General features: G+C 37.8%; 2 protein-coding genes and 2 long non-coding RNA genes across 5 annotated transcripts; 1 reads left to right on the plus strand and 3 right to left on the minus strand.

Moving 5' to 3' along the window:
- Positions 1–22220: 22220 nt before the first annotated feature.
- Positions 22221–25892, minus strand: zgc:153990 (uncharacterized protein LOC768125 homolog). Its single transcript, XM_023261695.3, has 5 exons — positions 25780–25892; positions 24426–24623; positions 23732–24172; positions 23435–23488; positions 22221–23330 (listed from the first exon to the last, which is right to left on the minus strand). The coding sequence occupies exons 2-5, from the start codon at positions 24550–24552 to the stop codon at positions 22891–22893; spliced, it is 1062 nt and encodes a 353-aa protein (XP_023117463.1). The 5' UTR covers positions 24553–24623; positions 25780–25892; the 3' UTR covers positions 22221–22890.
- Positions 25893–29625: 3733 nt separating this feature from the next.
- On the plus strand, positions 29626–34416 carry LOC129350433 (uncharacterized). The gene is made up of 3 exons (XR_008603824.1): positions 29626–29694; positions 32312–34135; positions 34199–34416. It is a non-coding gene; the product is annotated as an uncharacterized LOC129350433 (long non-coding RNA).
- A 5339-nt stretch (positions 34417–39755) lies between these two features.
- On the minus strand, positions 39756–52883 carry LOC129350474 (uncharacterized). The gene is made up of 3 exons (XR_008603885.1): positions 52033–52883; positions 50760–50908; positions 39756–46901 (listed from the first exon to the last, which is right to left on the minus strand). It is a non-coding gene; the product is annotated as an uncharacterized LOC129350474 (long non-coding RNA).
- A 2075-nt stretch (positions 52884–54958) lies between these two features.
- Positions 54959–60461, minus strand: capns1a (calpain, small subunit 1 a). Of its 2 annotated transcripts, none has more exons than XM_055016938.1 (11): positions 60181–60461; positions 59294–59350; positions 59162–59198; positions 58981–59073; positions 58721–58778; positions 58474–58538; positions 57859–57931; positions 57219–57293; positions 56699–56815; positions 56529–56587; positions 54959–56424 (listed from the first exon to the last, which is right to left on the minus strand). In XM_055016938.1, exons 2-11 carry the CDS (start codon positions 59338–59340, stop codon positions 56398–56400), a joined length of 651 nt encoding a protein of 216 aa, XP_054872913.1. In that variant the 5' UTR covers positions 59341–59350; positions 60181–60461; the 3' UTR covers positions 54959–56397. The 2 variants fall into 2 exon arrangements, with proteins under 2 accessions (XP_054872913.1, XP_023129142.1); XM_023273374.3 differs by having other exon boundaries at positions 57219–57297; positions 57863–57931; positions 60181–60457.
- Between the last annotated feature and the right edge of the window lie 487 nt (positions 60462–60948).

Below are 60948 nucleotides of genomic sequence, written 5' to 3' on the forward strand. Positions count from 1 at the left end.
CCAGCAGTAAAATAGGCTTTAATGTGTTTCTTGGTGTGTTTTAGGGCTTTGTACTGGATAGTTGTCTTGGTAAATGTGTTCTTTAGCCACAGTTAGCACTTGGTGTTAATGTGTGCAGTGATTAGTGGATTTGGTGCAGCTGAGTTGTGTCTTTATCTAGGCTGTAGTGAGTCTTTAGAGGTTTTTGGTCAGACACATTCTGTATTCTTGTTTGAGAACCAACGTTGGTTCTCCAGAAGGTAAGCGTTCCTGTCCTGATTCTCTGTTCTCAGAGGTTCTCTGGTAGGCTGCAGGAGACTTTAGTGTTTGGGTTCTGCTAGTTTGGTTTTTGTATGGTTTCATTTGGACGACTATCTTGAGGTCCCTCCATGTGGTTTAGTGAGGTTTTCTGGAACAGTTCTACAAAGCAACCTGCATCAGAAGAGACTCTGAGAGTTTTTAGGAAGTTCTGGAGACCAGACTTTAGAGCAGCAGAAACATTTGTCAGCAGTTTGAGCAGGAGAAGGTGAGCTTCAGAGTAGAAATGAGACAGAAACCTTCTTGACCCGTGTGGTGAGGTCCTGTACCAAGAGTTTGAGCAGGTTGTGAAGAGTCTGTAGTTCTTTGGTCTGAAAGTACAAGAAGAGTCGACTCATTAAAGGAGAAAACAGGAGATATTGTTGGTTCTTCTGTCACTCTGCAGTTTCCTTAGACTGAATATCAAGTTTATATTTTAAATGATTTCCCATGTGAGCCCAAGAAGACTTCAATAAACTCCCTCCATCCCCTGGACACAACATATTTTATTACCATGTTAAATCTTTTATTTATTTATTTTTTTAATGTTTTTGAGTTTTAATCATAGTTTTTTCTCTTTGCTTGTTTAGTTTTGTCATCTGTGTAAAAGGTGCTAAACAAATAAAGTTGAATTGATAAACTGAATAATTGACTAACTCGTGATTGTGACAAAAGAAGTATTTTCATTGTGATTTAAGGGTTTATTTCATTTTTAAGGTTGGGGTTAAAATCTTGACAGAAAAAGAAGATTAAAGAAATAAACTACATAAAAAAAGCAATTAAATCAAAGGAAAAAAATTAATACAGTAGAACTTTTTAAAAGTTTTATTATTAAAAAGATTTAAGAAATTTAAGATGTAATTTCTAATTAAACATTTAATTTTTTAATTAAATGTTTTGTCTTTTTAAAGGTTTAATGATCCAATTAAATGTTTTGCCTTTTTTAAAATATTTAATATTCTTCTTGTTTAATTGTATTTTTTAAATGTTTAATTCTGGAAAATATTTTATCTGTAATTTTTAATATTTGTATTTTAATAATTTTGTTTCATTTCATAATGACATGTATTGTATGTTGTTGAATTATCTAATTCAATATTTTGTCTGTTTAATAGAGTTAAACATTAAATACAATTAAATTATTTATACATATACCACCTTTTAATGTTTAGTTTTCTTTTTAAATGCTTCATTGTATTTTCTGTTTAATTCCTATTTGAAGTTTTATTGTCTTAAGATGTAATTTTCTAATTAAACATTTAGTTTTGTAATTAAATGTTTTGTCTTTTTAAAGGTTTAATGATCCAATTAAATGTTTTGCATTTTTTAAAATGTTTAACATTCTTCTTGTTTAATTGTATTTTTTAAATGTTTAATTCTGGAAAATATTGTATCTGTAATTTTGAATATTTGTATTATAAAAATTTTGTTTCATTTCATAATGACATGTATTGTATATTGCTGAATTATCTCATTCCATATTTTGTCTGTTTAATAGAGGTAAACATTAAATTACATTAAATTCTATTAAACAGACAAAATATGGAATGAGATAATTCAGCAATATACAATACATGTCATTATGAAATGAAACAAAATTTTTATAATACAAATATTCAAAATTACAGATACAATATTTTCCAGAATTAAACATTTAAAAAATACAATTAAACAAGAAGAATGTTAAACATTTTAAAAAATGCAAAACATTTAATTGGATCATTAAACCTTTAAAAAGACATCATATGTGTCCTTGTATAGCTCAACGGGTTAAGTGGGTGACCCATGTACGGAGGCTGATTCCTGATGCAGCGGCTCGGGTTCGAGTCTCACTCCCGACCCTTTGCTGCAAGTCTTCCCCTGACTCTTTTCCCCCGTTTCCTATTTGTCTCTCACTATGCCTATCCAATAAAAAGCTAAAAAAAGGCCAAAAAAAAAAAAAAAGGCCAAAAAAAAAAAGACAAAACATTTAATTAAAAAATTAAATGTTTAATTAGAAAATTACATCTTAAAGACAATAAAACTTCAAACAGGAATTACACAGAAAATACAATGAAGCATTTAAAAAGAAAATTAAACATTAAAAGGTGGTAAAACATTTAAAAAGAAAAACCTTAAAGATTTAATCTAAACATTAAATATTGGGAAAGAAAAAGAAACTCAAACAAGCCGATAAAACATTTAAAAAACCAATTAAACATTAAAAAGACAAAACATTTGGAAATCAAATCAGACATTAGAAAAGAATAAAAGGTGAGAAAAGAGCAAAACTAAACGTTTAAGAAGAATCAAACTAAAGACAAAACATTTCAAAAGACACCAGTTAGACTTTAGAAGATCAAATTAAACAGAAGAGACAATAAAACGATCAAAAAGAGCAAAAACAGATAAAGTTCTTAAAGCTTTTTCTAGTCTGAAATGAAAACATCAAGTTGTTTCTTCAGACATTTCCTCTTTCTATGTTCTTGGTTTGATTGTGGACAGATTTACTAAGAACTCATTTCAGAAAACTGCTTTCCAGATAAAGTGTACTGGTAGTTGAAGGCATTGATCAAACTAGTTTTACCTTCTGATCTCCACAAACTTTACTGTTCAGTGAAGAGAATCAAAGTTTGCTGAGGATTTCTAAAAAACCCAGAGGTGAAGGTCTGAGAAGAACTCAGATGGATGATCTAAATGTGAAATCAAGACTCATGGTCACAAGTTTTAAGGCTTCTGTTAACCATAAAGTTCAAACTAACAGAGAACTACAGAGAAACTTTTAAAATTTCAGTCCTCAGACTGTCTGAAGGTTCAAACTAACAGAGAACTACTGAAGAACTTTTAGGTTTTCAGTCCTCAGACTCAGGAACTTAGAAGATTTCGGTCCTCAGACTGTCTGTCTCAATCGTACGACGTAGTGTGTAATTGTATGCAGCACAGTGAGGCGGCATACTTCTTGTTTCCGTTTTCACGCCGTCTACATCAACAGAATGCACTGAAACTTTGCCCCCACTAGCTTAGCCTCGCTGTAGCACGCAGCTCAAAGGGGCGTGTCCTATCTACTCATTCATATCTATGAGAACAACGGTAGCTACACATAAGGACGTCTCACGTTGATTAGCTGCGTAAATACCATTATATACAGTCTATGGTAAATACGTATGTGAATCGCATCATTGGCTGCAGCAGCCAGTCACCGTCACTCACTGACTCACATTGAAAAATAGCACAGAATGAATTGTTACGTGTTTATTTTATTTACAATTTAGGTTGGATTTTTTTTTTTTGTGCGCAGATTTTCTGTGCGCAGAGACCGTGTCAGCAGTGCGCAATTGCGCACGCGCGCAGCTTAGAGGGAACAGTAGTGGGGACCTATTCATATTAAAATGAGAGCAGGGGACGCGTGCCTGAAGTGGCCCCCTGTACATCCTGGCACGCTTCCCTGCAGAACAGCAGGGACAACGCAGGCAGGAAACGCACACAATGGAGAGTAAGATGGCTGGAGTGTTGCAGTCTTGTAGTTCTTCGAGCTTTTAGCCCACATGTCAAAGTTACAATCTGAAAACAATCTGAACTTTAATGTGCTGCCATACAAATGCAAAAAGCAAAAGTGAACGAGGCTGTAATAGTATAATGGAAGTCAGACTGTGGAATGAATACTGACTGTAGCCTAAGCTGTAAATGATAATCATAATACACTGTAAAAAAAAAAAAGAAAAATTTTTTTATGGTAACATTCCAGTAGTTGTGGTTGCCAGAATGCTGTTGTAAAATTCCAGTAAAACATTTTCTACCTTTACAATAAAGAAATTATTGACACACAGTTAGTGTATTTAACATCAGATATATGTATTTTTAGCTATGACATGTTCTAGCTGTCATAAATATTGAAGTATATGTCCACTATTACCACTAAAGTACATCAGTTTGACAGGTACAAACTGTGATTTTCACATGAAATTCATTTAAAAAAGAGGGTTCACTGAAATGACTTAGCTGTAATCCAGCCATTAGCTACACCCACTTTATCCTGTAGAGCAGGGGTGTCAAACATGTGGCCCGTGGGCCAAAAGTGGCCCGCCGGAGGGTCCAATCCGGCCGTGGAACGACTTTGTTAAGTGAAAAAAATCACAGAGAAGATATTAACTGCAAATTGTACATTTGTAAAACTGTAAATTTCAAATAATTTCTAGACCTTGAGAAGTCGTTTTGATCATAAAGTAAAATGCTGTGTTGTTCATTGCTCTTTTGTCATTGTGTGCATTGTTGTTGTAATATTTTGTCTTTGTCTATTTTTTTGTCTTGTTTTTTGTTTGACTTTTGTCATTTGTTTCATGCTTTTGTCATTTTATGTTTTGCTTTATTGGCTGTTTTTGTCTCATTTTTGTTGCTTTGTGTCTTTTTTTGCCTTGCTTGTGTTGTTTGTCCATTTGTTTGTTGCTTTGTGTCTCATTTTTGTAATATTTTTTCTTGTTTTGTTGTTTTTTGTCTGGCTTTTATCGTTTTAATCATAAAATAGAATACTATATTGTTCATTTCCAGATACCTGAGACTAAATGTTTTGTGCCTTTGTAGATACTCTGTGATCTGGTAGTTGTAATGTGTAAATGATAAACTGAGGCATAGTGGTTTGGAACTTAACAAATTTCAGGTTGTTCATGATGTTTTGTAAAAAGCTAATTCCGTAAATGTGAACATTTTCAGAATGTACCCTTTTTGCACTAAAACAAAGGAAAAGTTGCCATTATTTATAGGTTATCATGCTGTGATTTTGCTGGTACAGCCCACTTGAGATCAAACTGGGCTGAATGAGGCCCCAGAACTAGAATGAGTTTGACACCCCTGCTGTAGAGGGTCGAGCTGGGGCCTATCCCAGACAAACATGCTCACTCTCAGAACACCTGCAGCCAGTGAAAAATCATTTCAATCACCACTTAGCTTACCATGCATTGAACCGTGGGAGAATCCGAAGGACCCAGAGAAGACCACTCAGACACCTGCAGGTTTCAAAACAGAATCTTCTTGCTGTGAGCTGACAGTGCAGCTGCACCACCATGCTGCCCTGAACTATAATCCACTGGATGAGAATGTACTTTCATTGCAATAATGTCTTGTATCTGGTATCAACAATGGCACCACCCTCATTGCAGCTGGTGCACACCAGCTCACGTACCACTCTGCTCAATCGCTGTAAAATTACTCTGTACTGCGCAGTGAAAATCTGTAATATTGGAGAAAATATGCCAGATATGCTTCAAACAGGAACCAGTTATGAATAAATATTTAGACAGAAAGCCCTACTCTGCAAATTGACAGGACTGGTTCCCCGGTTGCATGAATATGTGTTTTTGAGACTGTTATCTGTAAAATGCAGATTGCAGAAAAGCTCAACCAAGGTGTTGACTGCTTACACTGCCATTCAAATGTTTGGGGTCACCCAGACAATTTCATGTTTTACATAAAAACTCACACTTTTATTCATGTGCTAACATAACTGCACAAGGGTTTTCTAATCATCAATTAGCCTTTCAACACCATTAGCTAACACAATGTAGCATTAGAACACAGGAGTGATGGTTGCTGGAAATGTTCCTCTGTACTCCTATGTAGATATTCCATTGAAAATCAGCCGTTTCCAGTTGGACTAGTCATTTACCACATTAGTAATGTCTACACTGTATTTCTGATTAATTTAATGTTGTCTGCATTGCTTTTCTTTCAAAAATAAGGACATTTCTAAGTGACCTCATACTTTTAAATGGTAGTGTATTTCACAAATGATGTGCCTTTTGGCATATAAAAAAAACCCTTATGGACAACTTAAAAAAGTAAAGAAAAGGGACCTCGAGCATATCTTTGAATGGGCTTTACTGACCTGGTCATGAATTTAACAACTTGCTTTATATATTATTATGGCTGTTCTCAGTCTAAGCACCATGAATGATGTTTTCCTCACCCACAAATCCTAAATAATTCTAATAATAAATATATATTTCTTCCACTGAATCTCACAAGAGAAAAACAAAATAAAACATGAACGTATGAGGAAAAAATGAGAGCATTTCTCTAAAAATGTCTAAACAATATTTCTTTTACCAGTATGAAAAAATATATCTCCTTTTCTTGAAACAACAGGTGTTAGAAGTCTTTTTTTACAGTTCCTAACAAATCACACCTAATTTGAAATTTCACTGCTTAATTATTATTATTTAATCTTTGCATTATAAATGATTAGTCTGATACATCATTTTGACACATGTGATTATGAACCTTAGAGTGCGTCTGTGAGTAACACCTGTTCCTTTACATCATATCAGACCTCCATCCAACAATCCTCATGTCACACATATGAGCCATACATCAACTTGTGCTCCACTATCCTGTGAGACAGAAGTGCTCGTGATAAATGTGCACTGCAACCATCTACAGTATCTGCTGATCTCTGTGTGGAGGAGGATGCTCATGTCTTTGTGTTCGGGGAGCAGATGGACAGTGAACCCTCTGTGCTGTTGTCATCTGTATTACTTGAAGGAGTGTGACATGAGCGTGCCACGGGGCATGGGAACCAAAGAGGAGTCGTGTCAACCCCCCCCCCCCCCCCCCCCCCCCCCCCCCCCCCCCCCCCGGCCTCCCATTAGCTGAAGTGGCCGGCATCTGCCTCATCTACAGCCCCGCAGCAGCTTGGAGATCCTTCTCCCCAAGGACACTGCAAATCTGACCCATGCAGGCCCTCGGGGGAGAAGTCGGCCTGCTGTGGCCACTTCTGCAGCCCAGGCCTGCTGTCTGACTGCAGGACAATAGGAGGTGTGGAATGGGTGTCTGGTGGGCTGTGACGTTCTGTGTGTGTGTGTGCGTGCGTGCGTGCGTGCGTGCGTGCGTGTGCGTGCGCACATGCAGCCTGAAATTTATGCATATCATTTGACTGATTGGTTGATCTCATTAAGATGCTCAAGCACTGTTGGGTACCAGAACATGCAGAGTCCTGCCACATCCCCACTGAGCAGATTTATGGGTCGATTCAAAGGAGTGTGACATGGCAGGAGGTGCATTATGAGGCAAATCACTGGCTCACAATAACGCTGCTAGATATACTGTATCTCATGACTTTTCCTTACTGCACAGGTCATGAATCAGTGTTTCAAAGTCGTTTAGGCCATTTACTTCTTGTCTCTTTGAGCTATTAGTCCATTCTTAGGGAATCTGCGTTTCCTTTAGTCCTCAGCCCGGCTGATTCAGGACAGCTGGCATACAGTTACTGTACTTTTCTTTACTGTGCATTGTACCAGGATGTGAAATCCATCCATCCATCCATTATCTATACACCGCTTATTCCTCACTAGGGTCGCGGGGGGTGCTGGAGCCTATCCCAGCTGACTCGGGCGAAGGCAGGGGACACCCTAGACAGGTCGCCAGTCTGTCGCAGGGCTACATATATAGACAAACAATCACTCACACATTCACACCTACGGGCAATTTAGAATAATCAATTAACCTCAGCATATTTTTGGACTGTGGGAGGAAGCCGGAGTACCCGGAGAGAACCCACACATGCACAGGGAGAACATGCAAACTCCATGCAGAAAGATCCCGGGAAAGCCGGGACGCGAACCAGGGATCTTCTCGCTGCAAGGCGAAAGTGCTAACCACTACGCCACTGTGCAGCCCTGGATGTGAAATCAACATTTTTAATTGTTTATGGTCTGTTACTTCTTTTTTCCCCAGGCCATCTCTTTACTTTTTTCACAGTGTTCCTCTAGACTCTGAGGTCTGCCCTGTTCCTTACTGTCACAACACATACACAACCTTTAGTTCGCTCCATTAGTGCACTGATTTACAGGTCTTCAGATTATTCAAGCCAAGTCAAATTTTCCACAGGTAATATTTAAAAATGGAATCAAACTAATTACAGAGAGATTGAATATGCACTGAACAAAACTATAAACACAACATGTAAATGGCCTTTTTTTGTCACTAGTGTTACTGAGTGCAAAAGAGGTAACTGTAGTCAATATTGAATAAAAGGTTTTTGAGCTTTTTCACGGGTGAGAAATTCTTGACCACTGAATTATCCACAGCTTGGTCAGGTGTAATTTTCAAGGACAATGGCAAGATAGCAGGGCCAGCACACAGACCAAAGACCACTTTAAAATGCAGCTTTATTTAAATGACACGATGCCACAGATGACAGGAGAAAGAGGAGAAGGGGCTGCTAGCTTGCTGGATGCTGGATGTCAGTTAGGGCCTTGGTCAGGCACTTGAATGTCCACAACTCCACCATTTGTTGTCTGAGAAATCCTTTCAGACAGCTCTGGATGTGCGTATAAAAACATGAGCCTGTCAGCTTAGCCAAGTTAGCTTAGCCAAGGAACAATGTTTCTCAAGCAGCATCGACAACCTCATTGACTCTGTGTGATGTGTGGTGAACCCACATTACTGACTTATGATTTCTGGTCTGTGATCTCACTTTACATCTGCCCATTATTATTTCCATTATAGTCGTACTTGGGCAATTTCATGACATCCATTTTTTTGTAGAGTGCCACTATCTCGCAATGATGCAGAAATCTTTAACAAATCCATGGATCCAGACTATAAGCCACATCACTGCCAAAATCTAATAAGGTGGTTGTTGTGTCACTTCTGACCCTCCCTGAAAATTTCATCCAAATCCCTTCATCCGTTTTTGAGTAAGAAAGACAGACAGACAAACGAACGCCGATCATCACATAATTCCGCCACGTTGCTTGGCAGAGTAATAAATACCTAAACAAGCTTTTGTGGATGAGACTGCATATCGAACGTGTTATTAGATTTTGCTGATATCCAGTCTGCTAATAATTTCCAACCGAATTTGGCTGATTGCACATTCTGATATATACACATATTTTTTCCACCTAGCGGCCTCTCCTGTAGTGGTGTTAATATGTTTTTATCATGATGGCCCACTGGCAGGTACAGATGCTATTCAAATTTACACATTGACTACACAAAATAAGAAAACTACTTTGACATACATGTAAAGCACTACATATTTACAGCATTTTTATGTTTTTCCAACAAAGCTGTAAACATTTATCCTAAATGCTACTATCTGCAAGTGTTCACATTGGGTTAGTGCAGTATTAGTGGCCAATACAGATGATGCTGATATCATTATGGATCCCTACACCACCCACATGAAACATTACATGCCTTTTACATGCACTTATTTAATTCTTAATCTAGTTACCCTGTAATTATTTAGATGCATTTCGTCTAAAGTAATCAGCCAGCCCTCTTAATTTCTAATAAGCTCACATCCCAATCATTGTCACTATTCCATAGTACACCAGCAATATTTTAGTGAGAAACTAGGATTTACTTTAAGCAGCGTCACCTCCTTCTCCTCATGTTTGTAATGCTGGTATGTTAGGTACTGGAAACATGCAGTCCAAATGAGGCTGGGTTCAGGAGTGTCAGTACAATGAATTTCAAGTATTTTAAATTTGCAGCTACTTATGGTGGAGCTAAATTTAAAGCAGTTATGGCAGGCCTTTCATAATGACATTGTATCATATGACAATGTGATGGCATTGCTACTTCGTAAGCGGGTCTTCTACACAGAGTTATCAGCTGGAGCCACAGCTCTCCTGTTTTATGGAACTTTATAATGACTTCCAGCTCACTGTTTCACTGTACGGTCACTGTTCTGGTTCACTCACATCACTTCTAGAGTTGTTTTTTTTACCACTCCAGGAAGCTGTTTTCACAGAAAAAAAAGACAGCAGATAGGTACAGTTAGAGAATAACTGGGAAATACAGTGCAGTATTTAGAAGCTAAAGGACCGCATTTTACCATCAGGAAATGAAAAAACTAACCACCAAAAGCCAGGCTCTGAATGAATCGCAGAAGACCAGTATGCAGGCAAAAAAAAAAAAAAAAAAAAAAAATGTTAAAGGGACTCCAGAGAACTGTAATATTCTGTAGGATCTGCTGGTTAACAATAATGACTTAATAGGCACCACCTTAATTACCACACAGTCTGCACTTTCCCTCGTCAGTCCATGCCACAACCCAAACAACAATTTATTGATTTTAAATTAAAGTAGGCCATCAGTTTGGTAAGCAGTCTTGTAACCTACATTCAGTAGTTTTGTTTTTTGAATAATTATTGTTACTAAAGCTGCGTTAGAGCAGCAAAAAACCTTCCACATGGACCAGGAACCTCTGGAGGTTCTCAGTGTCTTTCCACCACAGAGGGAGAATGTGGTTTGCTACACTGCTGCACATTTTTAATTCCTTTGTGTACGCATAGCATTTTATTTCAGCCACTAATTAAAAGCTGTACAGTTTGTTTATTATTCATTAGGCTCTGGCAGAGTTGCACAAGACAACATGGACAAACAACAATGTACAGACATTTTCACATGTCAGTGGAGTAATTTATCTAATACTCATGCTGCAAAAACTCAAAATCTTACCAAGTGTATTTGTCTTATTTTTAGTCAAAATGTCTCACCCCGCTTGATTTAAGATAAATTCACTTAACAAGTGACATTTCAGCAAGATGGAGGGACTTGTTTTAAGACAATGCATCTTAAATATCTTGTTAACTTTCACAAGATAGATTTAAGTGGGTTTTACTTTGTAAGAACTGTAGTGTTTCCTCTACCTATTGAGAAAAGTGGCACTTTGGCTGTAATCAAACACAAATGAGTGACTTTTTTTCATTGTACAGCAACAAAAAAAAACAGCAGCTGTCAAAATGGAATTTTGGAAATTTGAAAAGTTGTGTACAAGCTACCAAGGTGCATTAAGCAACTTTTTAGATATTGGTTTTTGAGGGAAAGTTATTGCCCTAACACATGGAACAAACAAATCTCTGTTTGTGAGACACCAATCAAGTCACAAATCCCCCTGAAAACAACTAATATGATGAGGTAAATAGAAACCGAACTGTTTGGCTTAGCAGCAGATGCATAATTACTCTTTTGTTGTGGCACAAAAGAAGCGACGACAATTATTTAATCCCATCCAAGCTGAGCGGAAGATCTGCCTTCCTTCAATCCCACCTTTCCAGACTCTGTCCTGCAGCAGCCTCAGTGGCAGATGGGAGATGAAAGAGGGAGCTGGGAGGAACGAGGGAATGAGAACAGGTGGGGGTGAAAACTGAAGAAAAGGAAAGGGCACCAGGGTCAACTGGGGCAATAGAAAGGGGGAGGTAACTTACATATAGGCTTGCTGAGGGACAGATCGATGGATAGATTTTTTTCCCCTTTTCATTGTGTCTCTTGAAATCCATGTCTTTTCACCAGATGTCGACCAGCTCTGTGGAAACGTGACAAATTTCGATAGGGTGAGGCTTGGAGAAAGAGTAAGATCAAAGCAATATATAATAACTGTAAGGGTTTTCGTTGCAACTATTTGTTTAGTCAAGTGTTTCTCTTATTTGCTACAATGTCTAGTGAAATATATAATGTGTTTGAAGCCAGTTGGTAATATTGAATGACATTTTATTTGGGTTAGAAACTATTTTTTGAGCTTTAACGTTTGTTCTGCTGATGCATCGGTACATTCAGCCTCTTAAATGCAGCACGTCATGTGGAATAGTACAGAGAAATGCAGCCTATGAAGGCATTTAATAACAGAATTTAAACCAGGTGCAGATTTAGTGTAAATATTCACTGTGCAAGCAACAGACAAAGATGTATTTCACTGTGAAGAGAGGAGAGGGGGATTAGAATCAAGGAGAATACAGTTTTATAGGCACTGAAAGTGAATAATGCCTTTTCAGAAGGGCTTAAGTCTCAGGTTTAAGGGCTCCGTAAAGAACCGAAGGTAAAAGACCCGCTCACAATGTGAATACAGCTGCCTATTCAGGACCCCCACCCCCCAACCAGACATAATAATGCTGCCCCCTGCCTTTCAGCTATGGAGCAAACCCCAGCAGACTGTTGAACTCCTGCTGGAGCCCTCCTCCTACCCTCCCTGCTGCGGCATGCTGGCCCAACCCTGGCAGCTGTTTAACTAACAGCGGCAGAAGGGTCCGGAGGCGAACAATGCAATTCAACTTAACTATCCCTCTTTCTGTTTGTGTGTGTGTGTGTGTGTGTGTCTGTGTGTCTGTGTGTGTGTGTGTGTGTGTGTGTGTCAGTATTTTTCACTGCATTTAATTACAAAGATGGACACTTTATTCTAATTACCCAGGCCTGAATAAATTCCTCATTGGAAAGACAGAACATTTTAGCTCACTACAAACAACCAGTCATTTACGAATTATTCCTATTAGCTGTATTAATTTCTCAGAGGCACATAAGAGAGTAATGGCTCTTTTTTTTTTGATCACTTATGTTGTTAAAAGCAAGCAAATGCCTAAAGTGCATTTACAGACGGGCATTAGATTTCATCATTCTTCCTTAAACATAAAGAAATGTGAAGAGAATAACTGACTCATCTAATAATTACCCAAGCACCACATTAGACCATAACACTATCCCTAGAGATAAACAGACAGTGTGGTGCTACTACTGTATGTGAACACTCTGGACTAAAATATCATTTCATGGGTCATTCCAGAAGTGGAGGACGCTTGGGTTTCAAATTTTTTGAAAAATAAAGCTTCTCTTTTCCAATTTTCTGCTACGTATTCATTAACAATAGGTGATAAACTATCAAAGGCTTGATTGACTCAGCTTAAACGTCAGTGGTACCATTTTTATTCCATGTTTTATTTGTTGTTTGCTAACCCTACTCTAATCACAGTAACAAGGTTGCTAATCATTGCCAACATTAGCTTTTTCTCAGGAGTAGAAGCTAGATATTTAACTGTTACTGCTGACCAAGAGGACAAACTGACTGATGGAAAACAGTAAAGAAGTAAAAAGAATTTGTCTTTTCCTGATAATCTGCATAACAGGGTTGCATGAGGTAGAGTGAGACATTCAATCAAGGCTGACAATGTTAAGAAAATATGAAAAATAGAAGAGAGGACATAGCTTTGCTCTACCCATTCTTTTGGAAAACTGTTTGATAATGTTAATTCCATCGTGTGATTCACTGTTTTCTTCTTCTTCTACCAGCTAAAAAGGTTATGCTAACAGGGTTGTTGTGGGACACATGTTCTATGTATAACAATTACTATTTAAATTAAAGCTGCAAGCAGCATTGGACGGGTCCTCGCATCCGAGCGGCCCGGCTTGCCCGCGCATATCCACCAGGAGGCGCTGTAACTGAGAGAGTAAAGTTTCAGGCAGATTGGAGCATGTACAGCTGAGTTAGACACCACTTCCTGTTTCATGGCGAAGGATCAATATTTCTGGGGGTCGCCATGGCCACGCCCTTCGACTTTTGCAGAGCATTTTGATAACTTTTCATCAGGAGGCAGTCTTGCATATGCTGGCCCAATTTGACGTCTCTCGGACTTACCCCCGCTGAGTTATTAATCTCATCAAACTTCACAGCTGATTCAAGATGGCCGACTTCCTGTTGGGTTTAGGGCGTGGTCATGATTGACTTTTTCGTGGGTCCTGATGTGCTGCATATGCATACACATTTTTGTAGCTGTGGATGAAACACGCTGCCAGTTGGCCTAATGACAACTTTTTGCAACTTTGTAGGGGGCGCTATGGAGCGATTTTGCCAGACACATGTGCAACTCCCACAAAAAATCAAATTTTTCGCCAGTCCTAATGTGCATGCCAAGTCTCACGTGTTTTGGGGTATGATAAGGCCGCCAAAAATGCAATTCAAAAGTTCGCCAAAGAATAATAATAAACTAGAGAGGCGACACATTCACATAGAAAATCCAACAATTCCTTCTGTTTTTACAGTTTGTGACTCTGGTAAATGGTGTCATTTTTCAAAGCTGGTGGGTTTTGGGCTTCACAGATTGAACCTAAATGCTTTTCTTAAACAAACTGCTGAGCTGCTGCACAGTGAAATGTTTGAGTGGAGCTCAGGATGAAAGCATCAGAGCTGTTTTACATGTTTTTATGTTCAGCTAATATCATTTCCTCTGGACAATGTTTGTGGTGTTAGAAGTGGACGTTTGTAGGGAGTTTTCAGTTGTGATACTTTAATGCATAAATATTTGCAGTGGTGGTTTCACTGCAAGCATCTACTGATGTCACCAGTGAAGTAAATAAAAACAGCATTTGTTGAACTTTACGCCTCTCAGTGTCTGCAGTTAGTTTAGCTGAATCAATGCAAAGATATTTCTATTTTTCTACATGACAGGAATGTCAGTGAAATCCAAATGCTAAGAATAAACAAGTGATCTGCCTGGTCACAGATCCCACTTTAATCCAAAATAAAGACTTTGCAAGGAAATGAACTTGAAATATGAGCCACCAGTAAAAGTTGTGATCAGACAGAAGGGCCTGTATTTTATCTTTGGAGAAGTTTAACATGTAAGTTTGTGCAGCTGATCAGTGGTGAGGCCTGTGGATGACTGGAGATGTGTGTGGACACTTAGACGAAGCAGCAAATGTGTTGAAAATGAGTTGTCTTCTCAGAGTCTTGAAGATGTTTTGTCAGAGCTAAGAAAGAAGTAAGAGATCCTGCAGGTGATTGTTGAGTGGTGTTGAGGAATTTGAATGTAGAGGAATAGCAAAGAGATTTTGAAGATATTTAAGCCATAAGTTGTATTTTGTTTACTGTTCTCTCCCATTTGTAGTGAAGAGAAGTGATTTGACATGAAGAATGTGATTTGTGTGGCTTTGAAATTGTGTTAAAATGTAAAAATGAGTGATGAGGAGAAGAGTGTGACTTTTTAGTATTGTGTTTTTTAGCGTGTTCTTTAAAAGTTGTAGGTAGATTATGTTCTTTTTTGATTTTGTGGATTGTTTTTTTTTCTTTCAGTGTTGATGTCACCGCCTTGACGAATAGAAGAAAAGCCTGTATTTGGGTATGTAGGACCGGTAGTCCAGAGGTAGTGATGGTGGTTTGGAACCTGGAGAGTGCAGGTTCAATCCCCCACTCTGCTCAAGCTTTTTTTTCACATTTGGGCAAAATTCACCAAAAATCTACTTGAAAGACAGTTTGCGCTCTTTGCGCTCTTTGCGCTCTTTGCGCTCTTTGCGCTCTTTGCGCTCTTTGTTGAGTGGTGTTGAGGAATTTGAATGTAGAGGAATAGCAAAGAGATTTTGAAGATATTTAAGCCATAAGTTGTATTTTATTTGTTTGCTGTTCTCTCCCATTTGTAGTGAAGAGAAGTGATTTGACATGAAGAATGTGATTTGTGTGGCTTTGAAATTGTGTTAAAATGTAAAAATGAGTGATGAGGAGAAGAGTGTGACTTTTTAGTATTGTGTTTTTTAGCGTGTTCTTTAAAAGTTGTAGGTAGATTATGTTCTTTTTTTGATTTTGTGGATTGTTTTTTTTTTCTTTCAGTGTTGATGTCACCGCCTTGACGAATAGAAGAAAAGCCTGTATTTGGGTATGTAGGACCGGTAGTCCAGAGGTAGTGATGGTGGTTTGGAACCTGGAGAGTGCAGGTTCAATCCCCCACTCTGCTCAAGCTTTTTTTTCACATTTGGGCAAAATTCGCCAAAAATCTTCTTGAAAGGCTCTTTACGCTCTTTACGCTCTTTACGCTCTTTACGCTCTTTACGCCCTCTTGTGTTGCAGGTACATGGGCCAGACGTGGCCATCGAACAGGCCGGGGGGGTCTGGCACCGTGTAGTTCCTAGAGCACCTCCTCTTTTTGCATTCTTCATTTTTCCTTTTGGTAGTGGTTTATACAAAATTAGCTTTTTAATCTCCACTCGCATTGCCTCAAGAGACAAATCAACCTCAGCACAAACACATTTAATGTCGTGAGTCTTTGGCTGAGAGCTTCTCAAACTTTACAGTGCAGTAAAATTAGCTCTTTACGCTCTTTACGCTCTTTACGCTCTTTACGCTCTTTACGCTCTTTACGCTCTTTCGGGCAACTTCTTAATTTTGCAGAAACCACCCTTCAACTCCAATCCACTGACACTCCACACCACACACCACAACCTTTCCACTCCACTATCATCCTCCACAAGGTTCCCAGTGGGGATTCGAACCATGACCCTCCACATGACAGACACACAACCTATGTGTGAGCTATCTTTCACACAAGGTCCTTCGTGGACTTTGTTGTAATGATGGTTGAAAGAGGTTGTCATACAGCCAAAGTATGTATATATTGTAAATAAAGCTGCTGTAACAATGTAAATTTCCCCTGGAGTGGGGAGAAATAAAGAACTTTATCTTATCTTAAAAAGTGTCAAAAGAGCCCTGGGCTGGATTCGAACCAAAAACCTCCTGGATGAGAGGCAGATAACTTACCGCTGCGCTATCCTTCCTACTGGGTGTAACGGTTAGTTTTCGTAAATGATAGTACACAAAACTATTAAGGAGGTGAAGATAATAAAGGTACTAAGGTGGATTTCAACCGTGGACCTTCAACATGCCAGGCAAAAAACTTACCTCTACACCACCTGTCCTACAAGATGCTGCTCTAAGTTTGCTTAAATGATGCTAACAATTAGTACTGGAGCATCCAAAGGACACATAAAAAGTGTGAGTGCAGATTTTAACCATGGACCTTCAACATGTGAGGCACATAACTTACCTCTGCACCACATTTCCTACAAGGTGTTGTTGTAAATTGGCTTAAATGATGGCATCAATCAGTACTAGAGCAATCAAAGGACAAATAAAAGGTGTGAGTGGAGATTTGAATCATGTGAGGTACAGAACTTACATTGCAGGTTTGTTTCTGAGACTGAATACACCCAATCTCATCTGATCTGCAAAGCTAAGCAGGGTTGGGCCTGGTTAGTATTTGGATGGGAGACTACCTGGGAATACCAGCTGCTGTAAGCTTTTTACTTCTCCTCACAACCTGAACAAGACACTGCTGGTCATTCACTAGAGACAGCTATCAACTAAAACCTCTTGGTTTCTTTATTATACACTCTATGAGGTGGATAAGCTGCAGCTCATGCTGATTTATTGCTGGTTCTGGTTGGAGCCAAAGAACAAAGGCGTCACCTGTTGGAGCAGCTGATGTCCTGCAGCCTCTTCACCACAGAAAGCCTCTGACAGCTTCAATTCTTTACACTCTGACTGCAAGACACCAATCACATAGGAACATATACATGTGTGGAACAAAGAGCTGAACTGACACTCAACATGTGTTTGACCATTTATTGATAAAGACATTCAAACATGTCTAGAGATAGAACACCAACGCACGGTGTAAGAAAGGTCAGAACAGACTTCACCTGCTCAGGAAACTGAGGTCCTTCGGGGTGCAGGGAGCAATTCTGAGGACCTTTTATGGTTGTGTGGTGGTATCAGCCATCCTGTATGGAGTGGTCTGCTGGAGCAGCAGCATCACGGCTGCAGACAGGAAGAGACTAAAGAAACTGGTTAAGAAAGCAAGCTCTGTCCTGGGCTGGTGGTAGACAGGAGGATGATGACAAAGCTGTTGTCTATCATGGAGGACATCTCCCACCCCCTGCAGGAAACAGGACCATCACCGGCAGCTCCTTCAGGGACAGACTGCTTCACCCACAATGTTTGAAGGAGGTCCTTCCTTCCTGCAGCAGTCAGACTGTGTTCAATCAAACCTGCTCCCAGTAGTTCAGATCACCCATGAAGTAACCGCAATAAAATGTAAATAAGTCAATATGTGCAATTTCACAAGGTTTTTTTTTTTTTACAAGCATTTCTATTTCTTCTCTAAGGAGAAAGCATCTATTTATATCTGTGCACTGAGTGCTGCTTTTCTTTTTACTTTTTTCCTATCTGCTACTGCCACACTGAAAATTTCCCCACTGCAGAATCTACCTATCCATCCATCTATCTATGGTCCATCTACCTCCCTACCTATCTATCCATCCATCCATCCATCCATCCATCCATCCATCTCTCTCACAGGTGTGGGGGTTGATTCACCTGTTCTCAATCACCTTTATCCACGAAGGCCCGGTTCTTCATTCTTCCGCTCTCTGCCAGACCAGAGACTTTGAAACCAGAATCTTTCTCCTACAATTAGTCTGGTTTCCCCTTTTTGTTTTCACCTTGGTTTAGTTATCCTTTCTGTGTTGGTTTTAGTTTCATTCGTTAAATAAACTCCTTGTAATCTTTGAGCTGTGTCTGCAGATGTCCTGTGACACCAATGATCCCATCTGATATTTAGCATGTTTTCAATTATTGGTCCCATTTCTTAAAAAAAAAAAAAAAAAAAAAAAAAAAGCCCCCTGAAATCTGATCAGATAAATGAATGTGAAACTACTTTGGGTCTGCTGCAGCTGCCTCCCTCTGATCTTGTTCCTGCCCACAGCACAATCTGATCAGTGAAACACTGAAGGACAACTTCAGCATGTAAAACATAATAAGCAAAGGCTGCAACTCGTGATTATTTTAATTTTAAACTTAACTTTATGTGCTGTTCAAAAACTTTATTTTTTCTGCAAATGTGTAGTGATTCCAAATCTTGGTTATTGATCTCCTTGATTACAAAAAAAATCTGTATCGACCCGGAAAAAAAACAAACATGTCAGGCACCCTATGATGTTAACTGTTTGCCTGAATGTTTTTGTTTAAAATCCTCAGTAATAACCTTTGACTGGTTGCTCTTAACCCTGTAAAACTCACTGCTGCAAAAATACAACATCAGCTTATTTTTTAATTACTATTTTCTATATATTATATCTGAAATAAACCCTAATCTGGGGTCTGACAGCAGCGTGAGGTCAAAGAAGCTGCCATCAGCTGCTGCACTTCTGTCCGTCCAGCAGATGGAGCCATGGAGCTGCAGTGAAGTGAAGAGCAGCACAAGACAACCACCACTTCCATCCACTGACGCATTCAATTTGACTGACGCTAATGTTTTATTGACTTCCAACCACTAAACCAATAAAAGCTGCAAGCAGCGTTGGACGGGTCCTCGCATCCGAGCGGCCCAACTGGCCCACGCATATCCACCAGGAGGCGCTGCAACTGAGAGAGTAAAGTTTCAGGCAGATTGGAGCATGTACAGGCTACTTACACAGCACTTCCTGTTTCATGGCAAGAAATCCAAAATGGCCGCCAAGTGGTGCAAAGATGTGATTAGGGCCGGACTCTGATCATACATGTAAAGTTAAAAGCAGATTGGAGCATGTACAGGCTAGTTAGATAGCACTTCCTGTTTCATGGCGAGACATTCAAAATGGCCGCATTCCACTGGTTGCCATGGCCACGCCCTCAGACTTTTGCGGAGCGTTTTGATAACATTTGATCACCCATGATTGGCGTACATCCTGACCAATTTGAGCTCTCTCACGTTGATACGCTGTTTGAGTTAATAGCTTTTGAAAATGTCCAAAAATGACAAAATATGAATCATATTTCAAAATGGCCGCATTCCGTGGCTCGCCATTTCCACGCCCTCAGACTTTTGCGGAGCGTTTTGATAACTTTTGATCACCCGTGACGGGAGTACATCCTGGCCAAGTTTCAGCTCTCTTGGGGTTACGCTGTTTGAGTTTATAGATTTTTAAAAATGTCCAAAAATGACACAAAATTGTCCAAAACATGACTCATAATTCAAAATGGCCGACTTCCTGTTGCATTATGGGTAATGATGCAAGAGGCTTTTTTGTGCGTCTTGATGAGTTACATATGTGTGCCGAATTTCAGAAGTCTAGGTCGAACGCTGTCTGGGGGCTGAATTTTCGTAATTTTCTAGGGGCGCTATTGAGCCATTTTGGCACGCACGCGTGCCATTCCCCTAAAATATCAAATTTTTCGCCGGTCCTGATGTGTGTGGCGATTTTCATGCGTTTTCGTATATGTTTAGGGCGTCAAAAAGGCCGTTTTTGAGGCCAACAAAGAATAATAATAATAATAATAATTCCTAGGGTTTCAATAGGTTCCTCGCACCACTTCGTGGTGCTCGGACCCTAAATATTATGTTTCTTTTTTTTTTTTTAAATGCTCCCACAACTACAAGAGACATCAATGAAAAAATAACACCAAAAAAAAGGAGATTTAAATTTCATTTTAACTGTTTTATTTGAGATTCAATTTGGTCATCTGGGGGGTGGGACAAGAGAAAAATGGCATTTTAGGGGGAACTCCAGACTTATTTGGTATTTCAAAAAAATATTTCAAACATTCTTTTCTCCTAGTATTTTTTTTTTTAGATTTGGTCTCAGGACAAGTACATTTACACAACAACTGCATGGTTTAGCATTTTGTACATGGATTATTTGAAATTTAATGAGTGGGATGCAAAATGTCCTCCAGTTCTGGAATGACCCTCATGCTTTTCTATTGTAAAGTTAAAACTGTGGTTTAAGAGTTGTTGTTCAACCAAACCAGCTGGCTAAAGACTTAAGCGGGCATGAAACACACAGTTAAAATAATGCTTCTCAAGTGAATCGTTGAGATTTTACAGGGAGCATGAAGGCGGGAAAAACAATACATGACTGCTGTTCTGATTTATTGCTTCTTCCAGTTACCCTCTGCTACACACATTCAGATGAGCGCTTACAATACACTGGATGGTTATTAATATTTTACACCACATAGTGTTGCACTGTAACAACAAAACTGTCACTGATGTGACAGACAGCAGCATGTCAGTATCTGCTTTAATATGCCAACAAACACACACGTCTTCGAACAAATATTGCATAGGGCAAATAATGACATGCAAAAACTGCTGCATGGAAGTTGTAATACTTTTGAAAATGACATTGTTGTCTCATATTGGACTACTTTTTCCTGAGTCCAGCTTAACTTAGCACTCGTGTGTCTTTGGCTTTACTGAGAAGTGCCTCTGACCCTCTCTGCACTTCACAGGGTTAATTAACTCTTACAAGTCATGTTTGATCACATAACATATCTGCTCAAGGAGTTTTGAAATGAAGCTATTAGCACAAGTTCAAACATGATAAATGTGTTTTTCTTGATTGAAAGGATTAGAGGAAACCTGAAAATATGGCTAGGAGTCTTCAGCATGAGTTGTCAGATCTCTCTTACAAACTGTTTTGAGCATAGGTAGCACTGTTGCCCAGTACACTCTGTGTTTACGGCTTCATAAGAGTTCCCCATCCCAGTCCGACCTCACACATCCTGTGCAGTGGAGCCCCCTACTGCAATTACTATGATCCTGCAAAGCCGGCTGGTTGTCTGTGTTGGCTCAATCTGTCTAGATGTGTGTGAGTGAAGGATGTTAAAAGATAATGCAACATTGTGTGTCCTAGTTTAAAATACTTTTTAAGAAGGAAAAATTCATAGCTCATTGTTCCTAATGTCTGCACAATCCATAAGAGGAACAAATCTATTTGTGGCCTCTCAACCTTCCGTCTCCCTGTCCTTTCTGGGGTTGTCTGTTAAATGGGTTACAAATACTGTTTTTTCAAAAGGGTTAATTTACTAAAATAGCAGGGCATTGTAGTTTTTAGAAAATATTTATTGAAGAGTTGATAATTGTTCTTTTGCTTGGGACTATTTTCTTCAGCGAATTAATACACACTTTGTGTCTAGTGAGTATTTACAGCAGTAGGACAAGGTATAGGGGATGAACCCAACCTTGAGGTATAATGCTCATGTTCTTTATTAAGAAGGAACATCAGGTTCTGGATAAACAGGTAATAAGTTATCATTTTTCAATCATTTTCATTCCAAAAAGAACCAGCTTTTTGACAATGACAGAAAACACTGAAAATGTCTAGCTTTACCTTTTAAGGTCTACAAGTACATTTTCATGACATTTTTTTCTGTTTCTAAAGATAACTACACTAATACTACACTTTAAACCAACACTGCTCTTTTAAAATGTCTTCCTTTGAAGTGTGTTTGGACAACTGGTCCATGTGATGCAGGTCATATTTTCCAATTACAGATAATTTGAAATGAACTATCTTCAGTGAAAAGCCAAAGTGCAGCTCATGAGAGTTCACTAGAGCACTGTGCACTTTACAGACCTATATGTAGGAAAATGACTTCTGTTCCATTTAAATACATTAGGGTTTTATTCCATATTTACTGAAACTTTCATATTCAAGTGTTCATGTTTGCAATGTAAAAAACAAAACCAGAAAAATCACAGATTATTCACTTACAGGTATTTTCAAAGTATCTAACACATCTTGTTTAGCTTCCAGACATAAGGACCATATAATGGTCAGGTGCAAACATCCACTCACCATTACAGTACATATGATCACCTCCAGACACTGATGCATGGAAAAACTTCAACAAAAGGACACACAAATGGAGTTTTCGAGACTTAAAATATCAAAGACTCTTTCTTTGCATGTCAACATTAAACGAGTGTAAAGGCTTTCAACGTGGTGTTTGCCTAATTAAAAAAAAGGAAAAAAATGCAAGTGGTAACATACTCACTTTCAGTAGCAAAAAGAGGGAAAACAACTCTCCGTGTTCGTTCTTTATGGCTAATATTGGTTATTTTCTCAATCGGCTAACCACAAAGACAGCAATTCCATCATTACAATGTTTCCACCAAGACAGTTTCAAAATATAACCACAGAAAATCTGCTGAGCACTATCAAAAAGTACAGTAACCAGAGGTGGAGTCCAACGGAACTTAAATGTTCCTGCACCTGAAGGCCATGTATGAAGTCAGCGATACAACTCATCAACATCTCCACGTGACACTGTTGTTATAATGCTGGCCGTCCATTTAGTTTGTCATGCATGAGTGCAATGGCTCCACCTGTGAAGTCTCTGAGAACCTGCACCGTCTCCCGCTGGAGCTGCAGAGACTCGCGCACAAATTCCTGCTGAGTCTCTGCCAGCTGCTGCACCGACTCAGACAGAAGCTCCAGGGAGCGTGAAACAGTCTCCAGCAGGATGTTGGTTGCATGCTGCTCCTGAAGGCTCAGCGATGCGTTTTGTAACATGCTATCCCTTGGATTCTGTGAGGGCTGATCTTTCATTGGAAGCGTGGCCGCCGAGGCGGACGAGCCGGAGGATGTCTGAGGTTGTCCTTGCTTCTGGATGCCATTGTTTACTTGGTGATCTGTTGGTTTTGATGATGGATTCGAAGGAAGCACGTCATCCCTTTGGTCATCGTCTGAATCTCCAAATGGAGGTTCAGTATCTTGGGTCAAAGGAAAAAAGCACATCAGTGATTTCTTACTCTTACTCTCTGTAACAAGTTACAGATTTTTTTTCTTAAATTGTATCTAAATGCTGACAAGTCACCTTCTGATGGAGGTACGTCATATTGCACATCAAAGGAAGGCTGTGACGAGTCCCCTGCAACAAAGTAATTAGTATTCACATCACCTCAAGAGCTCTCAATGAACCTATTAAAATGAACTGTTCAAATCAAAACATTTTCACTCATGAGCAAAATGTGAAAAAAAGACATTTCACACAATACTTGGAGAGGAGGGTGACATGTAGAGTGACTGTTGTAACTTTACACATTTATGCACACATATAAACTCCACTGATGTGTAAAATACAGTGAGGGCCATATGTGGCCGTCTTTGCTACCTGACTGTGCAGGTCCGCTCATTGTGTAGGAAGACTGAGGTGGAGGCATGGATGCCGTTTCCAAGCCGCCGTTGGGAGAATTCTGCATTCCCATCACATCCTCCTCTTCCATTTCTTCTTCCTCTTCTGGCACATCGTCATCATCTCCAAGTGGGCCAAAGTCACCGGTGTTCTGATCTTCCTCGTCCATCTCCAGAATCTGGAGCACTATTTTCTCTGTCTGATTAAGGTCTCTGGAAAGACGTGAGTTGAGGCCTCTGTTGGGCACTGTCCCAGACCGCATGGCAGCCACTTTCCGCTTGGTGTCACACTTTAGGTCAGACCATTTCTTGATGACCTCTATGACTTCGCGTTGGCACTCCCCAATCTCATTGACACGTGCAGTAATCTCTGCCCAGGTGCGTTTCTTTATGTCAGTTGGCACACCACGGTTGAATTTGCCTTTGGGAGATAAAATTACATTGAACATTAGTCCACAAATGTCATTGCATTCATTTAAAATTTACTAATTTCCTGTAATCTTTAACACAGGTGAATGCCTAAACTTTTCTATTTCCTCCACTTATTTTTGTTGATTTTATGTTTTTGATAACCAGCAATCATTTATTTGCTTTCCAGGAACCCAGACACGAAACTTCAACGCAGAGTCTTATAATTGAGAGACGCATTAAATTATTTTAAATGAGTCACATACCCACAACAACCATACGATGCTTCCTCACTTCATCCAACAGTATGTGGACTTCACTGAATGAGAAACGAGCTTTTCTTTTCTTGAAACGGGTAACACTGTCTTGGTTATAGTATATTGGTGAAGACATCCTCCACACACAGCGTCAGTAGGTATCCAGCAGCTTTGTAGTCTGTGCTGTGCTTCAACTTTTCCAGTTGTCTGTTAAAGGGGTCAACAGTCAGATTAAAAACAAAGTTATGAAGGTAATGGTCAAGACAAAGATGCACTTCCACATTAAATGCAACAAATACAACGATACAAAAGAGGAATATCTGAAGAAGTTCGACTTGTCAATCCCAAACTTCATGAAACTGAAAAGTCAGATAGCAATGGAACAGGGACATACAGCTGCACAATACGAGGCTGTTTGTCACAGGCTGAGTGACACATGATTAAAACATCACCGAATATGACAACTATCTCGACAAAGCCTGTTATGTATATGGCATGCACACAGCACATACTGACTGTTTATGCACTTTTTTGTTTGTTATTTTTCTATTGTCTTTTTTCTTTGTTTATTTGTTTTGCAGTTCTTGTTTTTTTTTTTTTTTGGAATTACAGCATCCGTTATGCTTGGGAAATATTGTTGAGCGGATATTCATGCCAATGAAACATACTGAACTGTGAAAAACGATTGTGAATTGTGAACCCCTGCATAGATGTTAAATCTTGAGTGCCGATATTGTATTGTTTCATGAACTGAACTGAGACTACGATTAAGAGTTCTACACAACCAGCTGACATGATGAATGCTCAGGGTAGTAGTACTGTCAGAGTGACACCAAACAGCTGAGCAATGACTCTATATGGCATGTCTAGTTAGCTGATTAGCTAAGCTGATAAGGAATGCCTATTAAAAATATTTTCATTGTAATGTAGTTACATGCACACATTTGACTGTTCTCGCAGCTAAGCAGGGAAATGCTGCACAGCGTTACTCTAACATTGTGAGCGCTAGCACTGAAAGAGTGAATGAACAATGGCCGATGCTATGGTCACTTTGCACATGCGACAGCATAGTTAGCTTGCTACGTCCAGAGCACACTCATTGTTCCTCTCTGAAGATACTTTTAGGTATAATGCAATGATTATTTCAACGCAAAGCGGGTCTTTCATTTTCCACATACAGTGCACATGCACTTAATTAGTTTTAGTCTAATGTTACACAACAACACCCACTAGGTTAGCTAGCTCTCTCTGCAGCATGCTAACGCTGCGTTCAGAAACGGCTAATGAAGCACTTAGTTCACCTAACCTCTCTTCAAGTGCTATACTTTAATGACAAGAACAGCTACTGAGGTGGTGAACATACCCGCAAGTTTCAGAAGCTGGGATTTGGTCCAGAAACGTGAAGATAAACTTCCTTATCGACAAGATAGCAATAGTCAAGCTAGCCAGAATGACGCTAATGCTACACAAACTGTGTCCGGTTAACATCAGCAAGATAACCAAGTAAAGCTTGAAGCGGAACATTATTAATGAACACAATAACATTAGTATGTCAATACTGCATTATCTATTATTGTTGGCTTCACATCTAACTCATGACAATTAATGTGGTAACTTTGCTATCAACGTTCTTTCATTTTGCTTCATACGTTGAAGTAACTTTTTTTTATTTTGAAAGAGCACGTCGGAACCGCAATTTTGGTTCCACGGGCTGCCTAAACTTAAATATCAACACAAACGCACGCACGGAAGAAATGTGGATGTGTAGCCTAGGAAAACTAGTGTGATTACGAGTTTCTCTGTCGTAAAGCTCTTTTACAAGCTCATTTTCTAGAAGGAGACGTTTTGGATTTTGATCTCCTGTGACTCTAAATGTGTGTTTTTTACCCTTTAGTATCAATTAGGTTCACACACACACACAGACACACACACACACACACACACAGACACACACACACACACACAGACACAGACACACACACACAGACACACACAGACACACACAGACACAAACACACACAGACACACACACACACACACAGACACACACAGACACACAGACAGACACACAGACACAGACACACAGACACAGACACACACACAGACACACACACAGACACACACACACACAGACACACACAGACACACACACACACAGACACACACACACACACAGACACACACACACACAGACACAGACACACACACACAGACACACACACACACAGACACACACACACACACACACACACACCCACCCACACACCCACACACACACACACACACCAGAATAGAAATCAGATATATGGAACTTGATCCTTCCAGAATCCGTGTATGGTTCGCTCCTTCGTTTTTCCGTTTCAAAATAAAATCTAAAAAAAACAATAAACCACGATGTTTTTCTGTTTTTCCGTTTTTAAAACCTAAATGTAGAAATGTATTATTTAACTAATGAAAAAAAACACAGCGTTGGTTTTTTGCTCTAGCTTTATAAACCCGAAATACAAAATACGGCTGTTGTTTTATTTTTTACCAACAGCGGAAGTCGCCGAGGAAGCACAGTTTAGAGCTGGTCTGGACCGTGAACACATCAAGAATGGCTGGACTCGAGCCCTTTTCCTATTTTATTCTCTTTAAGAGTGGAAAACCCACGCAGACATCATGGAGCTCCACGTTGCTCTATATTATAGAGTTTATAATTATATTTATTATATTATATTATATTATATTATATTATATTATATTATATTATATTATATTATATTATATTATATTATATTATATTATATTATATTTATTAAAAAGTCTATAATGAGTGTCAGGATGTTCTGCTGGAGAACAATTTAAGAAGATTAATCATGTGTCTGATGCTGATTTGGAGAGAGCTGGAATTTGTTCTGTTAACCACATGTTATTTTCAGTTCCATACTTTAATAACTGTACAATGTTACGTTTCACTTCTGTGTGTTTTACAGTCAGATCCGACATGTGGACCACAGTTTATGACGGGATACTGGTCATCTATTGGTGTTCCAGTTTAACTGGTGATCAGTTAAATGGTGAGTTTCCTTCTCCAGATGTTTCGTTGCAGATTCGTCCCGACCAGACCTGGCTGTGTGTGAAATAAAGATACTAGATAAAGAAGACCTGCCGAAAAACGTCGGCATCACTACTTAATAAAGTCTGCATCCATGTACATATCATCTAAAGATAGTAAAAAGAAATGTGCTGGTCACAATAAAAAACACATTATTTATGAATGGTGAGAGGAAACGATGTAATCCAGAGATAAAATTAGAGACCACAGTCTGACTCATCATGCCACTGATCAGTCTGATAAACATCTTCACAAGGATGTAAAAAGGAATACAAAAATATAACACAAACTACCTGCGTAGTTTAATCACAGACTGTACAGTACTGGAAGTATTCTAGTCTTCCTCTGCCACGTCTCTAAAAGTATCTTTTTGCCATTTCTAAACCAGCCAGAGTTTTTGGAAAGACACAACTCACACATATATTGTTTGTTTTGACCACATCGGATCCCTTTGCTTCCATTTTTATTTAATATTGTCAGCGGTTAACGTGCTCTGAAATGACGGTTAGGACTGAACGTGTTTTAATTGCTTTCTGAGTGACTAGTTTTGATAATGTGGTCTCAGTTTGTTCTGATGTATTTTATCAGATCCAGCTAATGTTCTGCTGCGTGTTCTGATGTATTTTATCAGATCCAGCTGATGTTCTGCTGCGTGTTGTTCTGCTGTATTTTATCAGATCCAGCTGATATTCTGCTGCGTGTTGTTCTGATGGGAGGCTGGTGAGGCTATGAGTGTTTCTGTGAACAAACTCGAGTTAAACCTGAAGTTCTGCTCTGGATCTGTTCCGCTGAACTCAGACTAACACACAGCAGTGGACGAGCTTCTATGTTGTGGGTTTTCTTGGTGAGACATTAATTAGTTTTGTGGCTCGTTATTAACCAGGCAGCCTGTGTTAAGTTGTGATTATCCCCAGTTAACCTGGACATGATTCCTGAACAATCACCAGGTGTTCAACACCTGACAGGATGACAAAGATCTATATGGATGAAGCGGGATGTTTATCGGACTGATCGGTGGCACGATGAGTCTGTGGTCTCTAATTTTATTTCTGGATTCCATCGTTTCCTCTCACCGTTCATAATTTTTTTTTTTTATTGCGACCAGCACATTTCTTTTTACTGTCTACAGATGTTATTTATATGGATATAGACTTTATTAAGTAGTGATGCCGACGTTTTCGGCAGGTCTTCTTTATCTAGTATCTTTATTTCACACACAGTCATTTCTGATCGTGACGAATCTGCGACGAAACATCTGGAGATGGAAACTATCACCAGTTCACCTGATTAAACTGGAACAGGTCGGAATCGCTAGAGTTCTTCACATTTTAATACTTAAAAATACTTACTTGGAATATTAAAGCGATTCTGTTCACACTGAGATCATGAGCTCTCAGTGTGATGCGTCGACTCCCTCTAAATAAGACAAACATGTCTTCGCTGTTTTCAAAGTACGTGGTGCAGAGTTTGGGACAAAGAAGTGAAGTCAAGTTGCTACGACTTATGACTATGATTTCCGGTTCTGCAGGTAGCTTCCAAATGGGAAAGGCTTTTTCTCTTGTTCAAACCTTTAAATTTGTAAAAACACAGCGTTTTTTTCTTTCTCTACTTTTTGTTTTTCGAATTTAATTTTTAAACGAAGAAATGAAAAAACAAAGTGATTATTTGTTTTTTCTCATTTTATTTTGAAACGGAAAAGCGAATGAGCGAACTATACACGGATTTTCCAGGGTCCATGTATTTATCTGGCAATTGGATATTCCGTTCTGAAACGGGTATTGAAAAACAAAAAACGAGTGGCTATTTGATCTTCGTTTTAAAATACAAAAGTTAAAATACAGGGCGTTTTTCCTTTTCATGATCAAAAAGGGATGTACGAAATTTTAAAAAATGCTTTGATTTTCATTTTATATTTAGAATAACAAAAAAATAAAATCAGTAAGAGACAGAAACAAGAAAAGGTCATTTTTTTCATTTTCTGAGACCGGAAGTGGTCATCAGCAAGTGTGGAGCCAAACGACAACAAGATTCTCAGAGGGCGGAGCCAGAGAGCAGCGATTGGTCAGACCATAGATAATATAGAAGACAGCGCGCTAGCGGATCTAGTCTCTGTATGTCTATGGTGGGCACGTCTGGTAGCGTCTCTGGCTGCTATTGATCTTGTTTTTGGAGTAAAACACGGTAAGAAGATAAATACTTCTAACCAGTAGCGTTGTCTTGTTGTACGTTAAGTCAGCGACTTGTGAAGAGTTGTGTTTTGTCGTGTTTGAGCAGTTGGTCCGGACGCGTTAGCTAGCTAAGCGGCTAAGTTAGCTAGCGGGCTAATTAACACAGGTGGCTAACTTACCGCTGAACACCTGTTAGTTGCTGCCACAGCTGTCCGTTATTATTAAAATGACCTTCTCAACCTGTATTTCTCTGCTGTGTATTTTAGCTTTTAAAAAAGTTATTTTACTTTAAGGTTAACTGAAACCCGTTGAGCTGCACTGAAGTTTAACATTCAGCTGGTTTGAATACAACCGCGCTTAACTTAACATTGCGCAACATTACCACTCTGAATCTCCATAATTTCATTAAATTCCTTCTCTCTTCCACTGCTCAAGTTCAATCCAGTATATAAAATGACATTAATAGTGAATAAACTAACAACCAGTCATTGTATTTATTTATTACTGCATGTATTTGTAGTAAAACATGAGTTGAAACATCCTACTTTTGGATCTAGAACTGCACAAGCCGTTCATTTTCAGTCACCTGACGAGTTAAACTCCCCTTTTTATGTGAGGTTGAAGCAGAAAGTCTGAGTTAACAAAGAAAGTTGTTTATAATTTGTGATATCTGTTATCTCTGACTGAGGCTTTAGTTTTTGTTGAGCTTATTTACACGTAGAAACTTTGTTCAGGAAGATTTCTCAGTAGCTCAGAGGGGTGCACAGAGGCATGTCGGGGGGGGGGGCGACTGGGAGGAAAAGGTCCTTCAAGGCGGAACTAATTAGCTGAAGTATTGTTTTAACGTCGGCCTGTTTTTCGCGGCGTACAACAATACTGAAATTGTGCTGGCCCATAGACTGTATATGCCATAGATATAAAAAAAATATATTAATAATAATAATGATCTTCTATATATATCTATGGTATATGCACTGGCCGTTCAGACTCCGAGGTACAGACTCCCGAGAACGGGAGAACACATCGTTAATGTGCAGTCGGAACACCAGCGTACTCGATCACGTCACATACTCGGCTCATCTGCTCCGATTATTTTTTACCAGCAATGTCAAACATACGGGCTGTGGGCCAAAACCAGCCCACCAGACGGTCCATTTCGGCCCGCGGGACGACTTTACAAATGATAAAAATCACAACAACATTAACTGTAAATTGTAAATTTGTAAAACTGTAAATTTAAAATAATTTCTAGAACTTGACAAGTTGTTCTGATCATGAAGTAAAATACTAGATTGTTCAGTTCCAGATACCTGTGACTGAATGTTTTGTGTTTTTGTAGATAAACTGTTATCTGGCAGTTACAATGCATGTGTGAATGATGAACTGAGGCATAATAGGCTACTGTTGAAATTGAACTTGTTTTCCTTAAGAAATTTCAGATTCATAATATTTTGTAAAAAGATAGTTCATTAAATGTGAACATTTTCAGAATGTACTTTTTTTTAAACTAAAACAAAGGGGAAAGTTGGAGTTGTGGTTATTTATAGGTTATTATGCTGTGATTTTACTGGTGGGGCCCACTGGAGATCAGATTGGGTTTATGTGGTCCCTGGACTAAAATGAGTTTGACACCCCTGATCTTTACTGTGAAAACAACAAAATGGAATCAGATAAAATAACACAGCCCTGCATATTCATGTTTTCACAGTATATATATATATATATATATATATATATATATATATATATATATACGCACAAAGTTATTGGGGGGGGGGGGGCACAAAAGTTTTTTGTCCTCTGAAGGGGGGCCCGACAGAAAAAAATTGAGAATCACTGCATTAGAAAAAGATGATGGATGTTGTTCTCTTCAGCTGTCAGTGATCAGAATGTTGTGGCTGATTGGTGGATCTGTCTGCCTTTATTCTGACATCCAGAGTTATACAAAAGTGTAGTATGTGTGCAGTGCAGAAGAGATTTACTTTATTGTATGCATTTTTTTTTTTTTTTTTTAAGGGGGAGCATTTTTTTTTATCCACCTGAAGAAGACCTAAACTTTCCCTTCAAAGGATAGTTAATAATTACTACAGCTTCCATAGTGGTCCCATCAGAGAAAATCATATCCATATACAGATTTTTATTAATTCCAGGGCTGGTTCAGTAAAGATTATAATAATAACTACATCAGATAATTCTTGGTCGCAGTTGGAATTTTGCAGACAGAGATGGTTGAGAAGGTTTGCAGTTCTTGTTTTAGCAAAATATGTTATAATAGAAGATCTTTATTGTCATTGTACATGAAATTATCTGCAAACCAGCAAAGTGTATCAGTCTGAGGTATCTAAAAATAAAAAAGTAAAGAAAAATGCTTCTAAAGCCAATAATAAACAGAATATTTTGAGGGAATATTCTAAAAAGGAAAGAAAAGCTCCATTCTCACTCCTCTCAGGATAAACTGTCATTAAAATTGACTTTAAATTTAGCTTCAACACGAGATAAAAACATTTACTTTCATTACTGATATTGTCAAGTTTTAAGAAAGTTCATGCTACTTTTATAAAATGATGAAAGTGAATAAATTGTATTTCTGTGATCTGTGTTTGATTTCTGTCTTTTCTCCTGTCATCCAGATGTTCAGAGGGAGATGATGCCACATCTGGTCCAGCTGATGGAAGGTCTTGAAGTTCTCTGACTGGCCTCGACTGAAGATGGTCGTCTCACTGGATTTAAGGTTCAGATGCTCAGTAACAAACTCCACCAATGAGCCAACAGGGAAGCTTTAGGTTTATTAAATGTTGCTATGAAGGTATCGCTGTTTTTCTTTGTGAATGCAATGTGCTCCAACTGAAACTTGAATTACAACTTAGAAGTAAATCCTTCCATCTGAAAGCATTTAGTTGCATTAATAACCTCATAACATTCTAATTTTTATTTCATTTTTTTTCTAGAAATAGAATCTCTGCATTGATTCAGGTAAAAACTGAACTTCACAGCATGTTGGAGCAAAACAACCAGATGAAAACTGTGATGGTGTTGGATTGTCAGGCCGTAATTTTGCAGCTCAAAGCAGCTTTTCTAGCTCAGTTCATTCTGACATTCAGCTATGAATCAACACAGCAGATGGTGATCCATGCTGTGGAAGTCTCACATCTCCTGATTTAATGGAGCTGCTTTGCACGTTTTACGCTGTTTATTCACCAACACTTTATTTAATAAAAGTCCCATCTAGTTTTTATGAGGAATGTGATGTTTTAATGTCTCTGTGAATAACTGCAGTCTAATGCAACAGCTGGAGTTGTAACATCTGTCCTGATATTGATCATGAAGTATTGATCAGAATACTTATGGTCAGCAGTCATTCCTGAAGTTTTACATTAAAATGTTTACTTGTGTTGTGAACTTTGGTAAGAAGCAGAAACTTTAGCGTTGCCATGGATACATGAGTGTTAAATTCTGTCCATGTTACCATTTTGGGAAATGCAGTCCAGTTCCAGAATGTGGAGAAATTTAGTCTCAATCACAGACAACAAATATCTGAAAGTCGGGTTATTGTTGTTTATCAGCACAATACAAAAAGATTAATGTTAGAAATATTCCAGTTAAGACTCTAGAATATCATGATTTATGTAAATTTACCTCAATAATATGAATGTTCAGGTTAAGATTGAACAGTGATATTTATTATGTAAGTTTAGCTGATTAAAGTTTATGACTCTGCACTAAAATATTATTTAAATTGACATCATTATTCTAATATTGAGGGTCAGACCCAGTATTGAGATTAAGAAATCAAATATTCTATAAAATGTAAATACACTGAACTCATTTGGATATATTTATGTGAGACTCTAGAATATTATTTGACACAAATCTATCTAAATCAAAAGTTTAATAATTTTCATGTCAAACATTTACTGGACTGATTTAAATATTAAAATCACTCCTTTCTAATCCTCTGCTGTACATTCAAACCTGAGGCCTTAAATAGAAACACACAAGTATCTGATTGAAGGAACTTCTGCAGAGTCCTGGTTCCAGAACATGATGATAGAATTATAGACAAACTTTAACAAAAGCTGCCTGAGAGTTTACAGGTTTTTATGTTGGATTTCTTCAGTAATTTAATGAGTGTTATCAGCAATAATCAAGTGTTCATTTGATGAACTTCATTTCCTAAAACATCCAGAATTGGAGCTCATATCTTTGGCAGCTGTAAAGTTTCTGCTCCTTCAAAGTTCACAACACAATGAATTAATTCCTGAAACACTCTCAGTGCTGGAGAACGTTTGATGCTGAAGCAGTGACCAGTTTTTCTGTTTCTTCTCTGGAGATGCACAATGAGGGACGTCTGCAGAGACTGAGAAAGAGTCTCACCACATCCTGACATGAGGAAAAAGACTTTATTGAAGACTACAATGAGAAAAACTATCAGACAGCAGACGGCTGCATTCAAGGTGAGCTCTGAACATTTGATCTGGAACAGGAATTCAATAACGGCTGCATGAGCTTCATTTCAGTCTGTAGCTGCTGAATTCATGGATGAATCATCTGGCACTAGAGAGGAAGACCATCAAACATCCACGTCAGCTGATGGAGGTCCAAGAGTCTCGCCAAACAAACAACCTACAGAGTGAAGACCTCCAATCTGATTGGACGGCCTCCTATTCAGCCACATGTGTGAACAAATGCCTCTAAGCTGATTTGTTTTCTAAAATAAATCTAGTTTGAGTCCTAATCTATGCCTGTGTGTTTGCTTCTTTACACCACTGTTAACAGTTTAGGCTGTTAGATTGTTCCAGATAAGACAAGTACAAGATTCTTCAGAGCCGTTCTACCACGAGCCTGACAGGAAGAACTCCAACAGCTACTGAATGTTCCTGTGGTTCCCTCAAGGCTACAGGAGGAGTCCTACGAGGACGAGCCGGTCCACCTGATGGTGGCCAGTCGCTGCAGTTCAAAGCCAACACCGACTACGTGGACTTCTACTGGACCACACGGAGGCCTTCAAACTGGACCAACAAGTTCAGCGACTCCCCGACTCGTGGGTCTGAGGACGCCGCCGAGCCTCGGTCCAGCCGGCCTCCTGTCTGTGGACGTTTGAGTGCTGAGAGGTTTGTGGATGCATGTGAACGTGTCTGTGTTGAAACAGCAGCTTTGGACTCAGTAACGCCAGGAAAAACCAAGAGCTCCTTTATTTGTGACTTCCACTAAAAAACTGATGAAAATAAGTTTGCCAGGGTTCTGACTGATAACACATTATTAAATAATGAAAATAACACTTTAAATATTCCTTTAAACAATCGTTTTAGGTCTACATTTCCTTTACACTGACTTCTTGGTATATGTACAAGTATTTTGGGTGGAATATACCATTAAGCCTGATGTTCAAGGTTTTTTCTGGGAATATACCATTAAACCATCCTTTTAGGTAAATGTTCCAGGATGTTGGGTAGAATATACCATCAGATCAACCTTTTAGGTCTACATTGGAAGATTTTAGAGTAGAATATTACTCCAAACCATCCTTTAGGTCTACATTTAAGGTGGAATACTCCTTTACACCAAGATTTTTTGGTCTACATTGAAAGATTTTAGGTGAAATAGTCCTTTGAAGGAACTTTTTAAGTTTATGTTCAAAGATGTTGGGTGGAATATACCATCAGACCAACCTCCAAGGTCTACAGTAGTTAATTTTAGGTAGAATATACCATTAAACTCACCTTTTAGGTCTACATTGGAGGATTTTAGGTGGAATTTTCTTCCAAACCGTCTTTTAGTCTACATTTAAGGATGTTTAGGATGGTATATTCTTCTGAACCAACTTCTCAGGTCTACATTTCAGGTGGAATATTCCTCCATACTAACTTTTTTGGTCTACACTGAAGAATTTTTTCTAAACCACCCTTTCAGGTCTATATTTGAGGTTTTAGGTGGAATATTCCTTTTAACCAGCCCCTCAGGTCTCTGAGGATTTTGGATGGAATACTCGGTTAAACCAACATTTTAGGTGCATGTCCAAGGATTTTTGGTGGAATGTTCCTTTAAGGTGGATGTTTGAGGACCTTGTAGATGGAATACTTCCTGAAACCAACCTTTTAGGTCAACATTCAAAGATTTAAGGTGGAATATTCCGTTAAACCAACCTAAATTTCATGTTTTGATCATTATCAAGTGAGAAACCTCAATCCAGACTCCTCATAAAGACGTTTGAGATTTATGCTGCTGTTATTTGTTTAGTCCAGATTAAATGACAGAAATCCACAACTGTAATTTTATTTCAGGACTCAGTTATTAAATGTCAAAACAATCCATGTGACACTAAAAACTCAATAGCTTTACAAACTCTAAGATTAAACTCTCCACAAGGATCCAAAATAAGTTGGACTTCTATATGAGAGCTTTAATTATTCTTCATCTACTTCCTGAAAAGTTTGGTCAATAAAAAAGACAAAAACTAATATTTTCAGTTGAACTAAAGACAGACTGTGATTTTTCTGCTCACATGTTGTGTTGTTGTAAACGTGCTCTTTCAAATAAATAGCTGCCTAACCCCCTGGAAACCAGCGTTTGTCCTGTTTTTGTGCTGCTCCTCGGCGAGCCTAGACAGCCGGGTCATAATGTTTTTTGAGCAACACACCATACTATGACGTTTTTACAATGATGGTTCTACTATGAAACCAGTTTGACATGTTCAGGTGTTCTTTGTGTGAAAACTCAGAGATTTCAGGTATCAGAAGGTGGTTTTCAACTTTCTTTGTTAACTTTCTGCTTCAACTTTAAACTAAATTTCCTTCACTAATCCAGCCCTCTGGACTTCCAGTAAGCTGTGTTCCTATTGGCTGTCCAGGTGGCTGCTTGGTGTTATCAGGAACACCTGAGCAGCTCAGTGTCTTCCTGCTTTATGTGGCTGCATTCAAACATTTCCTCTGCTTCTCTTCACCAGTGAACCGGGTTTGGCTCTGTTGCTTTAGTTTGTTTTTTAGGCGTTGGCTTGCAGCTTCCAGCAGTAAAATAGGCTTTAATGTGTTTCTTGGTGTTTTTTTAGGGCTTTGTACTGGATAGTTGTCTTGGTAAATGTGGTTCTTTAGCCACAGTTAGCACATGGTGCTAATGTGTGCAGTGATTAGTGGATTTGGTACAGCTGAGTTGTGTCTTTATCTTGGCTGTAGTGAGTCTTTAGAGGTTTTTGGTCAGACACATTCTGTATTCTTGCTTGAGAACCAACATTGGTTGTCCAGAAGGTAAGAGTTCCTGTCCTAATTCTCTGTTCTCAGAGGTTCTCTGGTAGGCTGCAGGAGACTTTAGCGTTTGGGTTGTGCTAATTTGGTTTTTGTATGGTTTCATTTGGACGACTATCTTGAGGCCCCTCCATGTGGTTTAGTGAGGTTTTCTGGAAAAGTTCTACAAAGCAACCTGCAGCAGAAGAGACTTTTAGAGTTTTTAGGAAGTTCTGGAGACCAGACTTTAGAGCAGCAGAAACATTTGTCAGCAGTTTGAGCAGGAGAAGGTGAGCTTCAGAGTAGAAATGAGACAGAAACCTTCTTGACCCGTGTGGTGAGGTCCTGTACCAAGAGTTTGAGCAGGTTGTGAAGAATCTGTAGTTCTTTGGTCTGAAAGCACAAGAAGAGTGGACTCATTAAAGGAGAAAATAGGAGATCTTGTTGGTTCTTCTGTCATTCTGCAGTTTCCTTAGACTGAATATCAAGTTTATATTTTAAATGATTTCCCATGTGAGCCCAAGAAGACTTCAATAAACTCCCTCCATCCCCTGGACACAACAGATTTTATTACCATGTCAAATCTTTTTTTTTTTTTTTTTTGAATGTTTTTGAGATTTAATCATAGTTTTAGCATAGTTTTTTTTCTCTTTGCTTGTTTAGTTTTGTCATCTGTGTAAAAGGTGCTAAACAAATAAAGTTGAATTGATAAACTGAATAATTGACTAACTCGTGATTGTGACAACAGAAGTATTTTAATTGTGATTTAAGGGTTTATTTCATTTTTAAGGTTGGGGTTAAAATCTTGACAAAAAAAGAAGATTAAAGAAATAAACTACATAACAAAAAGCAATTAAATCAAAGGAAAAAATTTAATACAATAAAACTTTTGAAAAGTTTTATTATTAAAAAGTATTTTTAAATGTTTAATATTCTTCTTGTTTAATTGTATTTTTTAAATGTGTAATTATCGAAAATATTTTATCTGTAATTTCTAATATTTGTATTTTAAAAATTTTGTTTAATTTCATAGTTACATGTATTGTATCTTGTTTAATTATCTAATTCAATATTTTGTCTGTTTAATATCATTTAATTGTATTTAATGTTTAACTATATTATATATTTAAAAAAAATTACAGATAAAATATTTCCAATAATTACACATTTAAAAAATACAATTAAACAAGAAGAATATTAAACATTTAAAAAAAAATACAAAACATTTAATTAGATTATTAATCCTTTAAAAAGACAAAACATTCAATTAAAAAAATTAAATGTTTAATTAGAAAATTACATCTTAAAGACAATAAAACTTCAAATAGGAATTAAACAAAAAATACAATGAAGCACTTAAAAAGAAAATTAAACATTAAAAGGTGGTAAAACATTTAAAAAGAAAAACCTTAAAGATTTAATCGAAAAATTAAATATTGGGAAAGAAAAAAAAATTCAAACAAGCCGATAAAACATTTGAAAAAACAATTAAACATTAAAAAGACAAAACATTTCGAAATCAAATCAGACATTAGAAAAGAATGAAAGGTGAGAAAAGAGCAAAACTAAACGTTTAAGAAGAATCAAACTAAAGACAAAACATCTGAAAAGACACCAGTTAGACTTTAGAAGATCAAATTAAACAAGAGACAATAAAACGATCAAAAAGAGCAAAAACAGATAAAGGTCTTAATGTGTTTTCTAGTCTGAAATGAAAACATCAAGTTGTTTCATCAAACGTTTCCTCTTTATATGTTCTTGGTTTGATTGTAGACAGATTTACTAAGTGCTCATTTCAGAAAACTGCTTTCCAGATAAAGTCTACTAGTAGTTGAAGGCATTGATCAAACTAATGTTACCTTCTGATCTCCACAAACTTTACTGTTCAGTGAAGAGAATCAAAGTTTGTTCAGGAATTCTAAAAAACCCACAGGTGAAGGTCTGAGAAGAACTCAGATGGATGGTCTAAATGTGAAATCAAGACTCATGGTCACAAGTTTTAAGGCTTCTGTTAACCATAAAGTTCAAACTAACAGAGAAGTACTGAGAAACTTTTAAAATTTCAGTCCTCAGACTGTCGAAAGGTTCAAACTAACAGAGAACTACTCAAGAACTTCTAGGTTTTCAGCCCTCAGGCTGTCTCAAAGCTCAAACTCACAGAGAACTACTCAAGAACTTTTAAGATTTCAGTCCTCAGACTGTGGAAAGGTTCAAACTAACAGAGAACTAGTCAGGAACTTAGAAGATATCAGTCCTTGGACTGTCTGAAAGTTCAATCTAACAGAGAACTACTGTGGGACTTAGAAAATTTCAGCCCTCAGACTGTGTGAAAGCTCAGGTCCTGAGGACTCGGGAGGTGTGGAGGCTTTGGAAAGTCTTGGAACTGAGGGTTCAACCCTCCAGCACAAAGGCTGAAGTCCAACCTCCTGAGAAAAACGGTCGAGTCGAGACTCGAGCAAAAAAAAAAACTCGAAAACGACGAAAAATAGATGATAAATGCGCAAAAAAAAGAAGATTTAGTATCTGAGCAAATAGCTCAGGAGGATAAGAAGAAGACTACCAAGCGGAAGGTCGCAGGTTCAAGACCCACCACTGGCCTTTTTCTTTGTTTGTCTTTGTCAGGATTTTGAGAAAATTTAAGAAGTGTCTGGTCTTGAACCAGCGACCTGCAGCTCCATAGGCAAATCCTTAACTCACTGAGCTACAGATCAGATAAAAAGAAATAATTTCGTCGTCCCTTTGACATCGTAGTTTCTGAAGTGACCACATGGGTGGAGCCAAGGCGGAGTCTGGGTGGAGTCAGGGCGGAGAGTAGGCGGGGAGGTGGGTGGCGGCCTCCCCCCTCTACTCCCCCACCTCCCACCACCACCCACCACACCTTCCCCCGCCTGACGAGTTCTTCGAGTCTCCACGAGTTCTTCGAGTCTCCACAGGTTTTCCCGAGTTTCTGGAGTTTCCACCAGGTCTGAGGCAGAACAAGTTGTCATGAAGAGGTGTTGAAGTCGGCCAGGATGGACTGACTTTTTACAGCGACTAGAAGGAAGACCACTGGACGAGCAGGTCTTTAACCACCATCCATAAAATCCATGGAGTCGGTTCCAGAGAATGAAGGGAGGTCAACTTTTATCAACCTCCATCCAGATGTTCAACTTGATATCTTTACTTTGACATTTTTAGCACCACAAACCTTTAGTATCACACTTTATTATCCTTTATTAGGATTTTAAAAGAATCCACCAGCAGATTTAGTTTTTGTTGACAAACTTTATTCTTGTCATCGTGGGACTGCAGTATTTAAAACTGTTCCTTCGATTTGACCTCATGTTTATTAGTGTTAGTGGAGACTTATTTTAGTTGTCGATTAGTCTCTTAAAAACCAAATAATAAATTGGATTAGTCAAGAGGTTTAAATTTCTTACTTCGTCATATTTTAAATATGACAAAAAAAATATAAAAATAAAGCGTCTTGAGACAATTTGACCTGTAATTGGCGTTATATAAATAAAATTGAATAAAAATTGTATGTATCTTGTAATGTTGGAGTAATTCAGCCATATATGTTGGAAAACACATTTTCTTTGTACATTAATCAGTTGATTGCTTTCTGCAGTAATTCATTTCTTGTTTTGGTTTATAAAATGTCAAACCCAAATATATTCAGTTTACCGTCATAAAAACCAAAAAGATTTACATTCATGATGCAGGAATCAGGCGGTTTTTCACTTTTTTATCTTAGTTTAGTCAGAAAGATAGTTGATAATGTGTGAACTTTTGCAGCTTGTGAGCCGGAAAAGGTTTTAATCTTTGGGGCAGAATGTCAAAAAACATTTAGAAACCAACATCAACAAAACACACAACAAAGATTTGAACATCATTAAAGGGAAATCCAACTTTTGCATGACAATGTCTAATTAAAGGACATTTATTTCCAACGTAAATGTGTGATATTCATCCTCTGGAGCTTTCTCTTCACATCGTCTTCCACCTGGACTGGTTTGGTCGGGATCATGTGCAACAAACATTTGAAAAACTGCACTTTAACATCGATGAATGACACTGAAGTTTAATCTCTACAAAAATGAGACTGAGTCTGGATGTGCTGCTCTGTCATTAACTCCTAAGTTTAGGGAAAGTTCAAACAAAAGAGGACAGTTCAGATAAGACTTGAGAATGAGCTTATTTTGACCAAACATCTCAGACTTTCTGAGCTTCAGCACCTCTAGCAAGATATTTTAACAACAAGCAACTCAAGAGATCCAGAAGTTGGAGAGAGTTAGCTTTAGCTGAGCCAAAGTACATGTGGGACGCTAACCTAGCAAACATTTCAGACTTTTCTCTGTGAATTCTGAGAAATAATTTCCTATTTAATGACAGAGCTACACATCTTAACTCAGTCTCATTAAAACAGACTCTAATTCAGTGTCACCCATCCATATTAAAGTGCAGTTACCCAAAATGTTTGTTGCATGAGCTCCAACAAAACCTGTCCAGGTAGAAGGCCACTTTGACAAACAGGAAGTGGAAGATTCCAAGCAGATTTATAGAAGGGGGAACCGGACTGTACTAAGTGTGGTCGAGTATAGAGGGGTGTTTTGTGGGTTTCTAAGGCTGATAATGATTATTAGTGAGACATTTGGAGTCGATATTCATTCGCAGTAAATGAAAGTATTTAAAATCTTGGAGTTAAACTTACAAGAACACAAACTCTAACAGAAAACTTTGTTGATACGTTTTTGTTTTGTTTACAGATGTTAAGTTAACCCTTAAACATCCTCACCAAGAAAAAGGCAATGAAAAAATTATTTTTTTAAATTTCTTATCTCTTTGGGGCACTAAAAACAACAATCAATGGTTTTTTTATGAAGAGACCCAGCGATTTTTAAAATATTGACCTCTTTCAAATGGTTGAGAAAAATTATTTTACCCTTTTAAATCTTTTTTTTTAACATTTCAAATGACACATTTGTGTTCAGCAACTCCTTAGGCACCATAATATGTCAAAAGTATTGCTTTACCTTTGAAAATCACAGCAAACAGAGGCCTCATGTGAGGAGTGATTTTGCTCATGCTAACTTCCTGTGAGCAGACCAACGTGCTCTGCACTCTATGTACCTTAGAGTGGTACATAATGATGGGTAGAGATGGCTGAAACAGGTGGACTTAAGTAAAACATATTTTTCAAAAAGATTTAGTGTTGAAAAATGACATTTTTCGACATAGTATACTATGGCATTTTTTTTGCGCCAAAATTCATGATGCTTTTTTTTTCAAAGAAAACCTTTCTGGAGTGTTTTTCACAGCCTACTTTACATTATTTCATCAAATGGCATGTTTACACAACATGTTGAAAAATGACATTTTTCGACATAGTATACTATGGCATTTTTTTTGCGCCAAAATTCATGATGTTTTTTTTTTTCAAAGAAAACCTTTCTGGAGTGTTTTTCACGGCCTACTTTACATTATTTCATCATATGGCACGTTTTTACAACATGTTGAAAAATTGCATTTTTTTTTCGACATAGTATACTATGGCGTTTTTTTGCGCCAAAATTCATGATGATTTTTTTTTTCCAAAGAAAACCTTTCTGGAGTGTTTTTCATGGCCTACTTTACATTATTTCATGATATGGCACGTTTTTACAACATGTTGAAAAATCGCATTTTTTTTCCGACATAGTATACTATGGCGTTTTTTTTGCGCCAAAATTCATGATGATTGTTTTTTCAAAGAAAACCTTTCTGGAGTGTTTTTCACAGCCTACTTTACATTATTTCATGATATGGCACGTTTTTAATACATGTTGAAAAGTGACATTTTTCGACATAGTATACTATGGCGTTTTTTTTGCGCCAAAATTCATGATGATTTTTTTTTCAAAGAAAACCTTTCTGGAGTGTTTTTCACGGCCTCCTTTACATTATTTCATCAAATGGCATGTTTACACAACATGTTGAAAAATGACATTTTTCGACATAGTATACTATGGCATTTTTTTGCGCCAAAATTCATGATGATTTTTTATTTTTTTTTAAAAGAAAACCTTTCTGGAGTGGTTTTCACGGCCTACTTTACATTATTTCATCATATGGCACGTTTTTACAACATGTTGAAAAATCGCATTTTTTTTCCGACAGTATACTATGGCACTTTTTTTGCGCCAAAAATCATGATGACTTTTTTTTCAAAGAAAACCTTTCTGGAGTGTTTTTCACGGCCTCCTTTACATTATTTCATCATATGGCACGTTTTTACAACATGTTGAAAAATCGCATTTTTTTTCCGACATAGTATACTACGGCGTTTTTTTGCGCCAAAATTCATGATGATTGTTTTTTCAAAGAAAACCTTTCTGGAGTGTTTTTCAAGGCCTCCTTTACATTATTTCATAAAATGGCATGTTTACACAACATGCTGAAAAATGACATTTTTCGACATAGTATACTATGGCGTTTTTTTGCGCCAAAATTCATGATGATTTTTTTTTTCAACGAAAACCTTTCTGGAGTGTTTTTCACGGCCTCCTTTACATTATTTCATCATATGGCACATTTTTCCAACATGTTGAAAAATGACATTTTTCGACATAGTATACTATGGCGTTTTTTTTTGCGCCAAAATTCATGATGATTTTTTTTTCAAAGAAAACCTTTCTGGAGTGTTTTTCACGGCCTCCTTTACATTATTTCATCAAATGGCATGTTTACACAACATGTTGAAAAATGACATTTTTCGACATAGTATACTATGGCGGTTTTTTGCGCCAAAATTCATGATGATTTTTTTTTTTTCAAAGAAAACCTTTCTGGAGTGTTTTCCATGGCCTATTTTACATTATTTCATGATATGGTACATTTTTCCAACATGTTGAAAAATGACATTTTTCGACATAGTATACTATGGCGTTTTTTTTGCGCCAAAATTCATGATGATTTTTTTTCAAAGAAAACCTTTCTGGGGGTTTTTTCACAGCCTACTTTATATTATTTCATGATATGGCACATTTTTACAACATGTTGAAAAATGACATTTTTCGACATAGTATACTATGGCTTTTTTTTGCGACAAAATTTATGATGATTTTTTTTTTCAAAGAAAACCTTTCTGGAGTGTTTTTCACAGCCTACTTTACATTATTTCATGATATGGCACGTTTTTAATACATGTTGAAAAGTGACATTTTTCGACATAGTATACTATGGCGTTTTTTTTGCGCCAAAATTCATGATGATTTTTTTTTCAAAGAAAACCTTTCTGGAGTGTTTTTCACGGCCTCCTTTACATTATTTCATCAAATGGCATGTTTACACAACATGTTGAAAAATGACATTTTTCGACATAGTATACTATGGCATTTTTTTGCGCCAAAATTCATGATGATTTTTTATTTTTTTTTTAAAGAAAACCTTTCTGGAGTGGTTTTCACGGCCTACTTTACATTATTTCATCATATGGCACGTTTTTACAACATGTTGAAAAATCGCATTTTTTTTCCGACAGTATACTATGGCACTTTTTTTGCGCCAAAAATCATGATGACTTTTTTTTCAAAGAAAACCTTTCTGGAGTGTTTTTCACGGCCTCCTTTACATTATTTCATCATATGGCACGTTTTTACAACATGTTGAAAAATCGCATTTTTTTTCCGACATAGTATACTACGGCGTTTTTTTGCGCCAAAATTCATGATGATTGTTTTTTCAAAGAAAACCTTTCTGGAGTGTTTTTCAAGGCCTCCTTTACATTATTTCATAAAATGGCATGTTTACACAACATGCTGAAAAATGACATTTTTCGACATAGTATACTATGGCGTTTTTTTGCGCCAAAATTCATGATGATTTTTTTTTTCAACGAAAACCTTTCTGGAGTGTTTTTCACGGCCTCCTTTACATTATGTCATCATATGGCACATTTTTCCAACATGTTGAAAAATGACATTTTTCGACATAGTATACTATGGCGTTTTTTTTTGCGCCAAAATTCATGATGATTTTTTTTTCAAAGAAAACCTTTCTGGAGTGTTTTTCACGGCCTCCTTTACATTATTTCATCAAATGGCATGTTTACACAACATGTTGAAAAATGACATTTTTCGACATAGTATACTATGGCGGTTTTTTGCGCCAAAATTCATGATGATTTTTTTTTTTTCAAAGAAAACCTTTCTGGAGTGTTTTCCATGGCCTATTTTACATTATTTCATGATATGGTACATTTTTCCAACATGTTGAAAAATGACATTTTTCGACATAGTATACTATGGCGTTTTTTTTGCGCCAAAATTCATGATGATTTTTTTTCAAAGAAAACCTTTCTGGGGGTTTTTTCACAGCCTACTTTATATTATTTCATGATATGGCACATTTTTACAACATGTTGAAAAATGACATTTTTCGACATAGTATACTATGGCTTTTTTTTGCGACAAAATTTATGATGATTTTTTTTTTCAAAGAAAACCTTTCTGGAGTGTTTTTCACGGCCTCCTTTACATTATTTCATGATATGGTACATTTTTCCATCATGTTGAAAAATGACATTTTTCGACATAGTATACTATGGCGTTTTTTTTGCGACAAAATTCATGATGATTTTTTTTTCAAAGAAAACCTTTCTGGAGTGTTTTTCACGGCCTCCTTTACATTATTTCATCATATGGCACGTTTTTACAACATGTTGAAAAATTGCATTTTTTTTTCGACATAGTATACTATGGCGTTTTTTTTGCGCCAAAATTCATGATGATTTTTTTTTCAAAGAAAACCTTTCTGGAGTGTTTTTCACAGCCTACTTTACATTATTTCATGATATGGCACATTTTTACAACATGTTGAAAAATGACATTTTTCGACAGTATACTATGGCGTTTTTTTTGCGACAAAATTCATGATTTTTTTTTTCAAAGAAAACCTTTCTGGAGTGTTTTTCACGGCCTCCTTTACATTATTTCATCATATGGCACATTTTTACATGTTGAAAAATCGCATTTTTTTCCCGACATAGTATACTATGGCATTTTTTTGCGCCAAACTTCATGATGATTATTTTTTTAAAGAAAACCTTTCTGGAGTGTTTTTCAAGGCCTCCTTTACATTATTTCATCAAATGGCATGTTTACACAACATGTTGAAAAATGACATTTTTCGACATAGTATACTATGGCGTTTTTTTTTTGCGCCAAAATTCATGACTATTTTTTTTTCAAAGAAAACCTTTCTGGAGTGTTTTTCACGGCCTACTTTACAATATTTCATGATATGGCACGTTTTTACAACATGTTGAAAAGTGACATTTTTCGACATGGTATGCTATGGCGTTTTTTTTGCGACAAAATTCATGCTGATTTTTTTTTTCAAAGAAAACCTTTCTGGAGTGTTTTTCACGGCCTCCTTTACATTATTTCATCATATGGCACGTTTTTACAACATGTTGAAAAATTGCATTTTTTTTCCGACAGTATACTATGGCGTTTTTTTTGCGCCAAAATTCATGATGTTTGTTTTTTCAAAGAAAACCTTTCTGGAGTGTTTTTCACGGCCTATTTTACATTATTTCATGATATGGTACATTTTTCCAACATGTTGAAAAATGACATTTTTCGACATAGTATACTATGGCGTTTTTTTTTTTGCGCCAAAATTCATGATGATTGTTTTTTCAAAGAAAACCTTTCTGGAGTGTTTTTCAAGGCCTCCTTTACATTATTTCATCATATGGCACGTTTTTACAACATGTTGAAAAATTGCATTTTTTATTCGAGTCAGCTGCATGCCTTCGTCCACCCGGCCTCCGTTGACTCGTCCCGCCTGCCGTCTTTGGAGCTGAAGCTGAATTGGAACAGACCAAAGTACAGTCCAATCATGATGCCAGCTGCCTCTCAAAAGGCTCCTTCATCTGGCAGGTGGCGTCACTTCTTCTGAGGGGAAGCTGAGCTGGCCCCACAGAACTTTGGAGATGTGTTCCAGTGGTTGGTGGATGTGTGGGGAGATAGAGAGGGACCTTTGAATTGTTCACAAAGGAAAACAGGGAACCCATTGGTAGTTTTACTTTAGGATGCTAATGCGGTGTGTTTTTGGGTTTTAAGAGGTGAACAGGAAGAGTTGTTTTTCGTATTGATTATCTTTTACTTTGTTCATGGTTAGAATGTCCATCAATGTCAACGTGAAGTTCACTTTTAGTTCTGTTTATTTCTTCTTATTTTACTAACATCCATTTGCTTTAAACCCCCTCACATGTTGTGCTGTTGTAAACTTACTCTTTCAAATAAATACTCCTCTAACCCTCTGGAAACCAGGGTTTGGACTGTTTTTCTGTTGCTCCTTCACCTACTTCAGACTGCCAGGACATAACGTTTTGTGGACTAAAGGCTATACTATGATGTTTTTAGAGCGACATGCTATACTATGATGTTTTTTGGACGACATGCTATACTATGACATTTTTAGAGCAAAGGCTATACTATGACGTTTTTAGAGCGACATGCTATACTATGATGTCTTTAGAGCAACATGCTATACTATGACGTTTTTTGAGCGACATGCTATACTATGACATTTTTTTGAGCGACTTGCTATACTATGATGTTCTTTGGATGACATGCTATACTAAGACATTTTTTGGACCAAAGGCTATACTATGACGTTTGTAGAGCGACATGCTATACTATGATGTTTTGAGAGCGATATGCTATACTATGACGTTTTTAGAGCGACATGCTATATTATGACGTTTTTAGAGCGACACGCTACACTATGACGTTTTTAGAGCGAAATGCTATACTGTGACGTTTTAAAAGCGACATGCTATACTATGATGTTCTTTGGATGACATGCTATACTATAACGTTTTTTGGACCAAAGGCTACACTATGACGTTTTTAGAGCGACATGCGATACTGTGACGTTTCAAGAGCGACACGCTATACTGTGACGTTTCAAGAGCGACATGCTATACTATGATGTTTTTAGAGCGACATGTTATACTATGACATTTTTAGAGTGACATGCTATACTATGACGTTTTCTGGGCGACATGCTATACTATGATGTTTTTTGGACGACATGCTCAACTATGACGTTTTTTCAGCCACATGCTTTTCAATGACATTTTTAGAGTGGCATGCTATATGATGACGTTTTTAGAGCAACATGCTATACTATGACGTTTTTAGAGTGACATGCTATACTATGACGTTTTTAGACTGACCCGCTATACTCTGACGTTTTTAGAGTGACATGCTATACTATGACGTTTCAAGAGCGATATGCTATACGATGACGTTTTTTGGACGACATGATATACTATGACGTTTTTTGGGCAACATGCTGTACTATGACGTTTTAAGAGCGACATGCTATACTATGACGTTTTTAGAGCAACATGCTATACTATGACGTTTTTAGAGCGACATGCTATACTATGACGTTTTTTGAGCGACATGCTGTACTATGACGTTTTTAGAGCGACATGTTATACTATGATGTTTTAAGAGCGACATGCTATACTATGGTGTTCTTTGGACGACATGCTAAACTGTGACGCTTTTCAGCCACATGCTATACCATGACGTTTTTTGGACGACATGCTGTACTATGACGTTTTAGGAGCGACATGCTATACTATGACATTTTTAAGAGCGACATGCTATACCATGATGTTTTTTGGACGACATGCTCAACTATGACGTTTTCTGAGCCACATGCTATACAATGACGTTTTTAGAGTGACATGCTATACTATGACGTTTTTTGGGCGACATGCTATACTATGACGTTTTTAGAGCGACATGCTTTTCTATGACTTTTCAAGAGCGACATGCTATACTATGACATTTTTAGACCAACAGGGCTATACGATGATTTTTTTGGACGACATGCTACTATGAAGTTTTTTGGGCGACATGCTATACTATGACGTTTTAAGAGCAACTTGCCATACTATGACGTTTTTAGAGCGACATGCTATAGTATGACGTTTCAAGAGCGACATGCGAAACGATGATGCTTTTTGGACGACATGCTATACTATGACGTTTTTTGGGCGACATGCTGTACTATGACGTTTTTTTGGACGACATGCTATACTATGACGTTTTTTGGGCGACATGCTATACTATGACGTTTTTTTGGACGACATGCTATACTATGACGTTTCAAGAGCGACATGCTATACTATGACATTTTAGGAGCGACATGCTATACTATGACATTTTCAAGAGCGACATGCTATACGATGACATTTTTTCGACGACATGATATACTATGACGTTTTTTGAGCCACGTTTTTCAATGACATTTTTAGAGTGGCATGCTATACGATGACGTTTTTAGAGCAACATGCTATACTATGACGTTTTTAGAGCGACATGCTATACTATGACATTTTTAGACTGACCTGCTATACTCTGACGTTTCTAGAGTGACATGCTATACTATGACGTTTCAAGAGCGATATGCTATACCATGACGTTTTTTGGGCGACATGCTGTACTATGACGTTTTTAGAGCGACATGCTATACTATGACGTTTTTAGAGCAACATGCTATACTATGACGTTTCAAGAGCGACATGCTATACTATGATGTTTTTAGAGCGACATGCTATACTGTGACGTTTCAAGAGCGACATGCTATACGATGACATTTTTTCGACGACATGCTATGCTCTGACGTCTTTTGGGTGACATGCTATACTATGACGTTGTTAGAGCGACATGCTATACTATGATGTTTTTAGAGCGACATGCTATACTGTGACGTTTCAAGAGCGACATGCTATACGATGACATTTTTTCGACGACATGCTGTGCTCTGACGTCTTTTGGGTGACATGCTATACTATGACGTTTTTAGAGCGACATACTATATTATGACATTTTTAGAGTGACCTGCTATACTATGACATTTTTAGAGCGACATGCTATACTATGACGTTTCAAGAGCGATATGCTATATGATGACGTTTTTTGGACGACATGATATACTATCACGTTTTTTGGGCAACATGCTGTACTATGACGTTTTAAGAGCGACATACTATACTATGACGTTTTCAGAGCAACATGCTATACTATGACGTTTTTTGGGCGACATGCTATACTGTGACGTTTTTAGAGCGACATGCTAAACTATGATGTTTGTTGGACCAAAGGCTATACTATGACATTTTTAGAGTGACATGCTATTCTATGACGTTTTTAGACCAAAGGCTATACTCTGACGTTTTTTTAACGACATGCTATACTGTGACAATTTTAAAGAGACATTCTATACTATGGTGTTTTTTGGGTGACATGCTTATACTATGACGTTTTCAGAGCGACATGCTATACTATGACGTTTGTTGGGCGACACTCTATACTATTGGCTTTTTAAATTGACATATTACTATGGCGTTTTTTTTGTTTTAGTTTTTTTTGTTTTTTAGCAACATATAAGAATTTGAACAGTTTTAAAAATTACTATACTTTTACTTGTGCAATGAAATATTATTCTATGGCATTTTTTAGACTCTTTTTTTCTTGAAAAACATAGTATTTTGACAACATACTGCACTATGACATTTTTTGAACCACATATCATACATGACAATTTTAGGCAACTTCCTATCATTTTGCACTTTTTGAAACATAATAATCAGTTGGGTTTTTTGCCGACATGCTATACTATGAACTACAGGCCATACTATGTTATTCTTGAAAAGTATACTATACTTTGACATTTTCTGAACTACATTCTATACTATGGCATTATACACAGAGTGCTTTGGTTACATGTTGATTTATAATCTAGATTTTTTACTGTTTTGTTTTTTGACGGGATTACCACAGACCTGACCGTGAAAACCGTTGACACCCACCTGAGGGAGACGCTGCCTAAGATCTCAAGGCTGCTTGGTCATGGTCTTTCTGGTCCTGCTCCAGAACGCCTTCATCAACTACGTCTTCTTTTGAAGAGGCCCTCAGATGCTGCAATCTCTGACCTTCAGGAGGAATTGCTACTTTCACTCTGTAACGAGACGGCGGTTATTTTAAAGACCCAGCTCCTGGCGGCTTTGAGTGAAAGTTTAACACCCATCAAAACGGAACTACAGACAGTTAAATCTGAGCTGTCGGTCAGTATTTCAAACATCAAGTCTGACCCAGCTGCCCTAAAGCACGCTGTGGGTGAAACGGAAACTTCACTCTCCACATCACCGACGACATCGTCACACTCCAAAGCAGAGCACCTGTCTGCTGAACTTTTAAAAGTGGACTATAAAGGTGAAGAATGTGAACAGCAGCAGATTGTGAGCAGAGGAACAGATGTGATCAGAAAGAAGTCACTTTCTTTTTTCTTTTCTTTCTGGTTGACTTGATGCTGTCAGATGCAGATGTTGGAGCTGATTCTGATCTTTCAGGATAAAAAGCTGCTTTTCCTTCACAGACTTTTCAGGAAATTATTCTCTCAGGTTTTCTCTGCTATTTATATTTTTATTATCTGTGATTATTTCATTATTTCTTTATTGTAAAAATAAAGATTGAGGCATAAAGACTCATTTAGTTATTTTAATCCTGAAATCTTTGAAGTAGCAGAACTAAACTTCCATTTTCCTTCTTGTACTTCTGATACTAGAACTAAACATATCTTCAACATGGATCATCTGCTTTTAATGAATCAGCAGCAACATCGCAACAACAAATGAGACAATTTTCAACAAATTAATGAAACTGGCGTCATTTAAAACTATCAGTCTGTTTTAGTGTCAAATTAAAGCTGATTACTGACAACTAGAACATTAACGTTACTGTTTTAATCACATTTAAGTTCCCTGAACGTTACATTAATGTCAACCAGCCACAGTTTTATGAACTTAATGAACCACATTACAGGAACACAACACACTTCAGCTGTTTACATGAAACTCAACACATTAGCTTGATGCTACGTTAGCTACGACTGAGCAGCTAGCTCGGTTAGCATCGCTAACATTAAAGCTAATATTTACTATGCTAACTTTCTTCTCTGGTCAACACACACTGAAACAAACTCCACCAACATCTGGAGTACATGGCACACATTATATCTGACACTAAAGCTGCATATAAAGCGCATTAAAAGCGGCACCGATATGAAAATAAACATTTACTTACCCAACTATCAGAGTCCTTTCAGTGTCTGCTGGTAGAATCAGCCGAAGGTAGAAAACTGGTTAAAACAAGCCAACGGGCAGGAAAACTGTCTGTGGAAAATGTTCTACTAAACCAACAGTTATTATATCAGAATTAATCCAAACGAGGAGAGCAGAGTCTCTGCTGCCACCTCCATAGGACCTGTCAATCATTCCAGACCGGACTGTCAATCAAGTAGTCCCGCCCCCTGGCTTCGCAAAACTTTAACGCTCTATAAAAAAATCAATTCAATCGGTGGCATGATGAGTCAGACTGTGGTCTGTAATTTTATCTCTGGATTACATCGTTTCCTCTCACCGTTCATAAAAATATGTGTTTTTTATTTCGCCAGCACATTTCTTTTTACTGTCTGCAGATGTTATTTACATGGATATAGACTTTATTAAGTAGTGATGCCGACGTTTTTCGGCAGGTCTTCTTTATCTAGTATCTTTATTTGACACACAGTCAGGTGTGGTCAGGACGAATCTACGACGAAACATCTGGAGACGGAATCTATCACCAGTTCACCTGATTAAACTGGAATCGCCAGAGTTCTTCACATTTTAATACTTACAAAATACTCACTTGGAATATTAAAGCGATTTTGTTCACACTGGGATCATGAGCTCTCAGTGTGATGCATCTACTCCCTCTAAATAAGACAAACATGTCTTCGTTGTTTTCAGAGTACGCGGTGCGGAGTTTGGGACAGAGAAATGACGTCAAGTCGCCACGAGTTATGACTTTGATTTCCGGTTCTGCCGGCAGCTTCCAAATGGGAAAACGCTTTTTCTTTTGTTTAAAGCTTAAAATTTGTAAAAACGCAGCGTTTTTTTCTTTCTCTACTTTTTGTTTTTCGAATTTAATTTTTAAACGAAAAACAAAAAAACAGAGCGATTATTTGTTTTTTTTCTCATTTTATTTTGAAAGGGAAAAACGAATGCGCGAACCATACACGGATTGTACACGGATCCTTCCAGACATACTTGATTGCTTTCAGGATGTTTGTTACATAATTTAAAGAATATTGTTAAAAAAAATTCAACTCAGTTCAACTCGGTTTTATTTATATAGCACAGATTCACAACATATGTCATCTCACATCACTTAACATAGAATGGTACAGACCTTAGGAATTATTTTACGAAAGTAAAAACATAAAGTGCCAGGTGGTCCCCATTCACGTTAAGGAGGTTGCAATTCAGTAACATACCATCATACCATACAAGAAAACTGCAATACACACCAGAAGTGGGTGCACTGCTTTGAAAGTCAGTAAAATATCAAATGATCCCTGATTGTGTCAATTATCAACAATCAAAACCAAATACTTTACAAAGAATATATTATATTAATATGTATATTATATAACAAAATTCAAGTTCCAAAGTAGAAACTGAATGCAACAAAAGTGAATGTACCTGTGATCACTGAAACATAAAGGAGTACACCTGTAATTTCCTGTCAGCAGCATGACAAGAAATCAACCTGGTTTGGTTCTAATTACTTGTGTACACCAGAGCTTTCTCACTTTTGAACTTTCAGGCCATGCTCTGTATGTCTGCACCATGGCCTTACATGAAAAAGATTCACCAGAGGAATTTAAAAATCTGATTGTGAGACATCACAAAATTGGAAAATGATACAATCAGATCAGTGAGCAACTAATAATCAGTGGGAACCAAGTTGGAGCAGTAAGCAGAAGGTATAGAATAAGCCATAGTACCACTAATCAGAGCTGCAGTGGCCGTTCTCCTGAAATGATGTTGCATAGAGTGTGCTGTTTTCATAATTTAGGTCAGAAAAACACATGGGCAAGTCCTTCAGATTCGACACAGGGCTTATCGGTGGAAACCAGAGTTTCTTTATTAGCTCAGCTGGAGCAAAAGACAGTAAATAACATCAGCTTCGACAGAAAATGTCCACAAAAAAACTTTCTTTGGTCTTCAGCATGAAACTACAAAATGAAACTTTGCTGAAGACCATTAAAAGAAGCTTGATAAATATTGGGAGGACATTCTTTGGTCAAAATGAGACCAAGATAATCTTGTTTGGTTTTGGTGAGGTCCAGCATGTTTGGTGTGAAACTGCTCAGGTCTACCACGCTGAATGCATAGTCCTGATGGTGAAGTACAGAGGTGGGAGTGTGATGATAGTCCTGTGAGTGTGAAAGGTGTTGACGACATTTATAGATGCACCGTGAATGTCTGTGGATGCACCCAAAAATACTGTCTGGCAAGATTCCCAGTCTGCAGAAGCTTGGCAGAAGAGGAATATTCCAGCAAGATAATGGTTCAAAGCACACTGCTAAAATCACAAAGGAATTTGTAAAGAATGGAGAAGTCAAAACAATGTAATGAATCCAATAGAACACCTCTGGAGTATTTTACTAAGAAATGTTGAGCAACACAACCCCTCCAGACCAGCTGAAAAAACAGTCTGTGAAGAAAGGCAGAACATCTCTCCATAAATTTGGTATCCTTCATGCCAAGGATTGAGGCTGTCATCAAAAATACAAGAGGACAAGTAGGACCCCTCCTATGGGGTCTACATTTTTAGTATGGTCAATCTATACTGTAAGTAATTAGTTTTAATTAGTAATTTGACATAAGAGTAAATATCCTATCTAGCTTAGACATAAAGCAATTACTGTATGGTGATACAATTTAGAATTTAACATTTTACTGATATTGCACATGGGTGTAATCACTTCTGCTGTATACTGTATTAGCAGGTCTATTCTATTGGAAGTTACAAATGGCAGCTGTTTCACTTAAAAGACAAATCCACTCAGAATGGTTCAGAGGCAAATCTCAATTCAGCCTGAGTGATTAGTCACTGTCAAATGACTCAGAGTAACTTGCCACGTATTAGTCAGTGCTCCATCAAGAATACAACTGACACATTTAATATAGCCTTTTATTCCAAATATGGCACATTTATTTATTTTACCAAGCATTTTCAGTAACAGTTTAATGACTGTGGCTATAACTAGGTGGTTAAAAACCTTTAATAATGGCGTCTTCACAATTGGCTCCATGCATTAGAGGCATATACGTCTGGCATATGGTATCAATTCACACATTGTTTGGTGCAGCCATTTTGAATAAGTACACAGTGATAAGTAAAGTGACCAGTAAGTAGACACATAAAATGCAGAGTTGCACAACCAGCAGTAAACATGGAATGGCACTGCATTGGCGTCTCCAAACAAACTGCTCTTAATATCAGGCCACTATAAAGAAAGTTGGAGATTCAGATACGCATTTTTAGCCTTGTAGTGACTGTAGAAAGCATTCCTGACAGATTTGCATTTACAATAATAGTGCATTTCTGTTGCGAAAAAACAGAGTACAAATTATTAAACCATGCTCTGCTGTGCTTTGGGTGAACCATAACTCATATATCTACATCATTTTTTACCAAAATTCCTGAACTGTCAAACACTTTCGTTTTAGTGAGCACAAATCTCCAGTCTGTGGACCTGGGGCAGGTTTCAAAAAGACGATATATATGACCAAGGAATAGCAGTAAACCGTAAGATTTTACAGGTTTGCAAAGCTGCCTCATTCTTGATGAACAGAAAGTCTCTGCAACGACAAGGTGCACCTACCTCGAGCTTTACCCAAGCAGACCTGTTATGTGGCTATGTGTGTCTACAGTGGTGACTGAAGTAGGTTTTCCTGTGTCTGTTAACAGGTGACAGAATTGTCAAAAGGTGTGGCTGTTGTGAAGAAAGCTTGGGCTTAAGATGGTGAAATTTTCTGTTTACATGTCCAACACACAATTTTAGAATGAAAACAGAAGTGCAAAAACGAAGACTGGCCTATCTCCACCCAACCCTCTTGCATATGGTCTTTTTGAAACCAGCCCTGGCCACAAAGCAATCCTGCTTTCACATTAGGTTTTTAATTAATTCCACAGTGTTAACCATCTCATTGCTGGCCTGCCTTCTCTTACTAATTTGACTTGAGGGCATGAAGCAGATCAAAAGTAAATGCCATCAATTCAAAAACAGCACCAACTTTACGTACTACATCATAGAGGCTTCATATTTGTCCAGAGCATTCAGTAACATTTATTTTTGATCCTCAGCTATGGGTACCATTCTGTGTGCAGGTTTGTGAATTTTTTTTTAGTTGGTAATACTATCAAGTCAGTTTTACAAGTATTTTAGAACAGTGAACAATTCCATCACATTGCATTAACACTCAAAACAAACCTGCGCACAGACGGGACCTGCTGAGTAGCACAGGAAGTTTTGGAAGGATGGATGAAATGTTTTGAATTGTGTAGATAAAGAAGGTGGTTCCGTAAAACAAGCAGAAGAGCTGTCACCAGGACTCAGGAGTACATGGTCAACTGAAGCCACTGAAAAGACACAGGCACAGAAAGGATTTTACAATAACAATGAAATGGAATTATCAAGTAAATCAAATGCTTTATAAATCTGAATTCTAGACTGACTACTTTACCTCCTGAACATTGACTTTGATAGTCCCATTGTTATCCTTATCCAGGGTTTTGAAGGCACCTGAATCAGAAAAGATGTTAAACCTAATAAACAATCGCTCTTATCATACTAAAAGACTGTCAAAACAATTTTTGAAAAATAGTCACTTTATGACTGGGCTTTAAAACTTACGGCACATGGCATCCAGCCTGACAAGGCAGCCGATGTAGTTGTCAAAATCCATGTTCCCATTTTCATCGCTGTATCTACGAATAATCATTTGAAACAGCTGGTCGTTGAGAGGGAAGCCTAAAGGAGGGATGGACAGATGAAACCCGCTGTTACTCTCTATTTCTCTATTATTATTTAACAGCATTTACACATAGGTACATGATCATGCTGTAGGCTTAGGCCTCAGCTACAAATATATTCAGACAACTGGCATGATAATTAATGTACACAGACCACAACATGATAATAAAATTAAGTCAGCAGAAGCTAAGTCACAATATTGTTTGTTGATTTCCAAAAAGTTGCATATTAAAAATACGAACTGTAACATGACAGTTAATCAATAGTCCTTTACTGCATTTATAGATACTGCTTTACCTGTGGCTGTTCTTACAGGAATAGGTTAAGTTTTGCCTTGCACTTGTGAATAGCTGTGCAAACATTTAAAACAACAATGTTAGAGATTTTAAAAAGTCCTCACCAGCAGCTCTGAAAGCGTTTGGCAGCTCATCTGCACCAATGACTCCCGAGCCATCTGTGTCATGGCTCTTGTACACTCCCTAAACAGCAACAATACAAATATTTAAAGCATATATGCCATCTGACAGATTCCTGGAAAGCTGATACACATGTTATTAAGAGCAAACATCTGTGCTCACAAAACAAATAGGCAGCAAATTACCTCAATCGCGAGGAATTCCTTAAATTAATAATAATACTAATTAACAGTATTCATACTTTTACTATCCAGTAATTTAACCAAAGTTACATTCAGAAGCGAAGGGGAGTTTTTCTTGTAGAAGTAGGTTTAATTAAACAAGTTGTTAAGATGTATTAGAAAATGAAACTATCTGTACCACGGTGCACCCAGTTTAATGGTGTGTGTCCTTCAGCAAACACAGCTCCCAGGTCACACTTGTGTCTATGTAAAAACATAGTAGTTAGGAAGACTTTGGCACACTGTACATTCAATAGGCCTGGCGAACAGCAGATGCTGTAAATACTTTCAGCTTCATTTCCGTCTGTGTTCAGTGTTGCTGCAGATAATTAACACTGGCCACAGGAATGTAACTACAACACAGAAACAGATGTGTAGGACATATGAAATGGGAAGGCTGTACTTGCCTGCCATTTTTTTATGTTGTTCCAGAGGTGCTTGAATTCATGGAAGCCGAGTTTTCCAGTGCTGTCACTCTGAAACCACATTAAGGTTAACAAACAAGCAGTTCTCTTATTTGACTCCAGCTTATCCGAACAGTTGTGTTACTAGTGAATACACTGTCTTTGCTCAAAGCATATTATTTGATGCGTTCATTAGTCAGAATTGAAAGCAGGAATGACACTACAAATGGCAAGATTAAAATACTCCCTTAGCCTTTGTTGTTTAAATATACTATCAATATTGATTATTAATAAAAACAAAGATTCTAATTGCAGCTTACAGCGCAGGGATATAAACCTTCTGTTTGCGCTTCCACAGTCTCAGATCTCTTCAGGTTTGTTCACACTTTTGTAACCAGGCTGTTTCAGGGCAGCATGCCTGAGAGATCTTATGTCTGCTCAGAGCCTAACCTTCACCCATTTCAAAGTCATTAACCCTTATCATCAAAATGGTCAAATTATGGCAACAATTAGTTTTAACATTTCATTTTATCTTGTCTGGGCTATCAGTCTAAGTTCCATACTGTCACCTGGATCACACAACACATACAGCTCACTAATGCCAGAAAAGATACATCCATGACTGCCACCATGCTCCTACAAGACTCAATGCTGAAACCATCTGTCTTCAAGTCTCCATCTGAAATACAAGACAAAAAGTAATTATTTGTGTATATTTTTAAAAGGTGGATTAAAATGTGCGAATGTTGTGAAATAATAAATCACAGCAGATTAAGGAAGACCACAAAGAACTACAATAAATGCACATGTGGGATGTGTAGGACATGAACTCTGAATGCGACAAATGCAAACATGTCTTACGCTTCGAAATGATTCTGTTTAGGATGTTCATCAGCTCAGCTGGGCTCACTTCCATGTCCTGTATGACATATAATCAATAATAACAAGTCTGAAGAAAGCTGCACAGACACACAGTTGTATTCACTGATAAAATGGATGATGGAGGAAAACTTTTCAAACAGTTAAACCAAGCTTCATACTCAGATGTTCTCAAATTAATAAAACTGGACGGATAGTGCAGTAATAAAAAAAATAGGACTATAGAATGGCATGGCACTCACGTCTCCAGCAAGTTGTTGGAAGACTCTGCGGAACTGTTTCTCCTCGTCGCTCTCATGCTGCTCTGCATATACAGCTGGCCTGCGTGGTGGAGGCTGCAGAGCAGAAGCACCCGAACACATTAACAACACTGTTCATTCAGAGTCAGCAGAACTGTGATGGGCAGATATAGCTCACACTTACAGGATCAGTAGGTAAAAACTGGCCTGGGTCGATGTTGCTACAAATGCAACATTGGAGATGAAAAGGAAAGGTTAAACCACAAAACCACGTGTCTTTTTTGGCTTATACTGGTACTTTTGTGGACATTCTCACCTGACAACATCTATGAGGCCACCCACAAATTTCTTGGCAAAAAACATCTTCTGTCAACTGGGAATGCAAAACACAAAGTGAAATTTGTTAAAGATTTACACCACCTTCACAAACGTCACCGTTCAAATTCTTGAAAACATGTCGACTTAAGTTTATAGCTGAAACTAATAACTGTTTCCATTTTTCCCCAAATAATCTACAATAAAGACATACATAAATTGAATGAAAACCTTTACAAACAGAAATTGGCTTTAACATCTTTCACGTCAATGCAACATTAACCGCTTTTTTGTTTGAATAATGAACTACAGCAGAACCAGTTTAGCTTGTTGTCAAGCAACGGCATGTCCTGAGATTCCCTACATGCACGGGTTAATTAGTGACACACCCATTAGCCCTTCTTAAAGTGTTTCCTGCTATGGAAAAAAACTGCACCACGATTGCCAAAAATGGATCTGACTGTAAGTGAATTACTGACATGTTCAAAGTTCACAAAGTCCTTTAGTGAGTAAAATGCCCCACCTCAACATTACGGCTAATATTAGTACGACACCGAGCTCTCACCCTACACGACATAGTACAGTATTAGCACTATGTCAAGTTAGCTTATGCGACTGGCCCACCCAACTACATCTGCCCAGCAATACTAAAACACAGTTTAAACCTCTTAGCAGTACAAACTGACGGCAGAAACCACAGCATGAAGAGCAGCTAATTAACTTTAGCATTAGCTAGCGCAACGTTAAGCTAACTGGGCTACATTGGTAAATATGTGTCAAATACATTCCAAGTCGAAACAACTGTATCTAAGAGCCGTGTAGCCCGACATTTGCTGACGGTAAACGCTGCACTGGTCTTGTAAAACTCAACGTTTAGGTCATATTTACCGTAAGGCTGAGGGGCTTCGGAAAGTTGACGACAGGATGTTCGGCCGAGCTTGCGTGAGTTCTACAACTCAGCTGGCAGAGGATCCGTCAACACGCCCGACGCTGCTCAGACCAACCGGAGGAGAGAGGTGGACCCCGGGAGGTTCGGGCCTCGCTTCAGGTTACAGTAAAGGCAGTTCGAGTTTCGATATAGTGCAATATAATTATTTTTTGTCTTTATACTACCTAATGTCTGGTTGCGCTGACAACGGTTAAAGCTGTACCTTCAAACTGTAACTGTCAACACACTGTGTTGTTACCATGTTTGTTTTGGACATGCGCAGTGTGATACCCCATAACAAGTCCGACTCAGTTTATAATGTGCAGTTACGTAGATTGTTTTTGAAAATTAGAACATCATTTGTCTTTCAGCATGTATAATCAGATACGTCTACGCTCATTTTGGTGAAAGTTCAATATTAGTCTTGCACTCGAAGAGGAAATTATTTTAACCGTCCAAAGAAGAAGTATCGCGTCAAGATGATTCCAGCCCGTTTTCCCGTCAGGCGTTAGGGTCCATTCTGAAATCAAAAATCCTTCATATTCAGCGCCGAAATTTTGAACAAAGAGGGTAAGTATTTGTATATTAATGTGTGGAAACAAAAGAGTACTGTTAACTCGATGGATGATGTTCATTTAATGCAATAACTTTATTCAGACATATGACTTAAGCATTCAGTTAGACAGTTCACCTTTAGGGTTGTACCTTATGTGGTAATTAATATTGTC

The sequence above is a fragment of the Amphiprion ocellaris genome, chromosome 14, assembly GCF_022539595.1.
Source record: "Amphiprion ocellaris isolate individual 3 ecotype Okinawa chromosome 14, ASM2253959v1, whole genome shotgun sequence".
In the NCBI taxonomy this organism is placed as follows: Eukaryota; Metazoa; Chordata; class Actinopteri; family Pomacentridae; genus Amphiprion; species Amphiprion ocellaris.

Bases quoted from the DNA above. Each gene is read 5' to 3' on its own strand.
- capns1a (XM_055016938.1), bottom strand. From the start codon at position 59,340: ATGTTTTTTGCCAAGAAATTTGTGGGTGGCCTCATAGATGTTGTCAG. The intron at 59,074-59,161 runs GTAAGTGTGAGC...TCTGCTCTGCAG, and splicing joins AGTTTTTACCTACTGATCCT to CCTCCACCACGCAGGCCAGC. The intron at 58,539-58,720 runs GTAAGACATGTT...CTTGTATTTCAG, and splicing joins AAACAGAATCATTTCGAAGC to ATGGAGACTTGAAGACAGAT.
- zgc:153990 (XM_023261695.3), bottom strand. From the start codon at position 24,552: ATGTCTTCACCAATATACTATAACCAAGACAGTGTTACCCGTTTCAAG. The intron at 24,173-24,425 runs GTATGTGACTCA...TATCTCCCAAAG, and splicing joins GCATCGTATGGTTGTTGTGG to GCAAATTCAACCGTGGTGTG. The intron at 23,331-23,434 runs GTGACTTGTCAG...CTTTGACCCAAG, and splicing joins TGACGTACCTCCATCAGAAG to ATACTGAACCTCCATTTGGA.